Below are 72,089 nucleotides of genomic sequence, written 5' to 3' on the forward strand. Positions count from 1 at the left end.
GTGTCAAGCAAATTTTAACTGTATGAGGTGCACAGAGTGTTCAAAAACAACGTATATTTGTGTGCACTTTGTAGAATTATTTGTGAATGGCTGTTTAAAAAAGTAGGTTAATATTAGTAAAATAGTACTATTCTTGTAGTCATCTAAAAAAGAGAAGTACGGCTAAAATTGTGTTTCCCTAATGAGGAGAGAATAAATGAAAAAGCAGCCAATATGGGCGGAATCTTTCTGTTACCTTCTCGTTTTCTCTGATTCCTTGTATATGAACAAAATGACCCAAAATGTGTATTTACATTAACATATCGACAGAGTAGATCATTGCAAGTGAATTCAGGAAACGGATTTCAACTGGCCAATAACTAAATAATATTAAATTATTTTGTGTATGTTTGTGTGTGATCAATTACCGAATTAATGAGAGAAATGCGTTAGAAATGCTTGACTAGAATGCAGAAATAAGGCCGCTGGAAGGAATTGCGTTCGACAACATACATTTGTAATATTACAATTAATACAAAGCAACACAAATGATACCGGTACAATAAATCTCTCAGATCGGTATAAACGAAAACTGAGCTGAAGACACATTATGGAAGAAATGACACATTATCAAAGCAAATGATTTGAAAAAAAATCACTTTTTCGGCGACGAACCAGGAGATACATTCCCGCTTGTTAGTCTGGAATTAACGAAATAAGAGAACACTTCAGTATTTATGTAAAAAAAAAACTTATAGTTTTCAAACACTCCTATTTGAATCAATAACAAAACTATGAAATAAATAATCTTATGAATTTCTTCTACAGATTATTATGTCCAGAACTGCGTTGATCAGATTTTGCTGTAGTATATCCTCTGATAATTACGTGAGACACCGTTAAGCTTCTTAAGGAAATCGTGCGCGTGAATCTTTGAAAAACCATTTAATTCAAACTAATATTTTGAAATATTGAAACATATTAGGACAAAAGAAAGACCGAAATGGACCGAGAAAAGATGAAGTGATGATTGGTTTGATCTCGTCATCAAATCTTATCGTTGGATTCGCCTTTTAGCAATTTAATGGATTAAATTTCTTAAGATCCAAAATCAACAAAAAGCCAATATAATTTCCACGCGTTTCTGAACGTACCAACTTCTAATATTTCCGGTTTTATTTGCAAAGTTCTACAATGTTTTCAATGAATCCTTTAAAAACTATAAGGGAGTAGTGTATCTGCAACGGTTTGTAACTGACAGATTTAGGTGATGTATTCAAGAACATATTTCACCAGGAGCAATTTTTTTTGTCTTGAATTGAAAATTGCAAAAAAAAAGACAAAAAAGGATCTACCGTCCTCACCATAAGTAATATCACTAAAAATGTTCAATTTACGTGAACAATACACAGACACACCTAATAAAGTCGTTCGTTGGGCGTTCCACAGACAAGTCTTCATCATAGTCGCATTCCTCTTCTGGAACTGTTGTAGCGTAATTTTTATACATATAACTGGAAAATTAATAGTGAATAAGCCACCTCTACAGGTATCATTACTGCCGTAGAGAGGTTGAAGTTCAGCTTCTGTATGACAACAGCTTTCTCGTCGTCGAATTTCTTCTTCAATTCGATGTTCCACTTCGATCAATTCTTGCTCAAGTGTATTCATCGAAATTTCTTTCTCGGTGTTACCGTCCTCGATGTCGGTGTCTTTTTCTTTTTCCACTTCTTGAAGAATTTGGGATTTTGACATGTACCCTGCTTCGTCCATTTTATTCCAACTGCTCAAGAAAAACAAATGTTCATGGCTTCAATGCAGCGCCTTACCTGGAACACCTTCAGGAGCGTCAGTTGTTTCGGAGTCACGTTTGTTGCTCTCTTCTAAGTGTTTCATCAACACAGCAACGACAACGTTAACGAGCACGAACTGTGAAATCAGGACGAATATTACGAAAAAACATGGAGCAAGAATAGGATCAACGCAGCAGTTTGTCTCGCAACGATCAGATGAATCGCAATCGTCCCGGAGAGCGTCCTAAGTACAACACTCTTACGAAATAAGCTTTTCATTTGCCCAGCGGATTGAAAATAATTAAAAATAAAGGGAGGAAATTTAGAAAAAGAAACGCTTTAAGATCACCTTCATTATTCCATTCCAGTTGTCACCTGTTGCTATTCGAAAGAGTGTCAGAAAAGCCATGCCAAAGTTCTTAAAATGTGCATGTTCTCCCAGACCGTCGCAGGGATGATCCTCGGAACATTCTGGAACAGATGAAAACGTGCTGAAGCAATTAAGGTAATTGTAGCAAATAATGCAATAGATTCACCAAGCTTTCCAAATAGTTCAACTCCGAGGGCAGCAAAAATGAAGAAGAGTAAGAAAAAAAGCGATCCCAGATTTCCTACCTAAATGCTAGCAGCTTAAAAACCACATTACGAGCTGATAAAACGCTTTCTCAGTCAATGCAAATAATTTCAAAAAAGAAGAAGATTTTCTCTTTTTCTCAGAAAAAAAAGTTGAAGAAAAAATAAAAAGAAAAAATTGAAGAAAAGAAAAAATAAAAAGAGACATTCTAACATCAATTGTAGGAGCAAATCATTCGTTCTTCTTCTATTTAAATTTTATACATATTTAATTTTACAAAAAACAAATACATCCTTACCTGTGGAAGCGCTTCTCCTACGGTATCCAACAACGATCTAATACCTTTTGCCATCTTCAGCAACTTCAGCACTGAAAAAAGAGTCATAAAGAAAGGAACTTGAGAACCTATACGAATGAAAGAAAATTTCTTAAACAATAAGATGTTCAATGAAAAGAAATTATGTTTTAATGGATTATTTTCTTTTAACTGCGCTAATCTTTTCTCTTCCTCCTTTCCGCATCCACAACCCAATCTCTGTCTTTTACCCTGGATTCCATTTCCACGTCAAATTCGTGGAATGCTGGCCTTAAGGAGTTAGCTGTGTCAGCGCCAAGTCCTCATATGGTCATCACAAGTCAGAATAGTTATTGTTATTAGAATAATTCTTGCAGCCGTTTGATTTCTGTTTGTTAGTTTTTTTTTTCTGGTGTAACATGGTGGGTGATTGTGGGATTCTCTCCGATGGCAGCCATCAATAGGGTTCCAGATTAAACTGTTAAGAAACTGGTACTATATTTCATATATCTACTGGAGTATGAATATCAAAGCGAACCTCGTGCAATACGTAGCACTCGCATGACTCTGATGATTGTTGGATTTATAGGCAGTTCCAATGCTTCAAACTCTTCGAAAATTATACCAGCAATAGACAGGAAGACGATAAACATATCCAGTCGATTCCATCTGAGATCAGAATAAACATCCGAATGCTCCCATGAAAAAAATCACCACAAAATCTCACGTCTCGCTGAAGAATCTTCTGACGCCAAGAGCGGCAAGCTTCATTGCAGCTTCCAGAGTAAAAACAGCAGTGAAGAAGTAATTCAATGCTTTTAGTACGTACTTCAGACCAGCTGGCATCATGTAGAACTCCATTGCCATAGAAATGACATTGATGCCTGTGTGATGGTATAATATTCGAATATTCGACCTGATCAACATTAAACGAGTTGAACCCACCAATAACTGCGGCAATAGCGAGGTCGAAATATTTCGATGTCACAACACCGTTTAAGAACATTCTCGTTGTTCCATAATTATGCCAGTATGGTTGATTTTTCTTCACTGAATCCATCAACTTGAGGTGATGAATCGGATAAAAATGCTTAAAAACACACCTTTCTTTTTCTTTCCAGCTACACTCTCTTCATATTTCTGCCGTTTGAGCTTCCTTTGTAGACGTTTCTCTCTGGCTTTCTCGCGCATTTCCTGAAGCATTTCAAAAAATTTGATGGTTCCATAGATTTTTGATAGCATATGAACTGCTACCTTTTCGAGAGCTTCTTTACATTTGTGGAAATTCTCCACAACAACTCCTACGAACATGTTCAGAACGAAGAATCCGACAAGTAGAAGGAATGAAATGAAATAGATCATACGCCATTCGTTGTAGTTTTCGATTGGCTACAATAAAAAATACTACCGAAAATAAATCATTCCAAAAAAAACCAACGAAAAAAAAACGTATTTATAAATGAAGGATCATACCTGAAGGTCTACACCTACAGCATCTATTCCTTGATACATAATGGACACCCATCCGTCTTTACTAGATAAGACGAATAACGACATTAGGGCCTTAATAAAGCCTCGTCCTGATATTTCAAGATGTGATATAATATATTGCGTTGAATGCTCACTTGTCCTAGATTGTCGAAGTTATATCGATGATTCACCCATTTATTTCGTGAATCTTCCAGGCAATTAGCTTTGTTGGTCACATTAGCAATGTCGGGTCCAACGCAATGAAACATCATACCCTAAAAGTTGTATTATATATAGCTAACACACGAAGATAAAGTGAAATTTGTGAAGAATTTCTTGGAAGCTGAATAGTCATACAAATAATCCATTAAATAATTTATTACATTGCAGGAAATTTCGATTTTCAAACTTATTACTTGGAAAATTTCGATTTTCAGGTGTTTTCTTCGCCATTATTCTCCTGTTTTAAAGGCGACCCGAGTTAAGACAAAAAAAAAGAAAATATGTCTGATGGACATCGACAATTTCCTATCAATGTATAGGTAACGCCTCAACCCTGGTTCAAAGAATGAGGGCGGCTTTGATGCAAAGAAGTTTCCAAATCCATTCATGGATGCTGGTATGCTGCTGAATATCACCGCTGTAATCGATAATTGATCATTTCTTGGAAAGTGCGGTTATCCAAAGGGTCAAAGCAGAAGTTACGTGTTTCCCAATTTTCGTACATAGAAGTGGTAATAAAACCGGGACAAAAGCAAGTTTTCCAACGACGCCGGAAGACGTTTTTTTAGCAGGTCGTGGAGTTCACATTGGTTCAGCTTGGATATGTATAATGACGTAGATGCATTTCCTATTCATGCGAAATTTTGTGCAAGAGATGGAATAATTTTAGAAAAATTTCTTGTAAATTGAAAAAATAACAGATGTAAATTCTTGTAAATCTCTTGAGAAAAAAATAATAGATGCCAGCTCACCTTAAACAACTGCACACCGAGTATACCGAAGATAATAAAGAACGTGCAGCAGATGAGCACAATATTTCCGATGGGTTTCAGACTAAAAACGTAGGAATTTCATGAATTAGATATTATTTGACAAAAATAATGACAAATATTGCTATATATGTATCATTGTTTAGCTTCTAAAAAATAGGCGACAGCATAGAGAACTATCAAAAAGTCTAGGAATCTCTTATTTACCTCGATATTAATGTCATAACAACAAGTTTGACGCCAGGCGCACGATTGATCACACGTAATGGCCGAAGCGCTCGTAATAATCGCAACACACGAATCACTCCAAAGATTTTTGGAGAATCTGAAGTGAGTGTCAATTTAAAATCAGTACATTAGCGCCTGGATCAGGTTTTCAGAGAGTTACATCGCTTATGAAAAATCAGAGTCTTATGCTTTACGAAAGCGGACACTATCCGAAGGCAATTATTAAAAAACGCTATTCATGGTTGAGAAACGTATTGTGAGAAAGTGGAAAATTTCTCCTCCTTTAAAAAATTACTGGAAAATGTAGAAATGAAACCAGACAATGCAGACTTTTCTTACCGCCAGTGGCAAACAGCTCAAATAGCACATTTACTAGGGAAATGATAACCAATATCCCATCCAGAATATTCCAACCATCCTTGAAATATGCCCCACGACCTAGCACACAACCATTTGCAATAACCTAAGAGTAGAAACGTGTTATTTATGAAATAAATCAACGATGAAAACTAAGCACTTACTTTTAACGCCATCTCAAAGGTAAATATTATCGTGAAAACATATCCAGAAAAAGTCAAAAATTTTCGTTCAAAGCTTTGAGGTGGAATAGACGGTCTTTCCATGGCAAGAGTGATGCAGTTTATTCCAATAAATACGAGAATAGAATAATCGAACCACTTCTTTTGCGTAAGTTGTAAACATCTTAAGAAAAAAAATTAAAGGATTATCTTACTCATCTGATCCCTATTCTGCTGTTCAGCAACGTACCTGATCCGAAAAGGATTTTTAGGCCCAAAACAGAACAATGAATACTCAGCCTTCTTGTACAGGCAAGTCTTCCGTAGGAATCTTCGAAAACAGGTGTTTTGCTTTTGTTCGTTCCGCCTCTCCTCTTCAGCTAACGCCTGCTTCAACTCTTGACTTGCCTAAATGAAGAGCGCAGAAATTTACTTGGATCTTAAGCGAATTCTAGGATGCTAAGAACTCAAAAATATGAGTGGAGTTCTAAGGCAATGTAACCCCAAATTGAGCTGATGGATGTTTAGAGGAAAGTAGCGTTATTTAAAAGGGATCGGAAATGCAATTCATTCGGATATTTTCATGTTTTCAAAGATTATCATTCTTTCTGGATGAAACACACTATTGTTGCGGAAATTAGAAACACACATAAGTAGGTCAACCAAGAATTTTCATGTAAAGAAAGTATCCGCACTACTTTTTTACCAAAATTTGAGTTCGACATGCATTTTCGGTTCATGGTAAACGATTTTTTTTTTGCAATCCAACACAGGTGTAAAACAGAAGAAAGTTCAGTTGGTTGCAGGATTAGCACTGATAGAAAGTGTGTTTGAAATTTTCGAACTTGCGAAAGATATAGTTGGAAAATTGGGTCATTTTACGTGTAAAAAACTCAAAGATTTAAGATCTTATATGATTTTTCTAAAAAAAACACATTAACGTTTATTTTGAAGCCGTATACATCACGTATTCCTGCATATCCTTAAAAAGAGTGCAGAAATGGTTTTACTCGCCCGCAATTATTCAACAGCCCTACGTTGATAATAGCATTTTTTGTAGCAATCATGCAGAAGAAAACCACTGTCTTTCAATGTGATCATTACTGAGCTGCGCTTACCTCGATGAACTTTTCACGGGCGTATGTCTCCAGAAGAGCTCGACGACCGTGGATTGGACAATGTGGATTGAAATGTTGACATAATCCACTCCAACTGTGGATACGCTGTCGGTGGGTAGGTCCACCGTTCTGGCCACAAAGGACTAATGATGTGTGTCTGTTTAGCCTACATACATTTAAAGAATTATTTTTAAAAAAATAACTTCTTAAATGATTTGATAATGCCTTTTAGCCCCGTCCTCGTAGTCATGCGTGTGAATCGGCGAGGAATGGCGCGCGAGAGCCACTCGACGATCTGGTGGTATTTGAAGGTTGCTATCCTTCTCAGCAGTTGAACTCTGCAAATGGTTTCGATATTACCGTAATCAAAAAAAAGAAAATGTAAATTCCACAGCGAAAAATAAAAATCTCTCACCAATCCTTGCCCATCGGGAGTGTTTGTAATGATCTTAAAAAGAGAATCATTAAGAAATAGGTAGCTTCCAATGATTGTGAGATGTTTATTTGATATAGCACCTCATGATCGTCTCGTATAGGGAGGATAGGCTTCGGCACACATGTACAATCCCCGCCACCTTGTGTACCATTAAGAAAAGCTGGAGATGTGGATCTTGCTAACAATAGTTCCAGTTCTTTTTTACGTTCATCCTCTTCTTCTTGTGCTTTCTTCTTCGCATCTTCTTCCTCAAAATAATTCCTAAGTAGTATACTTACTTACTTAGATACTTAGATGGATTTCTTACTACGCCCAATGAATTCTAGATCGTTCATATTTCCTCTGATTTTCGAAATGGTAAAGCAACATCAGAAAAAAAGTAGAAATTATATGAACATATCAGTGTGAGTAATGAATCTGCTTCACAATTATAATTTTATCAAATCTGGATGTTCAAATGGCCCAAACAATGTTGAGAATTTCTTTTTTTATAGAGCCAAGAAAGACCTCAGTAGACTGCGAGGAATCACTTCATATGTCTTAAGAAAAACAACTCATAGCTTTGAACCTCAAAAAAATCAACGAAGAGCACCTGTTGCCGCTTCTCCTCCTCCTTACTCTCTTGAAATCCTTCAACCAAGATGGCTACCAAAAGGTTGAATAACACATAGTTTCCGAATGTCATAAGTGCTACAAAGTAAAGAGCAGCCCAAGGATTCGTTTGCGCCATGCCATTGAAAAGCACCATATTCCAATCTTCTTGCGTAAGAATCTAAAATTCAGAACATCACTATATGTACATCATATCTTTTGTGAAAAATTTCACAAACAAACTAGTTTAGAACTAAGTTTACTGAAAAATTCAAACGTGCAAATGCACTGCAACGTGTAAACACATTGTACAATCACAGAATACAAAACAAACTAAAATAGTAGTTAACAACACGAACAAAACTATTCGCATCCTACCTGGAATACAGTAACAGTCGCATGAAGAAATGAATCGAAATTTGTACGATCACAATCACATTCATTATTGGATATCTCCTGGCATGTACATTTTAACTCAGTCTCCTTGTGATTGCAAAATTTGCAACCAAAAAGCACCATTCCTAGAGTACTGAAAACACAACGACAATCACAGACACAACACACAAGGATGTTTCCGGATACGTCCATGGATGCATCAAAGGCGTCCAGAACGAAGGGAGTGGTGGTCTAGATTAGGAGATTACATGCACTTCCAGGTTAATGCTACATACTTGTCACACTTCATGAGGATTGCAATGTAAGAACAACACGTTCGGGAGAGTATTGACAAGGTCTGGCTAGACTTACTTGAAAAACAGTGATGAGCGCCCAGAGTAGAGTGTCGAAATTCTTTCGTTCACATTTCTTCGACGGACCACCCAACAGACGTTCCTCCACCTTGCAGAACTTGCACCCAAATAAGTTCATGCCAAGTATACTGGAAGGGGTTATTTTTGGGAAGGATTGGGAAGTATAGAAGGGTGGGATAAAAAAGAAGAGAGGTCTGCATTAACTAAAAAGGTATAGTTGAAGTGACAGAAGATATTAAATCCATGAGGAGTCGTAATCTGGTTAGAAAGAATGAAATGGTAACCAAGAAACTAAAAATACAAAAAAAGGAGAAAAGCATCTGAAAAAAAAGAAAACCTCAAATATACCTAAAAATAAATATGAACAGCACAAGGAGACCGAAGAAGACAGTGACGTTATCCATGGTTCGAAGCATGACGACCAATTGGTATCGTAACGCTGGCATGAACCGTACCAACTTCAGGATTCGTAGCAGTCGAAATGTGCGGAGCACTGACAGACCTCCCTTTCCTTCTTGAAATAATTCCAAAACGCTGAAATTTTGGGTTTTTACATACAGAACAGACTGATTGGGTTGGCTATAAGATCACTGCGGATGTAAGATTTTGGTCCCTTTAGAAGTTCAGCGCCTCTGCTAACATCTTCAGAGGAAAATTTTCTCTCGAAAAAAGTAGAACTTCTAAACAAATCACAGCATAAGGCCGGGCGTCTCCTGGATTTTCCGACCAGAAACTACCCTTAGAATGACCTAATAATTTTAGTTCAAGGAGCTCACCTTAGCGCCACAATGCCACCGTCAAAAAGGTTGAAACCATCAGACAAGTAGCCAAATAAACCATCAGCAAAAATTTTTAAAAACATTTCAAACGCAAAAAGACCCGTGAAAAATAAGTTGGAGTATTCAAGAATTGTGGTGAGAAATTCGGGCTGAAAAAGACGAATTATTAATTATAACTTGATAATTCCCGTGTAAATGAAATGGAAATAAAATTAAACACTTGAATAGTATAAATTGAAAAACAAACCTGTTGGTGATACTCGACTCCCATGCTAAGCGTATTAACAAGTATGGCCACAAGAATCCCTCGTGTAAAGTGATCGCATACGACGAAGCGACGTACTTTTTCCCGAAACCAGCGCCAACGGGACGGTGACTGTGGCTGCTTTGTCACTGTCTGGAAACACTATTTCCAGAACGTTATGGAATCATGGAATTATAAATTGTAAGCACCTTCACTTCTTCGTTCTCAGACCATACATCTTCACTAGCAGAGCTTTCATCGCTATTAGTAGTACTAAGACCTACATGGCCTAAAATTATATTAATATTTTATTCGGAGAGTAAATATAGCTGAAACGACTACCAAACGAATATGCTTCAATATTCTCATTTTTTACGAACCTGCTGCACTACCGTTTCCAATTTTGTCTTGTTCGTCATCGATGGTGACTTTACGTGATCGCTTTTTTGACGTGGTATTTTCAGCTGCAGCGTCAACATCTATAAGTAACTTTTGAATTTTGAATTAACCCTCAATGAAATTATTTATTAAGTAACTTTAGCCTAGAGCCTAAAGCCTAGAGCTTAACAACAAAAGATTTCGTTCTTAATACACATATATGTGATTCAACATACCATCCTCTTCATCTGTGCGTTCTTCAATTCGAGACAATGTCGCCATGTTATCCAGCTTCGACTTTCGTCGCTTCTTTGACTCTGTCTTCTTTTTTTCACGTCTTTGTTGCATATACGCATTAAATTTCTTAAAAAATAAGTATTTTTATAGTTTGCATATCTAGGCGATGTTTTATTTGAGCAGTGAGAAACAACTGACTCTTCTGACATGACGTTTTGTCTTTCGAAACGTATGTCCAATGAAACGAACGATAGCCGCATAAACTGTATCGCCACCATCCTCCTTTGAAGAGGTGCCGCCGAGTTCGCTTCCACTTCCGGCTGAAATCTCAGGTTAACAGAACAGGGAGCAGAAATATGTATTTAAAAAAAAAAAGTACAACCAGTGCCCTAATTTTTTGTCTGAGAACTCACAAATAGAGTCTGGGCTACGATTTTGTAGTCGTTTTCGTTCTTGTAACATTCGTTCAGTCTCTCGACGTTTTGTCTCGGCGAATTGTGTTGCAATTACAACAAGGCACAAATTGATCATAAAGAAAGCACCTATCTGCAATTATTCACATCAATTTTTGGCTAATAAATGATATCAACTGAAGTTTTTCAGATATTGTTTACTTTGTAGAGGACTTACAACTATGAGTAACACAAAATAGATCCAGTTCCAGAAAGAGTGGGCGTCTTGGACATAGTACATGATATCCGTCCATCCCTCCAGCGATATAACCTAAATCAATTACAAAGGCACCTTAGACGTACTGAAGTGGTAGTTTTAGTTTAAGCTAAATGCTCCGTTAGACGAAGAAAAAACTAGGACCTATAGAAAAAGAATCATGCATTCCGCAGATGTTGAAATGAAGAATTACTTAAATGAATTGTGAGAGAACAAACACTATAGAGGATGAGAAGCAGGAAAAAAAAAACTCATTGGAGGTATATAACAGAAAAACACCCTACCCATGAATTCATTGAAGAAAGAACAATCGTTTGTTTCGTAAATAAGGATGGAAAGACGATAAAGTTGTTTTTCGAACAATGATACCTCCAAATCTTTCTGGACACGGTACGCTTACCGGTTAACGTTATTGTAACGCTGTACTCATTTTTCTATGCGCGTCTTTTCAAGCGTTCATTCAGCTCTGGCTTCATATTCATGGATGACAATGCGCGACCGCATCGAACAGCCCTAACAGACGTTGGTCCCTTTTTGCGTGTTACACAACGTAGCGGTATCTGCTGGTGCAGTTGACCACCTGCTCTCCTTCCTGTGGAGCACCGGTTGTGGTTCGGAACGCTCTCCATGCACGAGAAATAAGGTTCTGAGCAATACCAAACTCCTGGGCTGCGCTCTCGTTACACTTCTTCCTCCTTACACTTCACTTCATCCTCATTCATCTTCCAGTTTCTCGACAATTCTTTCCCGTCTGAAGTCATCTATGAGTTGTCTCCGGGTCATGTTCTAATGGAGAACACCACCACATTGCCACCGTAACTGGTCGCTGATTGGCGCCGTGTCTTTTACCGTCCTTTCAACTGCTTCGTGATGCGGAGCCGGCGCCATTTGGCGCTATAGGTACATTGCTTTAACGCGATGTGAAACCCACCCTCCCGTGCACGATTGAGAGACATCCGGGTACATACTCCCGTACTTTCATTCAATTGAACCGAGTTATTAGAACGTCATGTTACTTTACCTATCTCGTCCTTAAGTTTTGCACACCAGTGTATTACTGTAAGGAAATTCGATACACGGCGAAAACATGACCAATTGTAAATCCATGCTTTCAAAGTTCTACGGCTTTTTTCCATGTGAACTTAGAAAAAAAACCGGTAATACGATATCCAGAATAGACCCGTTCATCGATTTTCATGCATGCAAAGTGCTAACCCATTCGCCGTTCTATCGAAATGTAGAGATACAAAGCTCGCAAAATCCGCAAAATTGTAGTGAAAAGAAAAAGTAACATGTGGAATGAGGTATAATAATTTAAAATTGTAGAGAATAAGTTTTGAAGTACTACAAAAGACAATAGGGAGTAACTCACTAGAAAAATCGCTACCCATGCGAATCCTATATTATCAAACGACACTGAGCCTTGAAATGGGTTCCGTTGCATGACCTTAAAAAATATAAAGAAGTCAGTACCGCATACGTAAATTATTCAATTTCCTATCGAAATAGTATAAGAAAACCAAAAAAAAAACGCGATAAGTGTAACAATGACAAGCCGTCAGATTTTTTACATACTCAAAAAAGCAACACCACATGTAATGCAACAAACAAAAAAATTACAAAAATTAAAAAAAGGACCTGGCACTCGTTGTAATAGATATTCCAGTTGATACACGCTTTATCACTAATTTGATCATAGTTTTCTATGGTTAAATTGCACCTAAGAAAAAAAATTGATTGAAAAAAAAGTAGGACTTGAAAGCTTTGAGTATTCAAATTATTCACTTTACTCCATCCACAGTGTACGGAGGAAGGTTGGAGCAGGTGTGCAACCCGTTTGCATCCGCTTGACTACATATGTATTCTAACGAGGTATCCTCGGGAATATAAAACCTAGAAATATTTTTGACTGAAAATAAATAGTAGATATTAAAAAAAATTGGTTGGGTACAAACCTGGTTAATTTTACATCATTGAATAGTGCGCTCTGATTCTCCGATATAGTTTTTGGTAAATTGATCACACATCGGTTTCTAAACGAATAGCGGTAAAAATTACATCACTGCAATTCCTTCGAATCGCAAACATTAGATTTGGCTCAATGAAACTTGAAAAATTAAAAAGTCAACAAACCTTGAAAAAGGTTTTTAAAAAAACCTTTCAACTTTCATATCTACATATAGGAATGACAAATTTGTAAACGTAAATTAAACAAAAATTGATCGATAGAAATAATCAAAAAGAAAATTGTATCGGTTTGAAAAAGTCATTAATGGAGGGAAGTGATCTACTAACATTTCTATTCTTTTTTTCAGTATGTGTGAGGAAAGAAAAGATCTATGCCATCCGAAGAATAGTAAGTTATTTGTTAAAAAATGTTACAGAAAAAACTGGATTAACTGGTAGAATTCTATGTCTAACCTAGTTCTGTTTGCGAAAAAAAAAACGAACTATCTGGGTAATTGCATGTCCTCAATTTATGCGTCTTTCTTACGGTGCCATTTCACTGAATTTTTTTTAAAAATACCCTGTATTTGATACAGCTTACATATTTGATTATTCACCGTGCATTGACTCGTTCGTCTCTTCTAAAGATTATCGATAATACAAGCCTAAACACGTTTTTTCTTAGTTTTATGTGTTAAAATGCTTCAGTAAGCAGCAAAAGAAGTTTCGCTCATGAATTGGACTTCAGTAGAAAGAAAACTTCAAAAGCAAGATCAAAATATATTTTTGAACCTAAAAAACAACAAGGGACCAAAATAGGTGTCGTCCTAAATATTATACGAAGAGCTCGAATTGACCTGCATTTAACGAAGTTATTTAGTAATTGGTCACATGTCACGGGAGAAAACAAGGTCCCAGAGAAAAAACTTCAAAAAATTACATTCAGAACTGGAGGTAACAGTAATAGTCATTTCTGAATTAGTTTTCATTTGGTAATATTAAAAAAAAACTTTTCAGAAAACAAAAATTTGATGGAAATTGACAGAAGAAACGAACTTACCGTAGTAGACCCGCCCAAAGCTGAACTCCAACTATTCCAAAAATGAAAAACACAAAGAAACATAACAGCAAAACATTTCCCAACATCGGCAGTGTATCCAGCAGAAGATTCACTGAAAAAAAAACTTCTTGACAAATGCTCTAATACAAACATATTATTCCGGTCAAATAAGAAATTTTAGTTAACACAGACAACTGAAAACTTGCCAAGAATCCTCATCGATGGTATCCGATTTACGGCTCGAAGTGGTCGCAACACTCGGACCGTACGGATAGCCGTAAGGTTGATGTTACCGCCCAGATATTCTTGAAGCAAAAACTCCGTTATCCTTAAATGTCACATTGGTCATTCTGGCACAAAAAAAAGGACAGAGGAGAGTGATATTAATTGACCAGGATACTGGAAATAAATGTGATGATAAAACAAAGCGAGATATCCAGATTTTGCGGATGAGAATTTCGTGGATTTTATGGATTTTTTTCGTGGATTTTATGGAACATTCTAAGCAAGTATCGAGTCCGAAGACTGAATTATTTATTGTAGACCATTGGCAGATAATTAAAAAAGGGAAGAAATAACAAAATAGAGCGAAATTTCAAACATGCTTTTAAAAGAACGGACCATTTTCCTAAATAGAGACTTACAATTCGTATTGTTGTCAAGAACAAGTAGTTCATTGAAACATTTCAGGAGATTTATCCAGCAAGTAATCCGAAAGCGTATTCGAAACAAGCAACCTCTGCGCTTCTGACTGGTTCATTTAAAAATTCATTTCAACCACTACCAAGGATTCTGAAAGTTTCGACAGATTTATTCGTCAGAAACGGATTTAGGGACACAAATTAAGATAGGTGTCGTATTTTGAGCTCTGATGGTTAGAGGACCAGAGGCACATTTTCTTCATTACATGTCCGCTAACGCCCTTTATCCGAGATAAAGACGTAAAAGTGAAGGAATGATAGATCTTTTCCCAGTATCCTGATATTTTTTCGATTAAGTTCTGAGTGATTTAGGCATGGTAAGCTACATAACTTTTACTTCACTGTTATCAACCTTAACATATAGCATTCAGACTTGAAGAAACTAACCAGCCGCTAACATAATCGATGTAAATATAGATATCTTTCTGGAATCAGACGGTTTTTAACAGATTACACTGGTTTACTAATGTCCTGCGTTTACTACTCGTTAAGATCGCTGGCAAACAATAGCAATCAGAGGAAATCGCAGGTTAGTCCAGAAATATTGACAACAAACGAAGCGTCAAATTTTAATTTTTCACAGCAAATTTTCTAACTAGTCTAACTGCATTTAACAGGTGATCAACCGAATATGTTTACAAAGTTGTAGCACTAGAAATTAATACGTGATTTTTGTATCGATCTCTAATAAATGGTCCGACCATTTGTTGTTGTACATACCCTGCCATAACAATAAAGAAATCGAGTCGATTCCATGTGTCCGACAAATATGCAGCCGGCCCAGTGAAGCCGAGAGCAACAATTTTTATGACCTGAATAATAAAGCATTATAGGAGTATTCGGATGTCATTAATTCCAGTTCCAAACCAATATTTTCTGACTAACCATTTCTGCTGCGAAATAAGCGAATATAGCATGATCAATTAAGGCGAGTATATTGCAACGATATGTGGTACAATCGGGACCGTCATCGCACGGCCGATACATTCCTTCAGATTATACATAAGATACTCCAAATTGTTGTCACTCAAGATTTTTTTAAATTTCAAAAAAGAGAATAAAGAATCACGAATGATGCTGACGAACCTAATGTTACACAGTTGATGAGGATTACGATCATTGTTACCCTATCGAACCATGGGCTCATCACCAGTGTCAGACACCATGATCGTGGCGGTTGAGCTTGTTTTAAACATCGGAGTGCTGGTTCGGCGAAACTAAACCCACGGATCACTTTTTAAAAAAGTGACAACTGACGTATGAAGTATTAGTAAAGTAAAACCATAGAAACACTAGGAATTTTCCACTAAAAAAACAGGAAGAAGAGATAAATGACAGATTTGTTTGCTGAAAGTAATGAAAATGTTATCAAGCCAATTTTATTGCTACTGATTTTTTTATATAATGATACTAATAGTCTGAGAGAATATTTTGATAGTACACAAAACGAAACACATGTTGCGGCCCATTCCACATATACTTATTTTTAAAAAATTACCCAAATCTCTCACATCTCATATATTCCATCCGAATACAAAGTATCACGGCAAATGATCGATGATCCATACTACTTACATATGATTCCAATTTTTGTTTTGAGAATTCATAACAGAATGCGTCGCAGTTAAACTTGTGAATGCACTTTTCTTTTATGGAATTTGATGCTGCTCAAGGATTTTATGTAATTCTATATTATAAAACGAATATTAATGCAGACGGTAATAGAATTTGAAGTAAATACTAGAATTATAGGTGTCCTCTGATTCCGCTACAAAGTCTACTCCAGAATTCCGTAATAGACATGATTATTCGCCCAAACCCCTACTCCTGACACGTTTTTATAGCAAATTTTTCCTGAGAACTAGTAACCTGGTTGTACTAAATGGAAAAAAAGAAAGCCTCTGGCTTCACGGCAACAAATAAAAGCTCACCCTGGATAGGGGAGATCATCCAAATCTTCGATTCGTTCCTCATCACCCCACTCCACTTGCTTATCCCATCGTTGTACGGATGGCTCGGAAGATGGTCCCTGCTGAAAAATACAAGTGATTTTTTTAGGTTTTCAAATAAATATTTGAGCGATACTGTGTGATTTCTAACGCTCTTGATTAAAAAATGAAGATAGTTCCTCGGATAGCTGATCAATCTCAATAAGAAGCAGATTTTTCTCGTTAGAGGATAAAGAGGCCTTTGACGTCGATCACTTCCTTTGGGATGTGCCGCCTGAATAAAGGGTGGATGTAGCGCAGCGGTAAGAAATTTCTCTGGGATCGCATCTATAGTTCAAAACCTCCTACGGTCACCAAAGCGTCCGATTCCTCCGTGGTCAATAAATTGATGGCTGATTTGTTTGGGAGGATAAAAACATGGGGTTGACACATGCGCTGGCCTCCGCAAGTCACTGTGTGGGCCACAAACACGTCATAAACCTCGCACATTGTGAACTGAAGTCGAACACTTTGGAGGATCCCCAAACGATTGATTAACCTCCAAACACTTCGTTTCAGTATTATTTATTACTCTGAATAAATTCTGATTTTGTTTTAATAGTTGATGACAACGGAGACCGTAGATATTCACAATCAGGCTTTGTGCTGGCAGTCACTGATTGAGCGCGAGCGAATGCGCATGCATTTACATGGTTGAATTTATCCGTGAAATCACCACAGGATTAGAAGAATCCCGAAATGAAATACGCAGTCCGCGAAGTGATTCCTTCTGATATAAAGAGCATTGAACAGGAGGAAAGGAGCCTAGCTTGGAGTTGAAGTTATGTCCAAAAGCAAAGAGGATACCTAACAAATATAGTATTTCAAGACCACAATGTTCGCTCACCTTGCCCAATTCCGAAACCGTTTCCTTTGAACCACAGACCGATCCAATTGCCTACAAGAGTACTCATCTTCAGAAAAGATCAAAAACATTCCCTTCAGTCGACTACCTCGAGATCGTCGAACCGCTTTTTGGTCTGGGACATTCGGCGCGTAGCAACATTTGATGTACGGCGTCCAAGAACTGATCTAAAATTGAAGCAAAGTCAAGCCTATTCCCTACGGTCCACAAAATTATCGTCAGTTATTAAATTCACTTATTCGTCGCTCACCTCGGACCTCCCGCATATTTGGAAAGCGACTGGAAACTGCGCAGTTCAGGAACTGGTTGCTGGAGCATCTGCAACGCTTAAAGATTCGTATAGAAAGATCTTTCTGAGAAAAAAAAATCGCAGAAAGAGCATCAAAGCACTGGAAGAATACAATATATGAAGAACATACGGCGAAAATAATACACTCACCGTTAGGTGACTGGATCAAAATGCGAGCGCATCAAGCAACAGCGTATTTATTATCCACAAAAATCGGCTTTCCAGTCTAAAAATGAAAGCCATGGTAATGACGACAGACACATCGATGTTATGTCGTTATTCCGCATGTAATTCACTCGAGGTGATAAACGTAAGGAGAGAATTGTTAATTTGTTGTGGAATCGATATGCGGCATCGTGACTGCTTATACCGAATACCGCCCCCACCCCGTCATCCTAGAAGAGGATTTTGCACTTTCAAAATATGTAGCTTGCGAGATCACTTGAGTTTATCTGTGAGAGGAATTATCCGCATTTTCAATAAATGCACATTGATCGTTACGTGAAGAATTTGGGTAAAACAAAAAAAAAATGAAACATGATCTATGCTGTTAAAATTGACAACAGAGGATAAATAGAACTAAAGGCATCACATAATCAATAAACACTTGTTCAAATTCAAATATTTCAAAAGATATGAAAGTGTAATACAAAAAGAGATGCTCATAGCAAATCAAACATCCTCGAATGCAGGTGTCACAGGGAAAAAATCTGCCAGGTAACATGAGCAGTTCTGCATGTGGCTCATCCTGAGGACATTCCTCGCATTTCTTACTAATGATTGTGATAAGTTGGCGATAGAAAATCTGCATAATAGTTGTCTACTTGTTATTTTTAACATCTTCAACTCGAATTATGGTTGAAAGTATTTAGAATTTGTGCGCCGATTCACATTTTCCACCACATTCAAAATTTTCTCCCGCACATTTAAAATTATATTTTTATCCCACAAGCCACACAAAATGTTCTCGGGGCTTCTATCGTTAACGAAACAATGCGGTACTACTGATGGTAGTAATGCTTCCACTGATCTCTCCTAATTTTTCGCCCACACTTGACGATTTCCCCGGAGAATAACGCTCAGGTTTGAAAACAGATGGATGTAAACACTACTTAGCGAAGGTTGTTTGCGGGTGTAGCTTAGTACCAAATTCATGGTTACCCTCCGGATTCACGTTCATTCTGGAAATGATTGTAAAGAAGAAAACAAGAGCGATTTATATCAGAACAGATAGTTACATGTGTGGCCGATAGTTCACCGCGCAATTTTTCTGATTTAGCACGGAATGCCGCTTCCTCGGCGAAAAAAAGGTGGAAAATAAATGGAACTCTGCTGCTAGACACAAGCACATAGATACTCGAACGCATGACGAAGCGGTGGACACCGATAACTACCGGATGGCCCCACTCGTAGATTGAATTGAGGAAATTGTGTAAACAAGTTGAGCTCCTATTTTCAGCGGTGCTTCGGAGACCGGAAGGCGGCGCACAATTACTTGCCCCAGGACGTGGCACTCGACGTAGCTGGGCACAGATTGCTCCTCAACTATTGCTATAGAGGATGGCATCATCGAAAAATATGTGATCAGTTTAATTCCGAAAAAATACTGGATCTACACCGATGACGACATTCCCCCAATGTAATGTCAACGTTATGAAAAGTGAGCATGGTATGTGAAGGGATGAAGATTCCGAGGAGAATCTATGGATTCGATAATGGTACTGGAAATGTGAATATAGACGAGAGAAGCTCATTACGGAATAATAGCAACGTTGTAAAGTGCATGTCCGCATGGGGATCGATGGCTTGTGAATCCAAGGTAACATGGCAGCATGAATGTGGAGGAAACAGAATTGAGAACGGGGCTCATTCAGCATCACAGCATATGCGGAGAACATAGAGCTGGTATCATTGAGCAGTATGTCGAAGTTGAATTTATGTGACATCCGCGAAATGCTGGATGCTTGGAGTTCTTCACAAAGAAAATCTTCCTCGTTTGCTGCAAACACCACCAACACTATATAGTGGCCTACCGGATAGTTTATGAACCTCGATAATGTAGATTTCGTTTCACAATACATATTAAAATTGCCTTAACTAGCTATAAAAAAATGGAAAGTAGATATAAAACTAATCTGGCTTGTTAGAAAAGGAAGAAGAATTTTTTTCACTAATCAATATAAGTATTGAGTTTCATCTTCAACTTATACTTACCAAACAGAAACAAGGGTACTCTTCGCAGAACAACCTTTGGAAAACCTACAACTTCCATGGTGAGATTTACATTTCCAACAATCTACTACAGATGAAAAAAATGTGATAACTTGTCCCTTTCTGATTTGATCTTACTGTTAGCCCAATGATTGTTTTCGTTTGTTTAAGCATATTAAAATAAACTAACTCTTCCAAGATTTCAGATAAATCTAGGCTTTTGAGCACCTAGCAATCTAGCAAGTAGATAGAAAAAGCGATAAGATCAAGGAAAAAGAGAGGAGCGCATAGTCTCCGTTGCGTTTCGTTGTGAGAAGAGGAATTGGGTTTGCCCGCTTTCAACTGCATGATGAACAAAAAACAGGAGAACTTGATACTTTACCACCTTTACACTTCAATGTTAAAACAGGGCTTATTACCCTATTCCAGAAAGCTTCAATTTCGTTGCGAATGCCAGTCAAAATGTGAATGGGATTCTATACGCATAGACTCAAAGGAATCCAAATCTAAAATTTTTGAGCTCATTTTCATCATCAGATAGACATAACGCAAAGAGCAGATGAAGATGGACGAGAGGTAATCAAGACAGAGGTTGGAATTCGAGAGGAACCGCTAAAATGTATCGTACATCTGGGAACAGCATGAAAAATTGTAGTGGACTTTGAAAACCTAAGACAGACGGCTTAGGAGTAAAATAGTGGGACCTTAGATTCAAATGTTGAAAAGATAATCTGTTCGTTACGAGCAAGCAGTAAAACAATATTACATGGAGAGCGATGAGTGCGCTTAGGACAGAATAGAGTTCCATGAATCCTCAAATTAGTAAGAGCAGGAGACTCCTCAGATTTAGACAAAATTGGATTTTCTCCAACATTCTGGGTTTAAAGAAAATTTTGCGCAGCAACCTAAATTGCGTCTCTCAAAAGCGAATAAAAACTAGTTTAATCCATAAAAGTGTGCGTACATAATTTAATTCAGTAAAAAGATTCCGAAATGATGCTGATGAGGCACTTGAAATGTGAGCGAATGCAAAAGTGCATGTGAAAACAGCAATGATGCAGGGAGGACTAATGAAAATGTAATAAAACTTCGAATATACGTTCATAGCGGAGAAAACAAACTGATGAGAATGAAAATGGAAGAAGTTGATGCGTTTCTCGTTGCTTCATTTTGCAACCAAGTTATGGGAAAAATCTTGAAAAACCCTGGATTCTCATGAGCAAAGTCAAATCTGTGGGAGAAATGGTATAACGAATGGAAGCACATATGGTGGATGATAATGAGAATTTTGGAACGACGTTCATATAAAATTTCGAAAAACCCGAATATAAAGAAGTCAACGCAGTACTAGGGGTATGTATGTTAGGAATAGGACCAAAACTATTGTGTGCATGAACTTTAGGAGAACTTGGTTGAAACATTAGCAATCTTACTGGGATCTGACTCAGTGAGTGTATGAGTCACAGCACGGATACTTCACCAGAATAATCACTGCACAAAATAAAAGTCAGGTTTTTAGATTGAAGAAAAGTACAGTCACCACCTTCTATGAATGGAACCGCTGCCCTAGATTCATCATTTCGGTGAAAGTGTCTCCTCTTTATACACTTAATGACACTGAGTATGATACTAGTAAGGGTAGTAAATCTACCTTTAAAATTTTAAAAAGACCGTATCTCATAGAAAGAGTATCAGAAGCAAACAGAGTCAGAGTCAGTCAATAGAATGTTTCCTGTGAAAAGGTATAGTTATTCAACTGAGTAGAAAAAAGCACTAATATAGGCGAAACACTGTAAAGTTTAAGAGAAACACTACGAATACAGCATATTCAAGACTAGAAAAAATGAAAATAAAACTAGAGAAATCAAGAGGAATGATTTATAGGCTCAAAAAATTTGATTAATTTACACGACAAATCGAATAGCAGCAGACGAAGAAGGTAATTCCTCTGAGAAAAAGTCTGAAGAACCTAAGGCATCTAACGAAATTTATAAAAGAAAACTGAGATAAACGTGTCCATGACGATTGGGCACAACAACCGCTAGCTGTACAGCAGGGCCATAATAAAATGAGTGCACTCCCAATGCTGACAAAGAAAATCTTGTCGTTGCTACAGTCCACTGATTCTCCAGAAATTATTGGAATATGACATTACATAAAGGCGAGAGCTTAAAGAACCTCAGCAAACTTTCTCACATTAATGTTAATGTTGTTCTAGAATTTAAAACGTCGGAGGCCATACCAGTCGTCTGACTCCCAGTTGGGCACGGAGAGCTTTGCGGTGTCGGGTTTCGCATAATGACTTTGCCAAATCGCCACTTTGCCTCGCTGTTAGCCTCGCTCAATCACTTGCCTCAGGCTCTTGCTGCTGCTGTTAGCTCGACTTCTGCCTCCCACTCCAGATCATGTTTCCTACGTACCGTTTCCGTCATTCACTCTTGTTACGCATGAAGTAGCGGTATAATTGCAGATTTGCCCAGACGCAATGAGTGAGTCGCTTGGATTTTTGAGTAACGATGAGCGAAACGACATGTCTAGATGACAGAAAACGTAGTTAGATGCTTCTAACTACTTCCCTCCTCTAACAATGCACCGAATTCTTAAAAAAGGAGACAAAGCGTAGGCAACTGAAAAATCCACAGTGTTCTTGTTGCAGTTTTCTGAAGCTAGAAATAACTGCGAATGATGTAGATTCGAAAACATTAGTGTGAAAATCCGTTACAAGCGAAAAGCATATCCTAATGAACCGACGTAAGCACTGAAACTGTGACTTCAGCCCCTTGGAAAGGACATGCACATTTCGGACCGGAAGAGGCACCGATTTTCGTACGATTTTTTTCCATGAAACCCGCAGCATTAACTTCACTCATAGCATCAAGCGGCAACAACATGTAAAAGCATAACAAAGTGTGCACATAATAGCTGCGTCCAAGCGTATGATGTATGTTCGACCTTACAGAACGACTTCCTATCTGAGCATATAGACGTGAGTGAGCGTATAATTTTATTCTCGATTCGAATGACATTCCAGAAGATTCTCATAAGCACCATTAGTATACCTGATGACGATATAAAAAAAAGTCCGAAGACATCTACTGGTCTGTTTGAAAGCAAAAGAAGAACTCAGCATCCCATTTAGTCAGCATTCAGTTTATTCTGTGGCTCTTAAAATGCACGTTCGCCCTGCCTTTTCTTTGTGAAATGGAAAGCAGATCCTGGCAATTGGTGCGGCATAGTGTGTCGGCAGAGTGGACAGCAGCTCACCCTTCCATGAATATTCAAAGGGATTGTCCCCGTTGCTAAATAGTGAAGAAGATTTATTGAAGTGCTGCTATCGCTCATACGATTCAAACACACACACAAATAGTGTCAAAAAAAGAAAATGTAATAGAATACTAGTTATTAATTTTAATTTCCTTTCACATACTTCTGGAAGATGCTATAAAAAAACGATATGATATGAACATAGTGACAAGAAAAAAATCTTTTCAAACTCTCGTCAGCGCTACTTCTAGTCTTGAGAAATAGAAAGGAATTTGAAGTAGACAGTGAACGTTGAGTAGTCGACGAGCGCCGAAGCGAGGGCGCGTTAAGGAAGCATTAATCTGTGGCAAGAGATTAGCCACTATGGATAGCCGCGCTTCCAGAGCAATAACATATCGATGAGTGAGACTTCCTTGATGTTTAAATATAAATCGATGAGATCGTCGCGAACCTTTGCAAAACATATGAGCAGAGCACTAGAGCTCTAGCAAAACGTAATTCTGCTCACATAAATTGGTAAAAGTGGAATGAGGCGATTAAGTTACCAAGTGTTGGTTTCCTGGAACAGTGATTTGCCGTTTCAGATTCAAGAAATCCTGATGAACTTGGGTAAATTATTGTATATGAGTTGAAAAATGGCTTCTTCGATAGAAGACTATAACGTTTGACGAGGGCAGGTTTGTGGGCAATTAACACGTTAAGTGAGAATCTGAGGATTGATGCGAGCTCAATGATGAATAGCTGATTAAGTTAAAAGATCGGCTCAGCGTCGTGTTTTACACAAATGCTGCGTAGTGAATTGTCCGAAAAGTTCATTGAAAATAGGAAGCAAATTGAATCAAAGGTAAACTAACTATGTATTATACAGAAAGAATGAGATAAAACAAAAAGAAAGAAGGAAAAAGAAGTCAAGTGGCATGAAGGACGTAAAGCAGCCTTAGTACATTCGCCATCACATACACTCTTTCAAATTCCTTCGACGTTGGAAACCTGAACGCTTGCACGCAAAAAAGAATGAATCGATCCTTTCCAACCTGCAATGGGAAAGCACAGTCCATTTCAAGGATATCCAGGTTTAGGAAAAATCTCGTGTTTACACCATAATGTATCTGTTTAGCTTCGAAATGGCACTGATCGTTTGATTTTTTAAGTAGGATAAGAAGAAATTTTGACAAGGTAATGTATTGAAAACTGCATGAATATTGGACATGGAGTAAAACATGGTGGACAGGAGTAAAGTGAACAACGTGTGTTGCTAGGAAAAAAAAACTAAGAAATAAAAGTGCATTAGTTTCAAAATGGTTCTGGGAAAAGCTTGCACTAACTTTGAACTATCGTTTAGCAGCGAGTTAACACATCCGCATATTCGCATTTGAATCCCATTTGCACAAAATTTGCTTTCGATCTTCTGAAGACATTCAGCAAAATAACTGACGGACAAGCACATAAGGAGACTCATAAAAAAAAGCGTGGGTGACGGGTGCAAAGACGTTCCTTTGGTATTATTCGAATGTTTGAGAAAGCCAGAAGATTTTACTAGGACTGAAAATTGCTGGATTTACAAAGGCGTCTGGGCAGGGCTTGAAAGCATAAATATAAGGTAAAATTGCCTTCATTAGAGAATCGAAAAAGTAGTAAAGAAAGAAGAAATAGAAGCAAATCTGTAAGTGGTCATAAACAAATTTCATTCAGACTATTATATAAAATCAAAAATGTGCTGTCGAAAGGTTCGCGCGCTTACACGAAGCCACGATAATTCAAGAAGGGTTCAAACATCGTCAATCTGAAGTAATAAAAAAATTCGCAAGAACAGTTCATTAAAAATAATAAAGTAAAAGTAACAAGAACAAGAATGTGCTGAAACTTTTGGAGAAGAGAATTTCTATGAAAATAAAAAAGGACTGAATGGCGGATCAGCTGTGATGCGACCGAAACTTCCTTTCTTTGGTAATCAAATACGAAATTTTGAATAGTGCAAGTTCCGTCATTAGAAATTCATGGTTTGCTAAGCTGCAAAACCTAGCATATGAGTCGCACGAAAATTTAAGATGTATTAACCATATCTCGCTTCGTTTTCAGAGTTGATTACCAACGACTAAACTCATAAAAGACCAATGAATACCCCTAACATTGGAAAAATTGTCATTACTGGATATGACATAATTTCTAGAAACTGATAAATAGCAGCGTGCAAAGAAAAATCCTTTACACGAGTTATTGACAGATTCTCTGTTGAGGAGCTGACTTGTAATGAAAAGGACAAGGCCGAGCCAGCATCGTCGAATCGAATCGGTCAAACAGCGCCTGGATGAAGAGAGGCAGGATTCTCTCACAATACTCAGCTGAAAATGTACTCTTCCTATGAGAAAATACTAAAATAACAGGGTTAAGTGTTATGCGAAACCAGCAGCATCGTAAATATCGCAATCACTCATCACTTTCACAAATATAAACATCACTAGATAGCACCAAAGCACGCAACGAGCAATAGAGGGAGTCTTCAAAGAAGAGAATAGCGAAGTAACAAAAGGAACATTTCAACGAAGCCAGTCTTAAGACGTGTAGAATAACATGGACGAAAAGAAGAATTGGAAGATTACATTCTCCTCCCTGCAAAAATGACCTATCTATCAACAAGCAACCGCAGTTCCCTAGTGGTTTCGGATGAAGCGATACAGAAAAACGACCGCTCATCCATGGCGGAGGTTGGCGAACATGAAACCTCTTAAATGGTTCGTACGACCATCAAAGAATCGAACTAGATAAAGTAAGACATGTACTTATTCGGTGAGATATGGGCAGAAAATGCATAAAACGAGCAACTAAGCCTAATTAACTGCTATGTGGTGAGCTCGTTGTCTATTCGTCGGAATTGCATAGAGTCATATAAAAAATATGGAAGGAATGAAACAATGAAACCTTTTCGATGTTCCTGACCATTCGTTGAAAGAAACTTTGTGTTGAAAGTTAATCTCTATCTGAATTACATCAAAAAATAAAATACAAACAGGGGAAACTCCCACAGCATCAAGAATGGAACAAAACATCAAATAAGTACAAATAATTAGGTTCAAGAATTTAAATTAAGCCATACAATGACAGCCAAGGAAGACGCGAAGAAGCATCGGCTGCTTCTCTATATTAAACCTTATTAAAAAAGAACTGTGATTGCATCTTAAGAGATAGGGAGAGTAAATTCGGCGATGATGTCGCAGCCTCCACACTATAGATCCCATCTCATTTTGAATGATCCCGAATTGAGACCGCCACACCGTGGAAGAAGTTAGCTTTAAAATAAGAGATATAAAGTACGTGTTACAATTAATCCTTAAGCATGTGAAAGTCGTGGTTAAGAATTACTTCTTTAATTCCTGTAGCGAGGGGCAAAAGAGGGAAGTAAAGAAAGGGTAAGGAAACTCCAAATAAATCAGTGTTGAAGAGCGAGCGAGAGAAGAAAACAAGGAAGGATGGCTAACAACTAATGCAATGTCATCATTGACACTCTGCTGAAAGCTTGGAAAGAGGACTTTTTGTCGCCGAATCAGCTAATAGATTCAACTCTGCATAGCCATAATTAGCATGTTTGGAAGGAACGAATGGATAATGGTGAATGAGTAGAATCGTAATAATGATGATGAACAAGTGTTAGCGTGATCAATAACAAGTGATATCTGTCAATTTTTTTTTATTTAAAATCAGACTTTTACGCGACATCACACATCGACAATTTCAAATTGTTCGTAGGCGAATCATGTAAACATGTTGGATAACAAAAGAGAAGAATATTGGATGCGGCATAATATCCCTATAGCCAACCATTAAAACGATAATTATCATGAATGTTGAGGACTGAGATGATCGATCAGCGCTGATTCCCTTGGTTGCTCATGATATAACAACAAGAAAAAGAACTACCGTGGCATCGTTCTCAAGATCCCCCCGCTATCGAGTGTTTGCAGGTACTGTACGTTTATCGTCTGCAGTGCGACCACATGGTCGATTCTCATCAGTAGGATAAGGGGATGATGCTAACAAGTAAGTTATAAGACTTTAGAAATTGAGCCCACACGCAAAATGAGAGCTAATGTTAACATGCTATCCTGTTGTTACGTCCATGCGATAATGTTAGCAATAAATTAGCGATGAAAATCACCACGAACTAAGCATACAACAACGGATCACTGCTATTCGATCGAATGATCTTGGCTAGCATTTTAGCCGATCTAACAAATACTGGCATAATTCATGTAAGGATACTATCAAAAGTAGGTTTGAAAGTTCTACCAGAAGATTTGCAATTAGCTTCGTTTCGTGCCTATTGCTCGCTTGTTACAGCTCACATCAAACAAATCTCTGTTATTGCTTTCGAATAGTGGCTGGAGAAGAGGTTTCCACAAAGCAAACCCTACGCTGATTTCTTTACTTAAGTGAGATTTTTTCCACTTTAGAAGAAAATATTGCAGGTAACGTTTTTGCACTGCAGAACCTTCCCCGTGGTACAAAAAAGCAAACATAGTTGCTTCTTATGTAATGGATAACCGCAGATCATCAAGGACTCAATTCGCAACTTGTAAGAGCACAAACATGAACACATAGTGGCGGAAACAGGAAAAATGAAATTGTTTCGGATGTGAAAACAACAGAAGACACATTCAACTATTCAATAAAATGACATCAAGGACTAATTTTCAAGAACTTTTTAAAGATTTCATAGGTAGCTCGTTCGGCGACTTCGAGAGTTTTCAATTATTTAAACGAAACCAACTTCAATCACACACACAGATATTTGCACAACTGACATTTAACGAAAAGGAATGAAAAGGAAGAGAAAAAAGAAAAGGATTATGTTAACTGAAAAGTAAAACATGAACAATTCGAAGGGATCTGGTTCACATAACTTTTCACAGCAAGCATCTTAAGATGAATGGAACTGTAGGGACGGTTCATCATGTAAAACGCAGTCATATATTAGTTGCAAAAAGTAGTAGACATATCGCCAGTATAACTTCTGGATCATCCTGTCGATCATCAGAAAAAAAGATATAGCAGGTGGAAAAACAATGCATTAAAGAGAAACCAAATCAAAGTTGATTGAAAAAAACGACATCTGAACAAATGTATAACGAGAAAGTAAAAGTAACTAATGATGAAAAACCCGGAAAGCAGGTAGACCAGCGAACAGCTGAGTCCAGTCACCAGCGTAAACGAGCCGGAACAGAAGGCCCGGACTTGGAGCACCTTCTCGATTGATCATACGTTGTTCTTACACTATCTCTGTCTACATACACAAATTGCTATCGAGAAATCGAGAGCACGCCGTTTTCTATTGGATCTCATTGCGCGATTAGCGGCACTTAAAAGTTAGGATAAATGAGATAAAAAGTAGGAAAGAAGATGCTCACATAAAATAGATCGTCGGTTAGTGGCATCATATTTAGAGATGAGGTCCTAGAAAACCTAATCAAAAGAATAGCTCCCTGAATATGTTAATTTTTAAAAATCGCATTTATTATTCCTTCAATTACCCCTCTATTAAAGACAAATCCTCCAACATTCAAAAGATTTAGAAGCTGACAAAAAACGAAAAAAAAAAGAAATCTTCGGACCATCAACCCGACTTCCCGATATTATTGAAGTTTTCTCCTTGATTATCAAACTGATTTCTCTTGTATGTACATATAGCGATAAACCACACAAAACGATTCTAGAAAATGTAGGTTTCCTAATCATCAAATGCTCAAATTGTTTCGGGGGACCAGCAGTGGTGGTTGACAATGCATACGTAAGTACGTGCACGAATAAATGTTAGCCATAGTAAGAGAACAATATCTTCGGCATAAGCTTCACCATCACAACGACTACGCCTAACTCGTACTGACATTTCGTCCGTCGTACGCTCACCCCCACATGAGCTCTCCCTCGACACAACACATTTCATATGTGGTATCATACGGGCCTCGTCATAGCCAGTAGTGGAGCAGTAGAGATTTTCAGGACACGAAAACAAATGAAAGAATGTGCATAAATCATTAATAAATGTGAAATCGATACATACGGTTGGCATGACATTTCTTTTTTCTTTAATGAATATCTCAATTTTCTTTTTTATTTCTCGATGTATCTGTAACCAACTTTGTTTATGGGCAATAGGTGAGATTTTGTTGACTTTGCGTTAGCATTATTTTCACAAGTCTCTACCATTCTTAGATGTTGGCAAAGAGTGAGTGTATGTAAGCAAACTCGATTTGCACAAATGCGGGCACGGGAGAGAAGAAACACTGACGCGTAATCTGACTGAATGGCTGTGTATGCTGTTGCTCCTGCTGCGCTTCAATGGCCAGCAGTGGAACAACGCGCCAGGATGTGCGCCGGCTAGATACAAAATCAAAAATAGTCGAACATCTCTATGCATCAACAAGCATCACGTATGCGTTGACAATGACGTGTTAAGCAAGTGTGCTCCGCTTCGACTCTGCACATGCGATGCGATGTGACCGTACGAAGAAGTGTCCATGAATCCATCCATTGGACGCCGCCAATTTGCCAGCGACGGAGGCGGACTGGTAACGCTCTCTCGCTGGTTGTTTGTTGCATAGTTAATAAGGACAGCATATTTCTCCGAAGGGATTAATACTTCTGCAAGTGCACCACAGTCACTTCCACGACTGCACTTCCTGGAAATGAAGAAGACTAGAAGAAGGTTCTTGTCACATTCGACTAGGATACCCACTGATTGAATTGCTTAGATGTACCTTCGATACCTGAAATTATTGTCATAGGATAATCATCCCGGTTAAGAAAAACGTAGTCGGAGGACTAGAATAAACTGATGTAAAAACGTAAAACCAAGTACTGTGGACAGCCAATTTTATAGCAGTCGAATCTAATTTGGTGCGGAGATTTTGCACCATGCAGTTATAATAGCAGCATTTCTTGCTAGACAAATCCAATTGCAATTCAAGGAAGTTTTCAGAACATTCCTGGAGTGTTAGATATGGAAGTTTCGCCAAGCTCCATAATCGAATAATTATTAAGTACTTAATAATTAAGTAATTGGGATTGGAAATGATATCTGAAGTGGGAAAAAGACGAAAGCATGCTAAAATAAACAAACAGGAATAAACCTCATCTAGAACAAAATAGTATAACCTAATGTTTACAGAAAGTAATCATCAAAAAAGCGGCCATCTCGAACAGGAATTTTCAGAGAAGGAAATTCAGAAAACTGAGATGTATCTACCGAGTCCACCAACGCAAGTGCACAGCGTTTATTCTGCGAATAAGACTTTTCCCAATTCTTCTTTAAATTATTGACCTCATGTAAATTACGTGATGCGAACGTAATCTTTCTATTCTATAAAACCGAGGACACTTCTAAACACTTCCGAAAAACAAAGTCCACTGTCTATTTCCTTATCTAAACCACAACTTCTGTTTATTGTTCAAAAGCAGGCGGGGATCCAAGTTCAGGGCGTCAAGGGGTGAAAACGGATTGCAGTGGAATCGTCCTGAGCGCAAATCGATGTTCATCCATGTGGAATAGACGCATCGGTTAAATCCGTCGATAAGCGTGTAAGGCGATGGTGACAAGATTTCATAAGTTATGTCAGTTATGCTTGAGGTATGCGCGGGCGTGGGGGGCAATGGCGAGTAGCGAACAACGTTCCCACAGCGGGCTCATAAACAAATTACTTATTCATTTTCATGTCGACGAATGGTAAGAGAACGGAAGCTGGGCAAAAAAAAAGACAAACACGCACAACGCGTGTCGCGTCCAAATTGCTCTTTTGTCGTCGACATCCTAGAACGCCTAGCTGTGGTTGCCAGCTTTAACGACGATTCTATGATGACTGATTCATTGTCCTCATGAATAGACAGGCAGACACATGAAGTCGGGAAAGCGACTCGTCCTATTCGTCATATGTCGATGCCCCCTACATCACTTTCATGGAAACAAATGTTGCCGCCACCAGGATGAACGGTTCCCGATGCGGCACACGATCGTCACAACTAAAGACATGCGCATTCACAACTTGGAGAATGGTCTGGACACATTCCTGAGAGAAAATATTGCGTATCCCGTTGCCAACGAGCGATTTTGACATGCAATCATCCGTGAAATGTTGTTGCGCTAGTATGGAACTGCAGTAGGCTTCATTCAAAATTACAGGGCTCACTAACCTATTATTCTGGATAAAATGTAGTGAATCTTTGATTAGTTGCAGTAATTCCCTTATATTGGAACAGCCAACTCCATGGACTTGCGATGCTGATGCTGCATGCTATTTGGCAATATCTCAGAATGTACGGATTGGTGAGCAATTATTGATGCCGAAAAGTGTATGAGTAGCGCATTCAACAATTTCGGACGTAAACTTTAGACAGTCAGAAATTCAATAAAAAGTACTATGAAATCGTGATAATGAAGCAATAAATTACTTCTTCCTCATAAATAGCTAGAAGAAAAAAAATTGCAGCTAAAATTGGTCGAGAAATTGAAAAGATGCTAAATTAGAGATGAAAAAAAGAAACAACAAAGAGCGATAACCAGATCTGAGTAAGAATCCTGTTTCGCCTACTGGAATTCAATTACATAAAATCCGAACACGCCCCTGCGCTCTAAACCAAATCACAGACAATTACGCTGCGGGTGCGACAAACTCATATCTCTTCCATGAGTACAGCATGAAAACATTGCCAGCAAGCTAAACCCAACAACAACTTGCAAACAAACAAACGAATACTGGAAGCGGAAATCCCTAGACTCCCTAATCATGCATTTCACCTTGTATAAAATGATAATTGGCAGGAATAAGTAATGAGATCAGAAAGTCAATAATTGCCGACAAAAACTTACGATAACGCGTGTTCACTCATTGATTTTTATTGAATTTCGTAACATTCTTAACTTAAAAATTCACACTTTTTTTCTATCTCTGGGGTCTCGGAACGGTGGTGAATTGCTCGTAAAGCGAACGTCAATTGAAAAAATTGAGGGGTTTGACCTGAGTTAGTGGCCTGCATTTTTCTAAACACCCTCCTGGTGCCAATGAAAGAAAGCTCAGCAATAAATCAGAGGCGTTAGAATGTAAGTGGATCCAGAGCAGAGACCAATGGAGATTTCACAATTGAAAATGTCCTCCATCCAAGCTTTTACTTCTCCGCAAGACAATTTAAAACGGAAAAAATGGGAGAGTTTAAATAATATTCCTTTTGAATATTATATGGTTCTGGAGGAAAGATTCATCAACTTCATCAGGAAAGATATTTCGAATATTATGTTTGAAAAAGCGATATGATTGCAACGACTAAAAATATATGGTAGTACCATAAAATTAAAAGTTTTTTTTTTCAGTTTTTGCAGTGGAATCTCAATACATTCATTTCATGCTTCTCATAACAATGGTAAACAAAGAGCTTTCCCTACATATTGAACAATAGGGGACAATTTTTTGAAAGGAAAAATAACCATTTTTAAATTGAAATGGTGGGGAGAGACTCCCAACAGAATGAAACGCTTTTTTTTCAATGGATTTCCTGAGTACATTAATATTTCTATGACGGTTTTTTTTTACCTTCAAAATGATTTACTGTGTTTGGAGGAAAATTTTTCCTCTTGTGCTTCGAAATTCGTCATGATTAGAACACAAGTTTAGCGCTTTCTAGAAATCGCATAGAAATCTTAGTAGTTACTCAACCCTTGGAGGTATTCTTGAAGAATTGAAAAAAGAGAATGATTATGATATCAAGGGCGATGCATTAAGCGATAGCCAAGTGTATAAATAGATAATAACGGATACGAGTGCTTCGCACCCATAAGTTAAATTGAGCTGAGTATGTTTGTCGAGTGTTTGTGTCGCTTGGTGAGACTGATGTTAAGTGCTTCTTTTTTTTTATCAGGTGGTTTATAGATGGGGATCTAGCGAATTTCCCCTGTTCTAGCTGTACATGTACAATGTTAGTTGAGTTTGTTGGTTGAGCTGAACAATTGCGTGGCGCTTGAATCACAACCGATGATTAGACAAGTGACGGGCGGAGCTCGATCGAATTTCGGCATTTCGAAGCGAAGCGACCGATTTCTGGCAACATCGATGATTCAATGCTATAGTACAAACGATCGTCTCATTGCGTGTCATCAGTTTTTTTTTTCAACGACACAAACCATAGCATTGTCATCTACGCATATAGTAAGTGTTTTTTCTTCTTCAAAATTAAACACATCCAAGTGAAACATTTTCGATTACGAATGTCGAACGTAATACAAAACTACTCTCTCACGCTTACCCACCTCCACCGGATCATTATTTAGTTGTTGAAGGAAGAAAACTCCGGTACCGAGTATATTTAGGTGAGTGGCATGCAATCGTTGAGCGGAAGCAATTCAGCTGCAATATCGCACGATATTTGAGTCGCTACCTCATTTTGTCAACCAATGACGGATCCCAGCAGTAATTCCGATCGGCAAACGCTTCATCGGCGTGAATGGGTGTGCAAATGCAGAAATCATTCCCTCATTTGACAAAAGAAAGCAAAACGTTCGCACACATCCTTTTCGGCGAATAATTTGGCGGAGAGCGCTCTGGGAATTATGAAAATTCTTCACACATTGTCACCTCTGCAAAGTAACTACTGTAGATGGTATATGTGGGTCCTCACTACCTCTGCCACCTGTAGTCAAATCGTGGAACCTGTTGCGGTTTGCATATAGTTTAAAAAAGCAGATCAGACTCCGAAATAGAACAACGAAAGACCACTCTCAGAAACATCTGGGATCCCGTTAACAGGGAAATTACCAGGGATTTTCCTCAAAGGAACCCAAGAGGGGGACATTGGATAAGGACCACTGTAGCTAATGCAAGTGCCTACCCGGGCAGCACACTTCTGTCACATACAGCACTTTTGCGGTAAGAATTGCACCACAACAGATAGGCTAAACTGGAAAGACGAAGATCGGGAAAATCCAAGCGATTGCGCTGGAGAAAGTGCGAGAAACAGTTTGATGTCAGATATTTCTTCTCTACAATGACAGTATGAATTTAGGAGCTTCCATTAACGTCACGCGCGCTCTTTGGGTCGCCATAAGATTCCACCTTGGAGCATAACACGGGCGCACAAAATTCTAATGGTGGGTGAATGGGCGCTCTGTGTATTATGCGAACGTGAGCAGTATGGAAGTTCTGTTCCCGCAGTGTTCGCTCCCGAACGAGCACACTTGCAAAAGGTCGACGTTCTTCTAACACTGGGCACATGTGAAATTTCGACTCGGCATCGTTGCCATTGTTAGATATTGCATATACGACCAAATATGTTCTCCTGTCCATTTTTGCCTCAACTTTTGAATATAAAAATCCGGATAGTGCTTAGTATAATCGACTAAGGAACAAACCTTGTCGTTATCCGTATAGCTGTGCAGCTGGTAAGGGAGGTGAACCGAGTTGTGTTGACGATCGCACTTAAGTCAATCGCTAACAGGTATTTTCGCGCGAGCAACTTTTGAGTGGCAGTTCCTGCGCCGAGCACAAAGCCTCTCTCATCGAAGGAGCCGCACCTCTCAAGTACTCATCCCACAAAAGCATCCACTTAACGTGACAGACACATTTGAGAGCTCTCAAGTTATATGGTATATTATGTCAGAAATGATTATAATCGTTTCATATAAAATGTCATCGCAAATTTCTCCTAAGATATACATACAATCAAATTCAAATTCTTTTTTGGGTATATCGTTCAAAATAATAGGATGAAATGTATTCAGATATGAATAATAAATTGAATACGACAACATTTCCTTCGCATACTTTAGTCCCTAGGTCAGCATTTTAGAAAAGAAGTAATCGGGAACAACGCCTTCGTTTAAACCCTCAATAGAGTCATTTGTATATCGCGATTGAGACAAGATAAAGTGCAAAACATTTGAATTGATGGAAGCTGTGATATGATCGATTGCTACTCATGGAGCAGCATTATATTGTCACATTTCAGAAACGTTATACATATAATTTCCTTATAAAGTAACCTTATAAGTTAGCGCCATCAAAACCAACGAAAATACAAAACTATGACTAACTGTGCGCTCTTTGGAGAGCATGCATTATGATCGAAATCACATTGTTCTCAAACTTTTCCAAATTAGAAATGGGATCGATAAGTCACAAAAGTGTGCCACTCACCGATAACGTCACCTGTGCAATTGAAGGCTCTCTGGAATTCCAGGTGTCAAAATTGCAATGCGTGCATTAGCAGGAGCATGGCATGGCGCCTCGAGAAAATCGACCAGGAAATCCTGAAAATGGAAACGGTTCCCTTCTAAGCGCTTGTCAACAAAATAGAGCAATTACCTTGGCCTGTTTACCTTCTCGTTAAAAACACCAGTGAAGAACGTAGAGATGGGGAAGAATGCGTGAATGTTCCGCATTTCAACAAAATCCTTCATTTAGTAACGGATCAGCCCCGAGTAAGAAGAGTAGTACCAAAACCAAAGGAAAAAATAGCAAACTTCTGCATCGCCTTAAGCTGGTAGTGGTACCAGCACTCAAATATGCGAGTTAATAAATAGTACGAAATGGAGAAGGTCTAAACAAATGAAAAGCCGGGACTACTAGATAAAACCATTAGAATTAATGAAAATATTCGATGCTGGTACTATTAATATTTGACCACCCAATTGACCTATTGATCTCTCATTTGTTTTCATTCATTTCTACATTGATTTTTGTCTACATTTGGCGAATATTGCAAAAACTCCTGGATATTTCACATTCTATTCCCGTTTTACGTATACACAATAATTTTTGTTACTGTCAGGTAATGCTTTTAATACACTAGCACGAAGAACGGTCAAGATCACAACAGATCACGGGCAATGATATAAAAACTGATTCCCAATAATCAATGAAAGATAGTATTTCTCTTATCAACTAGAAGGTAATTTAAAGAACAGTTGGCTATAAATCGATAAAATATGCTGGTCATTTCTTGTACGGACGAGAAAATCATGTTATTTATTGATTTATTGGCAGATGTGCTTGTGATTAGAGCTTAACTTGTTGAGTAGATCAACTGATATGTAACTCACTTCATTTGTAGATCACTCCAATGCTGAGACACACACTACCTACCCTAATCCAGGATCGATTACAGAGATTCGCTTGCTTGTGGAGTTCACTTTTCAGCACCATTAGATAACCGTCACTGAAAATTATTCCTTGGGAGCTTTTGTCCTGACTATTTTCTCGGATCGTGAACGCAAACCAACTGCTCATACTATATTCATTGTTTAGCTAATATTTTATTTTGCGTTAAATCTACAGGAGTACGAGTTAGCGAGCCTTCAAAATCGGATATCAAGATCAGTACGTGTAAGTGGATTATGTGCGAATGTGCCGTAATAATTATCACCAAGAGATGAGATAATGAAAGAGAAAGAAAATTTTATTGTACGGTGAATGTGCATTTCCGAAGATGAGCTACCAGTAATCCAGGAACTAGTGGTCTTCAGCACAGCTCCGGCTGTAGAAGAATCATGGAAAATCCACTTTTTATGATTAGATCCATATCATTAAATAGTTCCAGAAAAACGCATTCATTTTGGCGGAAGAATCAGTCAAATAGATAAATTAGTCAATGGATCGAAATCGGATAATTTCACATCAAGTCGTTTTCGGGGCATACAACAAGTAAACCGGAGGGATCTTTTACTGATACCTCTCCAGCGTACTTCTGCAGAGGATTTCTCAAAATTACGATATAAAACGGTTCACGTTCACATACATATGCTCCCCCTCTTTCATTACCAAGCCATACTGATTGAATTTTTGTCATTAAACCACTCTTCCACCTTTCTTTTTCTTCCTGATCTCACATCATATGTGCCCATTAAATGATCGATTTTTGGGTCACGATTCACAGATGTGAATCTCGAGAATTCCATAGTGTCCTCGATGACAGATGCTCCTGTGTTTGTGATTTTTCCCCTTGGCTACATTCAACTTTCAAAAATTTCTGAGAATCCCCATTTGCACGAGTCGTTACTGGTTACTGGTACTCTGGTACCTGCTCCTATGTAGGTTTCTGAATGTTCCATATTTATTTGACCTGATTGATCGTTTAGAAAACAAAGAACTATGTTGTTAATTATTAAGTAGTTCGTAGTTTACTTATTACTTTTAGGCTGGTACACTACGATAGAAAAGAACGCTCAAAATCTGAATTAATGGCATCACCCCACGAATGTGAATGGTACGAATTGAGGTGAGGTGGTACGAATTTTAGATGGAGTATTAGTAGACGGGATCGTAGATTATGGAGAGGTGGGTGATCCCGTCAATTTCTTGCTAATTGGCGTAAAAAACGGTCCGGACGATACGGCTTCGAGCGATCCGGCGCGCTATTTTCTACAACGAGTTCGGTAGGAGCGCGCCAGCCCTGTGCACGCGCCGTATCTTCCGTTTTTTACAGCAATTAGGAAAAAATGGACGAAGTCACCTCCCTTTCCATAATCTACTATTCCGTACACGAATACTCAACCTGAAATCCGTACCACCTCAGATTTGTGGTGTGATGCCTTTAACAAGAGAGAACAACGAAAAATGAGTTCTCGATACGATTTGGTAATAATATACTGAATTCTCCAAAAATGAATATTTTTTGCTGAATAAAACCATTGCCAAAAATAGGGTTTGCTTGGAGTGAAAGGAATGACTCACTAAATATCTTTTGATTTGATTTTCTTGTTCAATTTCTAAGCATATTCCACCTCTTCGCTGTCAATATGCTCTCCTATCTATCAGGACAATTTTAGACGCAAAATTTAAACTTGTTGAGGGGAAGATGCTTGTGGAAAATTGTGTTCTGATTTTGTAATTGTCTGTTTCCTTCTTTAATACTAAATTTACTTATTTATTTAGGCGGAAAGCATTTGTTTGAAGATCACCTAAAGAAGAAGAAATCTCATGCTAAAAGAGCCATAGAACTTTCTCTTCTAGGTTCATTTTTTAGTGAACCTTCAGTTTTATTGTGCAAAAAAATGAATAGACTGATATATTGCCAGATAAAAGGAATTTCAAACTGGTGGCAGATCGTGTCTAGTTGTTCCTTGTTCCCGGAGCAAGTTCACGAGTAACGTGAAGAAGAAGCTTATTTCCGGCCCCAAAAGAGTTTATAAGAATGGTGTCATTGAAGTTTCTTGGAATCTTCCTTTTTGCAGATGTTCGTTGGTTTGTGAAAATGTTGCTTTGTTGATGAGTTTAAAGAGCAACAAAATACCAGAAAGACTTCCACTTCATAGCAGATGTGTTTTACGAGTTGTAACCTTGGTTGGAACTTGAATTATATTCCATTTATTTTCTATAGAAATCTATATTATATATATATATATATATATATTCATCTACATAAATATATATTCTGTATCTATACTACATACAATTTATTAGGTTAACGTTTATATAGTACAATTTCAAACCAATTCTGTGTGTATACTACTCGAAAAAAGTTGATTGGAGGTTTCACTATTTTTATTCATTATTAGGATCTTAGCGTCTTACAGAGCTATTTTGTTATTCGTGCAAACGTTTCAGAAAACTCATTAAAAAATTTTGTTGAAGTTGGAAGTCTGTATTTGTAACAAGCTCTAGACTTTGGGACGATACTTCTAGCTTGAGACAGATAGCAGATCTGGTCAGTTCTGGATCTTACATACAATCAGCGTTTATTGATCCTCAGGCTTCCTGCTATTAGAAGAAACGTTTCATTTTCAAAATTCGATCACTATCAACCACAGCGTGTCATAAAAGAATTATGTACCTATTTCATAATTTTTTCCCAGAAAAAATTTTAGTTGTACCGTTCCCTTGCATTTTATCGGGATTATGGGATCAAAGTACTAAAAATACCAAGAGTTCAGTGTTATAATAAAAAAGAAACTCAGGTTTTAAAATGACATTATAATCAATGGACTAGAAGTAACACTGGAATAGCAATTTCAAATCCACCTTCTGTTTCATTCTGTAGAGGAAGAGAGATATGAAAAATAGTGGGGAAGTTTACAGTACGTAATAAAAAACCTGAGATGTAGTAGTTTTCCTCTAATGCTCATGTGATCATAAATAGACTTTATTGTGGTTTATTCTTTTCTATATTTTTAGTTTAAATTTACTGGATCCTTCTCGTTATGTAGTAGGATACATGTTTTAAATTTCCCGGATTATTTCCTTTTGTGGTGGCGTCAGAAAACGTCTTTTTTTCCCCTTTTGACTCACGTCACATCAAGATTCTCGATTTTGTAGTCTTTAATTTGTCAGTGATCGTTCGGTAACCTTCTCAACTATTGTTTCTGGCTTAAGTAACTCTTACTATAGTAACTATGTGCTATAGAAGCTTTAAAGATCTGTAGCTGTTGGTTGATGAATGTCATTTCTCGGGAGAAGGCGGATCCAGCCGTACCACACAATCAGTTCGATACTTCGATACATTTCCAGTGCTCTTCTCATTGAAAATTTATTAGCTATGCTCAGATGTCCATCCATGTTTCTGTTTTCGAATCCGAATTCTATCGGACTGTATTATATTTGGGCGGCCCTTTCTGAAGTCTAGATTCCTCGAAATGTTGGCATGAAGGAAAATGCCAGTCGGCGCATGAGCAACAACCAACGACATATAAGCATTGTGCGGACGGTGAGCGCTTCGTTTCATTTCTTACATTTGTGTCGCCTATTCTGTCTGTTCGAATATTCACGAATTACTTCAACTTCTAACTACTGTCTGTTCAAATACGCTAACATGAAGACTAATTTGTGAAAGAATCGAAATCGGGTTACCACGAATTACAAAGAATTAATTACCGTGACCAAAGAAACATCTGTGACTGTCGGTGATCTTGTGATCTACTTGATCATCTGCACACTGCGGACCAGATCACATAGAAACGTATCATTTCCAGGCTATTCGTTGAATTTTTAGCCAACAGATCACATATTTTGGACCTGGCTAACCGTCTCATCCTAACACTCACCGGTTGCTGCTACGACCGGTGCTTGTTGTTTTTTTTTTCTCTCTCTCTCTCGGGAATCGGTCGTTTTCCGAGAGAGCCTTAATCATCGAATATTGATCGATGAATGCGTTAATCATTTCGGAATCGTGTCTGCCTGCCGACTAGGGGTTGTTCGTCCAGTCAGCAGTATTGATCCTTACTGGCCTCGCAACTTCTAGCCGGCAGATGACCTCATCTATCCCCCCTCGTCTTATATTACAATTCTCTTGCGCATATTCATCATATCGTCAATGTTTTGTGATGTTTGTGAGACGAGCATCAGGCGGACATTTCAGATTCACGTCTTGTAATGCCCAGCTGATGCGTCGACTCCAAATGTCGGCGATTCTAACACGTGAAACTGTTAAGAAATGCATGAGGACTCTTTCTATGCTTCAACTTATTGCTGCGCTGCTGAAAGACCATCTCTATCCTCACAAAGGAAATGGAAAATGCAATAGTTTGAATCGGTGAACAGGTCTCATACTACTTATAGATAGAGTTAGTAACTTCTGAGCTACCTTGGACCTATTCCACGCATCCCAAAGACAGCTTATACTTCTGCTTCTGACAGTTTAGAATTCCAGACCATCTTGTAGAAAGCTTGGCGGTCTTTCGATGTAAATGTGTAAGGTATGAAAAGTTGAAATTTGCACACAATCGGGTATTCCGCAGCATTATAGATGGGATCAATATTTCGAATTACTAGAATTAATCCTTAATTCTTTCATGAAGTTATCAGCACGACGAAGTTTCGTTTGATGTATCATTTTGACAGTTTTTAGAACATTAAGTTCTCATCACTTTCTGTTTTAGGATTATTAGACAGATGATAAGCAGAAGGTCTGAACATGCATTAACAGTAATCTTTCATAGTTGACGGGTAGTCGGCAGAATTTGCTTCAATCTTACTGAAACAAATTTTCGCATTGTAGCTGCATTGCCTGGATAGCAGTGCATGCTACTGCGCCCCCATGAATTCTGGAATTATGTGCTTTTTCAGATTAATTACTCTATTTGGAACCATTTTCTCCTGTTCGCAATAGAAACAGCTCATTTTTGTTCAGATTTTGATAGATTTGCTACTTGTGATTGGTTTTTTATGTAGTTTACTGGGCAGAATACATTGTTACTAATTCGTTCCCATGCATGCTTCAATAATTACGATTGCACTGTTGACATCAGGGTTCGCATGACTCGAACCATTAGTCAATAATAATGCAGATTTGGGATTAATTTCCCAATCTCACAAATCCACGCATAGAGAGATATTCGTCCCTCAGATCCTCATGTGACCCTAGAGAGAGAGAAGCCAATGACAAATTTCCAGGAGAAGAATGGCGTTTTAATTTACAATTTCTAGGGCAAATTATTTTTTTCCATAAACATACAGCTTCTGACAATTTCCTTTTAGTACGTACTCCTAGATAATGCTTCTCTAGTGCATTGATAGAAATTTGCATTTCAATGGTCAATAATGATGTTATTCATTTCAAAGAAAAATTCCCATGTATTGATGTAATCATTAATAATTGTTGCTCAAAAATTAGAAGAAAACTCCCACATTTCCGAATACAAACGCCGAGACGTCACGCATCTGCCATTGCCGTTCATGCAAAATACATATAGTCGAAAACAAAATCTATTAAATAAATAATTGTTCGCTGAGTGAAAGAAAGGAACACGTGCAGCTGATTTCTTCGAACAAGAGGTGTTGAAAGGGAAAAGTACACGACAGTTCTCAGCGTATATACGGCACAATCATTCTAACTAGCTCAAGTTTTTCAAAAATCAATTGTATATATTTCATATGTTTTGTCGTGCAATTCTTATTTTTCGAGAAAAAAAAAAGAACATTTTAGTCACTTATACGGTTATATGATTCACTTAATGGTCTCGCAAAGATGGGTCTGTTTGTGATGTCAGTTGTGTAAATGACAAAAGGGAAGAAAGCCTTTTCTTCATCTTATCATAATGCAACCAAAAAATAAACTACTTCATTTAGCTGCTTTAATTTTTGTTTAAATCGGAACAAAAGACTACTCTTTTGTTGTTCCGGATGAGCGATGTACCATCGTTCACAATTGTATACCCGGCAGGATCGCTCTATTTAGGCACATCAATAATTTTTACCAATCCTTTCAAATACAGACTTGGAAAGTCCTGAAATTTTGTATATTTACCTATCCTAACCAGATTTTTTCTAGAAAGGGGAAACATTACACAATATATTTTTGTAAGAATTTTCTTCAAACTTGCTCTCATTGTGGTTGAATTGGTTGAATTCAATCAATATTTATTAGCCACACGATCTACTAGGAAACTTGAATCTTGAAAATTTCTACTCTAGAGATGGGAAGAAAGGTGGAAACCGCAAGTTCTACCGTCGTAGTATAGATAATCCCTCGAAAAGATATGAGTATAGAGCACTTTTTTTTCTACCAACTGTCCACCTTGTGAATGTTTATATACGATGTTTCTCCTTTTTTTCCAAAAATAATTCCTTTGCTTGTGCACAGAACTTTTTGAGAAGAACATGACCTACAACGAAGCGCCCACTGTTTCCTGGAGAAGTATTCTTTGCACCCCCAGGGCTAAACAAAAATTCGATAGTTTTTGAACCGCTCCTACTATTCCTTTTTTGTTTAAGGGCATAGCAAAGGATTGCCTTAAAGAAATGGTTTTGGTTGAGAAATCCTAGTTATGTACTGATATTGTAGTTTATCTATTTTCTGTTCCGAAGGGCTTTGAAGGACAACCGAAAGGAAATTAGAAGAGAGAAATTAGTAAGTTCAGCAGATTTAGGACCTGCTACTGGTCAAACTATTCTAGAATTTAATTTATTTCTACAAAAGAAATGTGATTCATCCTTTACAAGTGGATTTCATTATATTCCTACATAGATGTCAGCCCAGAACACTTCTAAATTAAGCCCGTCAACCCTGAATGGGAGTTGAGTCTTCTTCAAGCGCTCCAGATACTTATGTGGATTTTCTCCTACAAAGCATGAGATATTGTAAAATGTTCCTTCAGAAATAATTTTAATTAGTTTCTTATACCAACTACCAGTTTACGTTCAGGGCTACCCTAAACGGAATTACTTGCATTATAATCCTTTATGCAGCTTAAGGAATCATATGTTCACAAAATGTGAACTTCTTCACCTTTCATTTTGAACACTTTAATGCGTCTATTCATTGTTTAATGCACTACGGTCGCCCACATAAATATTGACTCATGTACACTGCAGTTCATGCATCTGGAAGATAGTTCGTTCGTTTATCTTGTAGAAAAGGTCATATCGTGCATTAGAGTTCGTCTGGATGACATTCTGTGGCATTGAAGATTTACCGCAACCATTTCTTTTTTTTTTCTGCAAAATGTTTGAAAGAAGATGATTATGATGATGATGTAAATGTCGTTGAGTGTAATATTGTAAAATGAAAAGAACCGAGAAACGTTTTGTCAGGATGAGAAGAAGCAGAGGGGATCAACAGAAATTATTCTGAAATCTTGAGGTGTTTTTATTAATATATGACTAGAAATGTGTTTCAGAAGATAGCAACGGAAGCGAAGAATACTGGAGGTTTATTTTCCAACACCAATAACAACAACATGTGGCGATATCGTCTCCTTCTCACTTGGAGTTAGTCTAAATGAAAACAAATCTGGATGAGCCACGGAAAATATAGATGTGGAAGTGGTCCTAAAAATCCAACGAAATCATGCAACAACCTAATAAGTGTGTTTCAGTGATCACTAGGATCACTAGGAGAAACAATGTGTAGAGAAGTAATTACACAGAAGTATGAACATTGATTTACAAAGTTTACCTCAAAGAACATTTATTTGAAAACGAGTATAGAAAACAAAGTGTACCCTGTGGAGCTGTGGGGTAAAATACTCCAGAATTGTGGAAGAATCCAAAAAATTCAAAGAACAAAAATTGGAAACTGATCTGCCTGAATTTGCTTACCCCGCTAGAGACCTCCTACAATGTTATGAAACTCTATAAGAGTTTGGAACGGTGAGTACTAAAAAACGTATTTTACAGTGAAACTTGGTACTCGCAAAAGCAACTTTCCTGGATAAATGATTCTTCAGTCAACTCGATCAATAAAGACGATCAAATTGTGCTGTGGGATACTATCATATCCTTCTTTGATAGCAATGTGACAACTGAACTCTCAAATGAAACATGCAACTGCTAACGTCGAGACGGAGGACAATGATGGCGAATGAGTCAGGACAGAAGGGAAACGAATCGCTTAGAGGTGACCATGTACATGATGTGCAGGGAAAAGGGAAAAATAGGGAAAATGATCATGTACTTGAGAGAAACCAAATGACGGGAAATCTGTAAACTTCAAGAGTTGACGGAGAAAGAAAGAAAAGAACTAACTAACAAAGAAAGGAAATTCGAAGAAAAATCTTTTTAGCCCACAAAAAAGTAAATAAAGTAGCAAGCTGATTGTGTACTACTTTTTAAGCAGAACCAAGATTGTTTTTTGGCGTCGTCACCTTTCTCAGAGCCTGGAAAAATCAAAGGCACGTGTGATCTACTCTCTCAAACGCCTCGTCATCCCACAAGATATGTCTTAGCAAACCGATTATTTGAAATGCAACGTCAGAAAAGCAGACCACCATAGCGTTCACCTTGATAGCCACAAAATCGTGATGTTAGCGGACCACCAGTTGTTAGAGTTGCGCCGCTAGCAGTTACTGGTAACGATGCGCCCGCCTCTGACCCCGTAGGTCAAAAGAATCAAATCAGAGGTCAGGATATGGTGACAGCTCGTTGGTCACAGCGATGCATTTTTCCTCAAGATTCATGATTGGACTTCTGGCTGTGATATAAAACGCTTCCAATGTTTTTCGCGCCAGAACGTCTGACTCGCGTGCTAAGATACGTAGTAAACTTTGAAAAGTAAACTGCTTACATTAACGAGGAACAGTAATGCCTTTCTCAAACTGTGCATTGAATTTAACATTTGGTCGACACCTTTGAAAAGAAAACACCTAGAGGATATAATTTTTAGCTACTCCTCCTTCTCTGCCACCCATAGCATTTAGTAAAACAAAGATCAAAGTGAGAAGGAAGCAGAGAGGAAAAACCGTTCCAATACCGACCCGAGAAGCTTATAAGAGTCCTGAAATGAAATGACTATGTAGATCACCAGTAATATACATATATGAATTGTCTTTTTTCCAAATTTTACTTTTCTTCTCTTGCTCTGCCAGTTTTATTTTTTAGAAGCTAAACCACCTTTCCACAACAATAATAAGTAAAATTCACTTTTTTAAATAAAATGTGTCATATGTGTCAGTTATGTTTAGGGGGTATGCTGAATTACAATCTTTCAATCCACTTCCATTTATTTCCAATCCCTTGGGTAATAAAACTAGATAAAAATTCATGATATAATTATGTTATTGCACATCAAAACACTAGACTTTTTCAAAACCTTCAGTTCAATATTTTCTTCTTCTTTGAAGAACCTGAAAATTTAAAAAAGGCAAGAGGTTGAACCGATATTTCGCATTTTTGCATAGCAACGAGCAATATGCACATAAATATTTGCTGAACACATATCACGTTCTACATGGAAAGCATTATATTATTTCTAGAGTTAAAAAACAGCTTCTTTAATTATCAGATTCTGCTAATAATGGCAAAGAGGAAGTTCAGAAAATTCATAGCTGCTATAATGTTATTACTGTTACTATACAGTTACTTCGCTCAAACTCGAATTTGTACCCATTCGCTAATACATTTATGTACGCTTTTTGCAGTATCATCAAAAAACGGTGTTGAACATTAAACCGAAAGAAAGTAGTGTAAAAAGACATTTTTATCCAGTTAAACTTGTTTGAGTGACTTCGAAGAGCTATTTATTTTAATATTAGCTATCTTTTATTCAATAGGTGAGTTAAACACTTTCCACACTCAGATTTTGCTTCGAAATCCTAAGGATAGCAACGCTGGATAAATAATTTATTCAAGTCAACGACGAATGTTTGAAGAATCCAAAAACAGCAGGATTTAAGAATATTATCCGAGGGAAAAGGTGAAAATATTTGTCAGCAAAAGTTTTGGTAACATTCTTCTCTTCTAACTTTCTTTAGCTTTCTTTTCCATTCAAAAAAAGAGATAAAGATTTGACGATGTGAGTGGAATATACGACAGGTCTGAAAATGCTTTCCAGATGTGAACATGAGAAATTAAAAGATATATCGTTTGGGTGAAGAAGAGAATAGAAAGTGTTAAAAATGGGTATGTTACTGACGGATCTCACAATGCCCTCGTCTTTTTGATCCGGTAAAAAAATGGTTGTCTGCAATAAATACATAGAGTTGTCCTTCATCATCAGTTGTTAGCGGTTTTCCTTAAATTAGGAATATCATAGCTTTTTTTTTTATTCTTTGGCTCTTAAGTTTGGCGGCACTTTTTTTCTTTTATTCGTCAGTGTAAATCCTAATACAGAGGATTCCCAGTCTGAATCTCTTCCAGTTAAAGTCGTTCATGTGCAAAAGCATAGATTTTCCAATCAATAGTGCTCGGTCGGTCAAGGAAAGAAAACCTAAGCAGCTGGTCATTTTTATGTATCAGTGAAAGTAGTGGAAAATTTGAAATTTACACGAGTTTCCATTCAATCTCATCCACTTTTATCCGTTTCACATTAAACAACTGTGACAGCTGTCAAAAATGTTTTCTATGAACAGAACAAAAAGTTCGAACTTTGTGAACTATTTTTCACTCTATAAACATTTTTAAGAACACAAATTCTCTGAAATGGGACAGTTATAAATTTAATGAATAAGTCTTTAGTGTGTTCCCAATAGATTCCAGAGTTTTCAGGAGACTTCAATTGTTTGTTCCTCATGCATTTTTGTCATTAATAAGATTTAAACTATCCCTTCCTAATTCTAAAAAAAAATAGTTACAATAATAATCGTAATTCGTGAAATATTATGGAAGGGAATCCAATTCAGCTCCTCTACTACTTACAATATCAAGGAGCAAAAACCTAACGACACTCTTCAAATTTGAAACTACAAGGTTATGAAAATCGTTAATTACCCATATTTTTATGGTATTCGTTTAAAATCACCCCTACAAAATTGATTCTCCATATTTGATACTGCTCCTGTGTGTTCATGTGTAACAATTTCTTCCCTTTTAGAACATTGATCTCGTAAATTTTGAAATTTTACTCGTAATTGACATGCACGGAAATAAATAAAACGTTGCAAACAAACCGCTCATTTACCAGAGAACTAATTTTCAGCTGATTAAACCTGATAAAATTTTTTTTTTCAAAATTTCGAAATCATCAGAATTTTTGTCATTTTTGTTGAACCTTTTTATTGTACTCTACATAGTAGGAGTTTACGTTGTATCACATCCTAAGAGACATAGTGCGTTGGTCAGATCAGAAAGAGAGAGCGCCATTCTCTAACGATATGTTTCTAAAAATCCGCTATTAAGGCCCGAAATGGAAAATTTAATCAGTAAATTGCGTCACAAATGGAGTCTTCCCCTCCTGATTATTCTTGTAGTGATACAGATCCTTATACTTGTTATATCATAGCATCAATGAACGATCAATGTTCCAATGGCCGCAGGTGTTTTTTAAGACAACATGCTTCATGTCGAGGTAAAGACAGCTTCTTATCGGCATCGGTTGGGCAGGAGGACGTTATCGATTCGCCACATGCCATGGGAAACGAAAGGCGAGTCGGCATAGGACAAAAACAACTGCAAAGCATGTGCATCAATCAAATTGTAGGAAAACGTAGATGTAAATGATCTCTTATTTATCCCTCAAGTATGAGGCAAGCGTTTATTTATGGAGGTAAAGCGTAACTACGGTTGCTGTCAATCAGTAGAAGAGCAACAGTTGTGTGTAGTGGCGACGGTGACCTAACGACATTTGCTCGATCGCCTAGAGAAAAATTCTCCTCGCTAGGCGTTTTGAACTGCAACATTTCTCATGTTTACACAGTGACATTCGGTTGGGTTTCGCACTCTTCAGACATGAGGCGGCGCCTAGGAGGAAGTCGTTGTCGACGTCAGAACCTGAAATTTTTATCGCCCAACATGCGGAACCAACCTAGGTGGTCAATGACAGGACCATCTGCAATTTCTCTCTCACTTTTCTGGTTTTTTTTAACCTCTATACATTAAATTGTTCCTACGTTGAATAGTGTAAAGTCAGGTGACGTTCAGAGAGAGAAAAAAAAAGAACGAGGTGAAACTCAGTGAAAGTATGGTTGTGTGCGTGTTTGGATTTTGCTTTATTGACATTTGCTAATCGCTGATCTCTATCACAGATTTTATTGACCCTTCTGTGACAGCTCGATTTTGATAGAGACATCTAGTAATGTCGTCCGGAAACGTTAGAATTTTTTTCGAACCTCTCCAATAACTAGTATACTTAACAATTTGTTAGCATACTCGCTCCTCTCAAGTATTTTCGTAATTGCTATGGTGTATTCTTTTCTTTTGTTCGTCATCACCACACAAACAATGCAGGTTTTAAGAGCAACCCATTAATCATTCTGGTTCGCTCATCTATTTCCCAGGACTACCTTAAAATACAGATTTCGTAAAACTTCACTTATTTTTTGTAATATTTATCATTTTCTACTTCAGGTCTTTTTTTTTTCTTCGTCTCCCGCTTAGGATTTGAGTAATCCATGAGGTGACCACTATCAAATAGGGCAACTGATACGTCCTAATCTTATCAAACCAAACAGTGTCACATTTCTTAGTTTACGGTGCTTATTCAGCAACCAGTTGACAAATTTTGGTCCTCTGTGCCGGTTGTTTATTTTACCGACGATATTCTCAAATATGGAAGCACCTGATGGAGGTCCTAAAGGAGACCGCGTGTGGTGCGATGGATGGTGAGTGTTTGCTCACTTATGACCATTTTTTTCTCTGCTTAATTTCATAATTCATACTTCATTCACTAAGTAATCACTAAGTAAATCGAAAGAAAATCTAGCCTCCGCAGTTTTTAGAATAAATATAGAACATTGTAGTTCCATTATCCACTTGTGTTCCCCCCACTCTTTATTTCTTTCAATTTTAATGCCAGTTTTTCAATTTTTTTTCTACCGAGATCAGATGTTTCAGCTGGGAAGTAGGTCTATGTAATTATCCTCATTGTATATATATCTTTTCCATCTATGAGGAAAGGTCTAGAGGTCCTCATAGATCCTGAGCATTTCTCCCATTTCAAACAGAGCTTCTGATTTCGTTAAAATCTTCTTGACAAAAACATTCTGCTACTCCACAAAACTTCCAATTATAGAAAATATGGAATATGTATTTCCATTAACCCCCAATTTTGTTCCATACGCTGTAAAGGTGATTTCATTTGGCGTATTAAGTTCCATGTGACGTGATTGTTACAAGAAACAAAGTTTCAAAAGAATTCTTTCCAAAAATGTTAGAGGGGGGTTATTTTTAGGAGTTGCGCAAAGAAGTCCAACATGAACTGCTCAAATTTCAATGCTTTCTGAGTAAGCACACCTTCTATTATTCGGCTACGTCAAAGCACGAAAAAAAAATGATAATCGTCCTAGGAAACCTCTTCAACTACAACACTCATTCATCTTTCATACTAAACTGGAAGCATAGCTAGTTGCTGATGAAAATACGAAATTGTTTCTGAAATGTTATGCTTCTTTTAATTATTCATCTCGTTGTTCTAAAATTAACAACATATTTTGTAATTGTGTAATACATATGCATAGTTTATATTGAACATGTTTCATACTTGATATTTTACTTTTAAAATTTGAAAAATTTAATGCTGCAGAAAAAACTTTGAAGCTGGCCATCGTACAGTTAAAATAAATAGAAGGTTTTAAGCTGATTCACCTTTATATGTGTGTGAGGTGAACATTTTGTTTAGAAGACCCCGCAATTATTGCATCATATTCAGGAACAAGCTGGGCGATCTCAAACGTTGAATTCTGTACTAGCGCAGCTGCATCCAGACTCTATATGTATTGAAATTAGAAGAGTCTCGAATGTAATTGTGTATAATATGTTGACTTTTAAGCTATGACATGGTTCATTTTGGTCATGCTAACCAGCTTCGTCAGGCTAAACAATTCGGAAAGAAGTTAATAGTTGGTGTACACAATGATGAAGAGGTTAGTGAGTGATTTTCAGGACTTCATTATGGGCTAAATGATTAGATTATTATTTTAAAATGGGTACACGACGTAGAGGGCTCTTTTAAAATCGAAACAAAATGATTTGCTCTGATGTTATTCTGGAATTTAGATGAATTTACTCAAAATTTTTTTAGATATCGCTCCATAAAGGACCTCCCGTTTTCAATGAACAAGAACGCTATCGTATGGTGGAGGGTATTAAATGGGTTGATGAGGTAACGACTTTCATTCAATATCCTACAGTCTGTATATGACGCTGTTCGTCTGAAAGTACAGAAAAGCGAACATTTGTTAGAGTGTGTACTGTCTTATGAAGATCGACTATTGCAACCATCAGTCTCTTGCAGTGGTACCTCTTTCAAAAAATTAGGTAAAAATAAATAAACAGATAGAAAGTGGAAAGTTTTTAGACGAAGAGTTTATTAGGATTGAAGAGATCCAAACTATTTATTTGTACCCGCAACGTTTTTTGTATTATCGGTTTTATGAGAAATCCCAAAGACAAGCTGCATGCCTTTTATTTTGAGCAGTAATTCTATCAAGATTAAAATAAAAAATTAGTGACGAAAACAGTTCTACGTGTTCCTCAAGTTCCAGAAATTATTCGAAGTGATTTCTAAAAATATTCCAAGTAATTGGGCCATGATCAACATTGGCGCTTAGAAACATGTGTTTCCTTGAAACAGGCTTGAACAATCATCTTTATTTTTGGGGAAAAGGGGTTCCCAACGCATCGCTTACTCGGAATAACTATTTAAAAAGAGGTCGTTCTAAAAAGATCTTTTTTGTATAATTTACATTCAATACTATATTGTTAAGCCAATTCCTGGGTTGTTGGAATGTATAAACTGAGAGCATAAATTCTCCTTTCTAAAATTAGTTTAGCTCAAAACATTCATTTTACAAAGCAAAATCTGAAGATGTGATTTCCTTTAGAGAAATGTATGGGTATGAAGTCAGCGGGAAAAATAAGGAACCATTGCTAAAGAACGACAAAATTTGTTGTTCTAGGTTGTTGAGGATGCTCCCTATGTTACAACTGTCGAGACATTAAATCGCTACGACTGCGACTTCTGTGTTCATGGAGGTAAGCGATGCAGTATACGGCAATGAATTTTCTCGATCTCTCCACGTTTTAACGTTTCCAAGGCGGAGGAATTATTGGTCTTATAGAATATATTTTAGATGACATCACGCTTACAGCGGATGGCAAAGACACCTATGAAGAAGTGAAAAAAGCGAAACGTTACCGTGAATGCAAAAGAACCGCTGGAGTTTCAACGACAGTGGGTTTCAACCATATCAAATTTTTTATTTTTTCCTTCTGTCGAGAAAACTTAGACTGCTTAGGATTTGGTCGGAAGAATGCTTCTTCTCACAAAATGTCATCATGTATCCGAAGAACATATGGATGAACATCGGGAGAGGGCACGGACTCTAAGCACGGTTTGTAAAAGATCAATTGCAAATCCTATATTGTTATTTTAATGACCCAGTCGGTGTTTTTAAGAAACACAACTAGTGCAGATTTTTTTCAAAGCTAAATAATCGGCTAAAAAAAGAGTATTCTTGGATAATAGTCGTTTTTAACGACTCACTTATCTGTTAGAGAGTTAAGTATCGAAAAACGATACTAACATTAAAATATTAGCGCATATTGTAGTGTTCATAAACTTTGATCAAGCATATGTTTTGGAGCAGCTGGAATGCACGGCGGAAGTTCAATCGTTGCGCCTTTACGATTTCAACTATTCTTTCGAGGCTACAAATAAAACTAGAAGTAGGCCAAACAGCTTAATGTTCCGTTTTCAACGATTTTCAGGCGTAATTGTAGCGTTATGGCAATCCCGTAAATATGTATTAATTCCTGTTCTCAGCTCAAATATCTGTGAAATTCTGTGAAATGTAGTGTTGTTCTCAAAACAAAGAATCCGTGCTAGAACATTTGCGTGCAGGAACACAAGTCGACAGATTGTGTTGACTCCAGGAGGGCTGCTGTTTGTGCCGTCTCACTCGCTGTAATGTGGCTCTCGTAGTCCTTCCATCGTTATTATTCTACTCTTTTCTGGAATCTAAATTGTCTTCTCTGGTCCTTTATAAAATAGCGTTGTATTAATTCTCACAGAATTAGACTTATTTTATTACCTCCTCACTTCCTCAAATAGGGATATTTAACGGCCTACTCTCAACCTTCCATGGATCTTTGTTGTAGCTAATCTCACAACAAAGGTACAGGACTCGCTGATATTTTTCCCATTTACTGTAAAAAATACTTCCATTAAGTAATAACCTTAATCATAGGTCAGAAAAATATTCGGAATTTTCACTTGCAGCAGAAATCAAGAAACGTAAATTTTAATTTAATGGAAGAAAACGTTTTTGCAATATTTCTGATGTTGTTATATGTAGTTGTCGTTTCTTCTAATTTCGTCTGTCCTTTTGACTATGTTAGGGAACATAGGTAGAATTTTTGACTGCTATATGCATGATTAAATTGACGAATAAATTCGCTCGAATATGTGCATAAGTGAAAGAGTAGAGACAATGAGATCATGGAAATTAAGATATCCAGAGAATTCATAAGAATTTCTTGCGCTTATGTGTTATTTTTAGGAGATGGATATCGCACACTCTGTGGGATAAATAAAAGAATTTTTTTGTATTATTTCCAGGATAGTGTGGCACAATCGCCGTGGACGCGCGTTTCGCGCTTTATGGCGACGACTCAAACGATAATCGAATTCGCTGAAGGAAGAGCTCCAAGGCCAACGGATAAGGTGATATCTGTAGAACTATACTTCAAAGTGTATGTATCCACTAAGGATATGGACAGATATTGTGTAGAAGGCAGATAATAGTATACCGATAAATCAAACGATAATACTTCCTATCGTCGGAAAGCTGCGTGTGGGGATAAAGTTCCTGGCGTGAATTAATCCGCTTGGGACCACGTTCACTTGAATTCACAATCGTTTGAGGTTTACGAACGTGCGACTGGCCTATACATTGACTTGCGGTTGCTAGCCGATGAATCAAGTCAGCGTTTTTATCTTCCCAGATAATTCTTGTACCAATTTATCGACCTCTAGTGGGATGAAAGGCTTGGTTTGCGCTAGCGCAGATTCGAACCAGTGGCCATGCAGCCACAGAAGAACCGTTCGCGCTACACCGCCTCTCGGAAAGATGTATCGACAATAATTCAAGAGTTTTCCTTCCTCTCATCCCTCAAATACGCCATGCGAAAAACTCACTTATAAAAGTGTTCCGCAGCTTTTTCGTTGCTGCCATCGACATATCGAAATAATTAATCACAGTGATATTGCTATTTTGTTTGGTTTAAATCTGTAAAGAAAAGGAAAAGCACAGAATTTTAAAATTCGCTTATAGGAGTCCTATAATCACAGTTGATCCATTAAGTAAAAATAGTACCATCTCGGTTTTCATCGGGTATTCCATGACCAAATCTCCACAAAAACGTACACTCGTGTAGATGCACTGTTTAGATTACTGTTCCAGTGTTTTCGAGACGAACTTCTTTTTATTTCAAATACGAGGATATCATAGTCAAATAAAATAGGGTGGAAAAAGCAATATAGAAGATTTCCACATTCATATTTTCAAGATTACTTTCAGATAGTGTACGTATGTGGAGCATTCGATCTTTTCCATATCGGTCATCTATCTTTTCTAGAAGAAGCAGCTAAACTAGGCGATTACCTTATTGTTGGCATTCTTACGGATCAGGTGACTTTTCATCATTGATCGTTTTTCCAGAAATAATAAAAGTGATTCAGGTCATTAATGAATACAAAGGAAGTAATCACCCAATAATGTCACTTCATGAGAGAGTTCTTAGTGTTCTAGCGTACAAGGTATTCGAGGAAGATACTTTCTAATATAAATAGCCACCCATCCTGATTATTACAACATTGCTTTAGCCGGTCAATGAGGTCGTCATTGGAGCTCCCTACTGTGTCACTGACGATATTATTGATCGATTCAACATTTCTGTAAGCGACATTTCACACTTCTATTGTGTTCTGAACCAAAATATTGCAACATACATCTTGCTGTTTGGTAGAAGTGGTGGTAATCATCCAAATCCTTCACGATATGGATTTTTCAGGTTGTTTGTCAAGGTAGTCGTGTTCCTCATCACGATCATTCTGGTTCCGACCCGTTTGAGGCGCCAAAGAGAAGAGGTACTGTTTAGAAAATAGTTACAATAAGAGAAATTTGTAATGTGAAGAAATTAATCCTTCCTATTTTAGGAATCTACTGTGAGGTGGACTCAAAAAGCGATATGACAACGGAAAAAATAATCGAGAGAATAATAGAGCATAGGTAAGTTTTTGGTGGTAATTATTTGTAATAAAAATATAACAGATATTACTAGAATTATATCTCTGGAAATTAAATTTAAAAAAAAAACAAAGTTAGTAGAGAAACATGGGCGAAACTGAATTGGAAAAAAATCGGAGTCAAAAAGTCTAGAAATGATCATAGTTGTAAGAATGGGGCATTTTTTGTAAAAGTAGTGAAATCAGCATTAGGCTATTTCTAGGCAGTCTAGATCCGTAGTAAAGCCTCTCCGTCGCGTCGCAATGATATTCACCCCACCCCAACTGTTTCCTTGCCCCACCGAGTGATCATGTATGGATTGATATAGGAGATCACAAGAACTTTCAACACCGGTAACTCGTAGGCGAGATCATGTGCAGCACATCCTTGCTGTCGATAGCTACCTCAGTGCGCATTCATAATAAGTGAGGGATGCAGATTCCACGTGGAACACCTCATATAATTCTCCATCTGCTGTACTGTTTCAGTGCGATGCGGCTACCTCCGGAGTAGTAGCTTGCAATCGATTTGTTTTGATCTACCACATTCGCATGGATCGAAATGAATAGAGTTTGGTGAATTGTGAACTTTTGGTGTGACGAGGCTGCCGTCTAAGAAGTAGCTTGCAATCGATTTGCCTTGATCTACCATTTTCGCGTAGATCGTAATGAACAGGAAAGGATGGATGAGAACATCCTGTATGGTGAATTCGTGAAAATTAACACCACAATCAATATCAGTAAGTCTAGATGAATTCTGAAGAGATTCATGCACATCTAATTTATTCCTATAAAGCTACCTTGAAGTCGATATTCGCTGCCGATATCGCGATCGATATTAGCTAGAGAATGGCTGAAGTATTTTTCCCAGGTCGCATTGAGATAGTCAAAACCTTATTCGCTACGATTCGACACAAATTTACTCGGTGCTCATAACATACCGAATCGATTGGATTTCGATCTACATTTCACAATCACCACGACATCTTCTTCTCAGCAGCGTATCAAGAAGAAAACACAAACATAACGGAGAATAATTGAAGGAAAAAAACAAGGCTTCATTGTATCGCTGCAAGAGAAATTCGAACATTTTGCAAAAGTCTAAGGACAGCTCGAATGAACCTCGGCAAGATTTCTCATTGAAAAGAAACTAATTTAGGAGAAAAAAATCTTAAGGCAAATGAAATTACAGACATTGCTCCAAGGGAATCTCTTTGTCTTTCGAAAGTCGAAAGCGAAAGCTTAATTTTAACGTTTTGTGCTCAAGATATTTTATTTACTCCAGTAATGTTCCAAGCGGGCCTGCAACTCCTCTGCAGACAATGAACTTTGAATGTCTGACCTTTAATTTTGCACTGCTTCAATTTCTTCGAAGAGATTTTCCTTCAAAATCTCACAATATTCATATGTGTGCTCTTTTTTTCTCTCCATCTCTCTATTCCCTCCTCCCTCCCTGTTCTTCTAGGATTATGAACGTGAAAACAGCTTTATGCACGCCTTATTTTTGGTTCATCATATCTAATAAAGTATGATGGCATTGTCAGATGCAACAAAGTTATACCTGTAAAAAGAAATCATAATTTTAGATTGGAGTTTGAGAGAAGAAATCGAAAAAAGGAGAAGAAAGAAGAGGCTGCATTCGCTGCACTCCAAAAACTTTCATTGAACGGAAATGTGGATACAAGGAATACAGTGAACATAGTTTGAATTTGGCACATTGTATAACAAATGAAACCGAGAAAAATTCAGGGGTTCTACGTCTTATTTAGGATTTTCGCCAATCAGGTACAGAATCGTTGCTCGTTAATTGTAAATTGCCTTATAAGAGTTCAGCTAAGCCAAAATTAAGTTAACATGTTATACAATAACTAACTATATAGATATCTGACAATGGATATTACTACTCATTTATTTTCTACTAATATTTCTGTGATTCAATTTGCTGGCCCTGGAATTCACCCCTACTACCCTTACATTATACATATTCTTGTAATCGTTATAAGCTTGTTACGTCCCACACGTTCACGTTTCTAATAATACAAATGTTCTTCACAATGTACATAGTTAGAGTACGTAATATTAACATATGGGTGTGTTTTCCTGGACCATCCATGATCATAGTTGTGAAAACTTTGTTGTGTTCAAAGGTTTGTACTATTAAGTTGTGTTAAGTATTTTTTAAGCATCACAGCATCTTTCAAATATAATTTGTCCTAGTGTGTGAACTCCTATAATTTACATGTATCGTCTTTTAAAGTGTAGTTTTTCAAACTTGATCATTAGATTTATGTAATAGATCTTCTACGTAACGCTCATCTGTGTGTATCAAATGTTTTGTAGATGTTTTTTTGAGTACTTAAATGTTTGAAGGTGTCTGTTTGTCAACACAATGCTTTAGAATGTTGCTTCTTTAGTGACCGCTGGTCAAAATATTCAAGTGAAAATCATCGTTATGATGCTTAATACTTCTTTAGAAAAAACATACGAAGATTCTGTAAAAAACTGTTGCATTGCAAATAATGCCTAAATTTCACTGTTGCCACAAATAAATACATCACTTGCGATCACGGAAAGAGAAAAAGTGCCGCGTGGCTATCCCTACTTTAACTCTACATCTTGTAATGACGTTCATCGTAGAGAACGCAAACATTGACGTGATGCTTGAAAAAAGAATGTCGTTCTAAACACTGCACTTCTTTGTTCCTTTTTTTCAAAAATATGACTGTTTTTTGGGAATGTTTTAAAGTGAAGTTTTCAGCGACTACTAGAGGTTGAGCTTCTTTGAGTAAATTTTTGTCCAGAAAAACTTTCCTGAACGAAAATAACGAAAATAAATAAATATGAAGATTCCAAACAACACTATAATAACTACTTCATAAAAGAAAATTCTTCTCTCGAAGGAGTCAATCAATTTCTACCACCCAAATAGCTGTAGTAATTTAATATTGGTGTGATTCATATCCGGTTGCACGTTCGGTTCAAGGTTTTAAGGGTTTTCAGGGGATTTGTAAATGGCATATTTTTCCTTCTCTATTTTTATTTTCAGGACTCTACTACATATGAGATCTGAGGATATGGCAATCAGCGAACTCATGGATAGATTTCTAACTTATTTTCTTTAAGCCTTTTCTTTTCTTAGGTATTAGCACACACATTTTGAGCTGTTCTAAAATTGATAAGATCCATTTCAGACAGAACTTCTCTCGTCTTAAAAGAGCAGGGTTGGGAATAACATACATATTTTTAGTGTATATTATTATGTTATTAAATATTCAAGAAGGTATTTGCAGAAGAACTACGAAGTGCAGTGAAGTTTCAGGATCTCTTCTGTTGAAAGAACACAAAAAGTGTATAAGGATGATCTTAGTGAAATGCCTAATAATAATAATCAACAGAACTTGCTGGATCCATGAATCCTCCCTGAATAGACAGTTGCTTAAATAGGTATAACGCTTATATTCGGTTCAAAAACGTGTTGAAATTCATGTGGTCATAATTCTGTATAACTAGCTGTATTCTATATAAGAATGCAAATAATTAGCAAGTTTTGACGAACACTCTTACGGATACTTAGTTTCTAAATGATGAGATTTTTGGGATGAAAAGAAATGCTACTCTGCAAGCGTTCTAGTTTCAACGTAATTCTAGAAGATAGGAGTAGAGAAAATATAAGAAGTTAAGTAGTGGAAAACGTCATGAGAGAATCCCATGTCCACTTGCTTGATATCCGTGTTTTATATTTGTTCTGAGCATGCTTGCACTTTGTCAGGGAAGAGCAACGAGTTCGAGATTACAAATGCAAAGCAGTAGCATCCTATGTATGATGTGCCCATTAATTTGTGAAATTCCGATATGTTCGCCGTATATGTGGCTCGATTCATAGCGTTTCGTCTTACCGAGTTCATTCCCTCAAAGGTGATTTGTCCTTCTTTTGCTCATGAAAGCGTATGATTGACTTCTACTATAATGAAGGAAGCAGTTAAAATGCTAAAGGTGGATGATTTACAACAAATGTCAACCTCTTTACTTGGTTTTCACTTATACGTACCCTTTCGAAATAAGTCCTGGATTCATGGCTACTCGTCATATACAGCACCGACACCAATACGCTTCTCTACCATTTCTTGTGCAAAAGTGACGTGAAGGAAACGAGCAACAGCTAATCATGTATTGTCGCCTTGAATTTGGTCCACAAAAAAGTGTCCTCAGGCTTGCCACTCGGCCTCGTTGCGAATAACACAACGAAAACAACGAAAGTAGTGCTCAATCCTGAGCAGTTTTGTGTTATCCCTCTTGTATGAATACTTCCGTTTTTCTGGGATTTCTGATGATGCAGCTTTATTTTCGTATTCAGCCCACGATTATGCAGTCGCAGCTTTTCAGTGATCAACAACTCTTCTTGCAGTCACAAAATATTTTTTCCAAGTTTTGAAAATACGAGCGTTCTTTGTAACATTCTATGTTCTTTCCTAAAGTAATTGGTAACAGAAGATGCTTTCCTTAAAATTAAATTCCATTCCAACTGTCTCGTTATGCAGCCGTAGGAGACTAAAAGTAGCTGAATGGCTACCAAATGTAGCTGAAGTAAGCAAGTAGCATTTAAGGATAACTATGGAATGTTTCCCTTTCATTGACCTGACTATTATCGAGCCAAATAAAGAAGAAACTGTACTCCCATTCAATGCATGATGAAATCAACGGCTTGTTTTGAAATTTTGCTCTGCTTTATTATTATGTGCTTCATTTTGGCTTTCTGAAAGATAAATTTTCAACAAATTATTATTATGTTTTTTCTTGTAATTATAACTTACAAAAACTTTATTTAAAACCCATGATTACTTACGGGACAAAAATACTTGAGATAGTATTAGTAGTCATGCTGAAGAGTATGTAGACCGATTTTTCTCGAAGTCAGAAATAGATATTTGCTCCTAGACCGCCCACGCAAGCAATCTCCTTTCGGAGCTTGTCTTCTATGAAACCACAAGACATATGTTCTCAGTCAACACATCTTAACACCACAACATGCAATCACTTTTTTCATTCGGATTCATTTTATTTCTTGCTAAAAAACTTCATTGAAATTTTAACCGACAATTATTCTTCTTACGAACCAATTTCCTTATTTCCGTCACTCCTAAGACTCAAAAAAAAAATCCGTAAATGAGCAATGAGGAAAAAAAGACGCATTTCAAACGATTGTATTGTCAGACGATTTACTTATTCTGAAATTGTGGTCTACTCCATAGATCTCTTGTTCTGTCTTTTTGGTTCCCTGCCGACATATTAATTCTATCTTATTTAACGGTGAAATTGTAGTACATAGGTTTTTTCAATAAATGAGCTTCAAGAAAAAAAAAACGAGATTGGAGAAGCAACAATACATGCAAGTCTCAGTCTATTCTCTCTTGGCTTAGAAATGAATTGTTTGAGGATTGTTTGACGGAGTTACCGATCCACGGATTCTTCGATCGCAACTTTGTTTATCATCTATGATACTTCTTGTAATTTTTTGAATAAAAATTGGCATTAGAATATATAAGGAGGAGATAGATAAAGCCAAACTTCACTCAACTGTTTTCAGTAGCTAGTATAAAAAAAAACAGTAGCAATCAAAATAGATTCTTGGTTCTTACCCTGCTATGTCTTGCCAATGTTGAACCTGTGTGGAATTCTGCCAGTATTCTCAGTAACTGTTTGATATTACTATAACAAAACAAGAAGGTAACATTTCCTTCTGTTCGTCGCTCTGGAAAAAGGCGATTAGCAGAATGTTGTTTGCTTTTTGTTTGCGTTTTTTGCCGTTGTTTTCTCTTTCTTTTTTAGATTTTTCGCACTTCCCCCAAAACAAGAAACTTCTGAATTCCAACCATAGAACGGATTAAAAATGTTTTTCTGACTTCCCGTTTTGTTTACTTTTCTATGAATTTTTAACATATTTGTAAACGGATTAAGTCCAAAGATCCCGAATAGCAAGGGTCTTTAGAAGGTTTTGCCAAAACAACAGAATCGCGCTGAAGCGGATAACGTGTAATGGATTGGCCGCTAATCCGTGGTAGCGTACTTGAGTGCCTTGATGCAAACCAGTCAGCTTTATCAACACTTTTTTTTGAGAACAATTTTTTTATGGGTTAATGAGTTTGACCAATTAGGGGTTCCTGAAAAAGGTAACGTACGCCACCACGGGTCGGGGTATTATAACCGATGAATGTTTATTTCATATTTAGTTTAGTATTTAGTTTCATATTCATTTTTAGTTGTTTATCGAACTCTGTTATATTAATATCGTATGATTATAGGATGAGTCAACAATGAAAAAAAAATTGTAGCGTCATGTTAGAAGACATCTAGTCCACAGAACCTGAACTCCGCCTCTTCATTGAACTCAAATTTATGTAGTCAAATTGGTCGGTGAAGTGAATCGAAAGATCCCCTCTAAATTATTTTATTCTCATTCTTTTCTGTTGGTTTTGTTGACTTTGCTCGTGCTAAGTGTTTCCCTTAATGAAGGTCTCGCAATACGAACGTTATGGCTCTCGTACACTCTAATAGAACGATTGTTGCCGTAAATTCGAAAGGATAGCTCTGCGTGACAGCAGCCTGACATGTGAGGTTGGCGAAATGAGTGTAAGTCCAAGTAGCCAATTTTGTTCGAGCCGCTTCTCTATTCCACAATTTCTGACTAATTTCTTTTGGTTTCTGATTTTTTCGCATAATTCATGCATTTCTGATTTTTTTGCACTATGCACATAATTGCACATGTAATTAATATTAGAACTCATTTTTGATTATTTCTCTTACCAGAACGACTGAAGCAGGTGCTTTTTTTTCACTAACACTTTCCTCGCATGAAGCTAACTCTAATTGCCTGCACAGCTTTCAGCGCATTTGGTAGAATTTTACCATTTCTCACTCTTTAGAACTATCAAATTTATTCACCCCAAAATCTTTGTTCCAAAGGAAAAGTAAAGAATTTGAAAGGATTTCCCAGCTCTTAACTGGGTGATATGAATAATTTATTCAATGTGTGTCCCAAAAAAATTGCAAAAAAATATTATGAATAATTCCTCTGAATGGTTACTTAAAATAAAAAGCGTAGAAATCGTTATGTTAGTTGTTTTGATGGGGACTAGTTTTCCTAAAACAACACATACTTGCTTTTCTTGTGGTGAGCGACGTATTCACGAAATATATGTAGTGCCCAACGATTCTCAATCTAAAAACAGAAATTTTCTAGTATATATGTAATTTTTATAAGTGTAATCTCAAGGATATTGTAAATAAGTGGTGGTGATACCAAGATTTTCAATTAGATCCATGACCATAATGAATTAACCTACCAACTGTGATTTGTTTTTGTATGAACACTGAAGTTTTTATGTCAATGTAGCTATGCAATAAACGGATTCAATTGCCAATAAACTCGACTCAACGTGAATATTGACTATTTTTTACAACATATTATTGCTTTTTACAATCAACACTAATTAATTAATAATTCTACTTTTAAAGAACCACAATAGATTTTAAAACAGTGCATAACCAGTAAATAGATCTTGATTTCAGTTCAGTTTATAACTTCTTCAATGTCTTCATTAGTCATGGATTTATGTACATAATTGCAGTCGTGCATATTCACAAGTGATTCGTTGTTTTGCGTAAAGTGTCGAGGGTTAGTGGGTGGCACATAGGTGTGCGGGACCATTAATGAGATGTCACGACTACAAATGTGACATTTCCCTCCAATTAACCCCCGCTTAATTCCTCCTACGATCCTTAAAATACACATCAGTAATATTGAGTTGTCAGTACTAGTTTTCTGTCCTATATTTTCTCGAAATTTTATAGGATTTTCAGGACAGCATATCTTTTGAATGATTGTCCTTGTTAAACAAAAATTATCTCTAAAAAGACGTTATTCATAGTTACTCCTGGAAGGTCTTGAGCCAGACGAATACATTATTAACATGATAGTATTAAAGAACCATAAAAGGTTATTGCTGTTATATCCTCTGCTTTTCAAAACTACTTGAAACAGAACTCTTAGTTATGATGTAATCCATGTGATAGTACTATACCATTGCATCATGTTTTTCCGTTTAAGAATAGTGATTCTGGCTGGTGTTTTTAAGGAATTAAACAACAACCTCTGAAATTGCTCTGAAAAATTCCCAAAACATCTGTTTTTTTAAGCTACAAATTCTTCTTCATCTGTTTTCCTTTCTTTCCTTATTTTTTTTTCTAAGAGAACTGCATCATGTTCAAAACCTCGATCTAAAACAGTTGTATTAAACAATATGCCTTTATTTAAATGTAGGACGGGTAGAGTACTTTCCTATGCTTCCTTTTTTCTCTACTTATCATTTTTTCTTATTGTTTTCCTTTATTTTTTTACTGCCTGTGAGTCTATTTTTGCAATCACGTAGTTTAAAAATTTCCACATGATTGATTCAGAGTCCCGAAAAAATAAATTCAATTTTGTTCTTATCTCCTATGTTCTTAGGATGCATCGAAGTGGAAGTTTCCTGTATTATGAGGCTTTCTTTTACACCATATAGGAATAAATTATTATTGAACTTATAAAAAGATTTCTTTTCAAAAGGCATTCTTCTCTCACAATACTTTTTCCATTGATTTTTGAGTAAAGACATCGATTCAAGCATATATTCAGAAAAGTGCCCGCCTTGCTGTAATAACGATTTCACCTACAAGTGCATACGGCCCTCCTTTCGTTCGGCTTTCGCAAAACGAACATTTTATCAGTTTCCAGTCGAACCCTTTTCTAAGGGCAATCTCCTTAAGATTCTTGTATAGAAAAGATGAAAAGCTTTATGTCTGAGTAATCCCTAGGGTTTCGGTTTCGGAATAATAACACGTACTGGTAAAGTGTCGGCAATGCTGATAGATTTCACCCTTTGAAGTGAGAAAACATGTTTGCTACGTCGATTTTTGCTCTATATCGAGGTTACTTGTCTATTTTTCGCTTATTGTATTTCTGTGCTGAATCGTTGCCAGGATCACTGATGAATCTTGTATAAAATTTGTACCTAGGTAGAAAAATGGTGAAATTTCACATACTTGTGATATCTCTGGTTGCTTCTGTATGGTCGCGCGAAGTGCACAGCATGGATTGCTCTGAAATCTGTCGAGTACCAGAATTGATATACCATTGTTGTCAATGCATTGGATGTCACCAAGGTAAGAATTTTGAAAAATTAAAAAAAAAGATTTTAAAAATAGTATAGGTTTTGAACTATGTTTCATTCATCCCAATCAGAACATACGGATTTTTTGTCGTTAACGAAAATGACGCCTATATATATGAAGAATGTCTATTTATCAGGTTTAAGTCCGAATGCGATCGCACCAGCGATTGCTGGATTACGATTCGGAAAGAGATCTGCCTCCTACAGCTCAGAAGCCCAACAAACAGATTCTAGCTCAGGTAGAATTATTCAGTATTATTCTATTATTGTTCTGTTATGTTCTGTTAATAGTCCAGAAAATAAAATTAATTTCGTTTGAGACCCTTGTCATATTGCACAAAATCCGAGAATGTGAACATTTTTCACGCATGCTTAAGAATCTTTCTTTTACAGAACCAGTCTCATCGCGATATGTTGCTGTATTGCCGAGAAGATGGATTCTCAGTTCTGTTTTGTATTGATGTGCGGTTTCAACTTGATCTCATGCCCGTATCTCCAAAACATGTGTTGAACGTCCTAATAAAGGTGTTTTGTAGTGATTGGGCTGGAATCCAGTACAAAAGTAACAGTTAGTGTCTAAGTAAGCGACAAATTCACACACGAATTTATTCATAACAGCTTGAATCTTCGCATTATTGTTCTTGTACTTAGTTAATTATTCACCGTGGCTGCATATTGCGTTTATGCTATGGATCGCGCGTAGTTGTCATTCTCTTACGAAAATTGATACGTCTCGAATGTTTTCACGCGTTTTCGTTTGCAGTTATTCATTAAACGGAGAATCCGATTGTCAAAAAAAAAAAACTACTACACCCACACATTACTGAACGAAGGGGACGTAAAAATAATGAAGTAAATTATTCGCTTGAAATTATACTGCTTTTTTAAAACGATGAAAAACAGCCAAAATTTCGCCACTTACTTACGCTGGTACCCTTCAGCTGGGTTGATTTTACGATGACATCCAGTTGAGTTTATTGCAATAGGGAAACCAAAACAAAAACTTTCATGGAGGCTTGAAAGGCCTCCTAAATGTGAAAATACCCAGAATTTATGAAATGTTCAGTATAATTGATGTTTGTAAGAACCCTGAATAATTATTCGTTTCGGGACAAGCAGTACGAAATTTTCATGAATCTTGCACATTCAGAATAATATTCTATATTGCCACCTGGATACTTCGGAGAAATGCTCATTCGCAACTTCTATCCACTTACAAAACAACACTAATATGCAGCAAAGAATCATCAAGAGAAGAAAATCATTAGCTGCTACGTTGTGAGAGAGAACCTTCTAAAAAGTCGATGCAATCAAAAACAATGGGAAATTTTCTAAGATTTGACGTAGCAAATCTGAAAACTTCTGTAATGTTTTTGCTCAGTAGTCTAGTAGTATAGTTATTAAAAAAACGTTAATTATGTGTGCAGAAATTTTTTTCTCTTCTCCTTCGACTTTTCTCAGCTTACCAACACAAGGTTCTCTGGTTGAAACTAATAGATTTACTAATAGATTTTTGCTAACGACTCTAAGACCAAAAAGTTCAATGGAACTTAAAAATTTCAAGAGTAATTAAAGATAGTCTGCTTGATTTAGTATGCATTTCGAAAGTATTCATTTTTCTTAAGAATTAAACTCAATGTCAGCGAAAAAATATACGATGACTACCATAGTTCGGCTTTCATTACGTAAATTAACGAAATCCTGTGATTATGTTGTTTTCACTTCGGTTTAATGATATTGTTTAACGACGAACTTACGCGGTTTAATTTTTTAATTTGTTATGCTTATTCGAGTTTTGTTGTCGTGAACGCAAAGCATACATGTTCTTGCATGCGTAAAAGTCCTAGGATTTCATTTGATTACCGTTCCTATTGTTTCACAGAAGACACTAGATTCTAGTTAAACTTTAGCTGATAGATTATTCAGAACTGCTGAACGAGCAAAGGTCATCTCTAATTTAACGGCCGTCAGATTGAATTTCTTTTAGTTTTGCATAAGATTTCAAGCCCTAGAGCAATTTTTCAACAAAGAACAAAACATTACGTTGAGAGACCGCGGGAGTATATATTACGTATCCATGAAAACCGGCTCTTTTTCCTTCAATGTTTAATCTGCATAGAAACTTCATTCTCCAGAGATCGGTTGATGAAAGTATGTAAATACTCTTAAAACGTAATCGTTACAAAAGAACATTGAACGGAAAACTCTGTTTCGTGGATGGAATCCGAACTCCATAGTGTTGACGTAATTTCTGACGTCAAAAAATCTCATGAAAATACATGTAAAAAATGTCAGACGTGGCCTTAATAGAATGTTGGTGTAGAATATCACAAATGATATCCGATTCGAAAATATGACTAATGACTGGCACATTACGTATAACTGTTAGCTGTACAGTAGGATTTTTCTGGGATTCAATAACATTCAGTGTCACAGCAGCACACTCCCTAGTATTAACTTTTAAAAAAATTCGCGTAGGTGTTACTACAGTATACTAGACAGGGATTACGTGGATTTTCTCGTACACACCATTATTACTATTCATTGCAGTAGTAATTCTCCCACATACATCACCACCTCGAAACTCAAAAAGAGCAGTCTTATGTGAACTGGTGAAAAGATGAACTTTACCTAGTTTAAAGGCATCACCCCACGAATCTGAGGTGGCGCAGATTTCAGGTGGAGTATTCGTATACAAGATGGGAGACTACGGAGAGGGAGGTGATTCCGTCCATTTCTTGCTAATTGCCGTAAAAAACGGCCCGGAAGATACGGCTTTATTCGTTTTGGCTCACCCTTTTGTACAAGAGTTTCGATTGGAGCGCGCCAGTCTTGTGCGGCGCCGCATCTTCCGGGCCGTTTTTTACGGCAATTAGCAAGAAATGGACGGAATCACCTCCCTCTCCGTAGTCTCCCATCACGTATACGAATACTCCACTTGAAATCTGCACCACCTCAGATTCGTGAGGTGATGCCTTTAAGTCTTAAAAACAAGAGGCGACACTTCAGATAGTAAATTTCAGGAAAAAAATTACATGTTAGGGAATCATACTAGAAGGTAAATCGTAGCCTTAAACACGAGGATGATGTCGAGCAGGAGACATTTAAAAACAGGGAAAAATATGTAGAGCAGGTGCATTTAAAAAAAAAAAACCTTGATGAATAATGAAACAGCCGAAAATGCACTCTGTCAGCTCACAATGTGTTTAATGTCTTTCAAATTTACACATTTTAAACGGTAAAAATCTGACTTTTTGATTTCGAAGTTTGTGACAAAAATACACTCACTTGTTGAAATAAACAATATCTATAAAAAGCTCCACATCTTTACAGGCATACATTTTCAGTGAAGTATAAATTTTATACTGAAGTAATCCTTACGTTAGCCACTTAACTGCATAGTATCGGGTATACTGCCTTCTAATAATACTTTGTCGTTAACCGTGGCTCACTTTTACTAGGAACGGGTTAAAAAACAAGGAGCAGTAACTATCTCCTTTAATTCCTCAAATTGAGATCTACCCGAACAATGACGCAATAATTGAAACCAAATACATACCAGAGGTCATGACTGGAAGAGTGTCAGGCTACTGAAATCCTCGCATTCTGCTAACACCGAAGAATAAAAAATTCGAAGAAAAATTCTTGAAAAGAACAACATGGAATTATCGGGCCGTTTTTGCTTCCTTTCTGCGATATTTCTTATTGTATAACACTCGAAATTGTCGATATTTTTTATGATAATAAATATCGGTGGGGTAAACGTCGTATTGAACTTCTAATGACAAAAAATTCTCTCCTTTCCGATAGAGATACGGTATTACATAGCTTTGTTCTCCGAGCTTCTGGTCATGAAAGCAGAAATAAGTTGATATGTGTGTTTAGTTACCTGAGCTTTAAATTTTAACGCCAACTATGTATCATAGAAGTGGTCGACAGGGAGTGAGAAGGAACACTTCGGAAGTTCATATTTTTGCTGATATTCCTCTCACTGAAATCAATTGAACAGAAACACTAAACTAGTGGAATTTAAAATTGGGAATTAAAAAAAAAACAACTAATGCAGTGATCGATGGAGGTAATCGCTTATTATGCACAAATGTGATGTACCGCTGAATTATGTCACACAGCATTTATGAAATGTCGATAGAAAAAATGTTTGAGGAATATTCCGAGAAAAATTCAGAAATTGATTTCACACCTCGTCAGGAATAACGAGTGAGTCGTGAAAACATTTTCGAACTTTCTTCCTTTGTAACCTTTTTCTCAGCATAGTAAAACTCCAATTCTTAATCAGATTTGAGGAATACAGCTTGCAAAGTATATGAGGTTTACGGTCAAGCTTATTATTTTCTGTTGTTTCTCTTCAGAGATATGTAGTATGAGGTAAATAAGTCTGTTAAGCCTACCTATCTGACGGGTTGTTCTACACTAATTGGGCTACTTCTATGTCTAAGTGTGTCCTTGCGGTTTTCTGTCGATGTAACTATAGATTAAGTCAAAAGAATAAAAGTGACACTGCCCAAAAGTAGATAAAAATAAAGTAGATAAAAATAATGCAAGCATATTTTGGTGACGGCAAAAATTCGATACTCATGATGATCCCACAATGATCTGTCGATAAATGTTCTGTTTTTTTTCACTGTGAGGAAGTTTCTCCAACGCACACCGCGTTGAAGCGTTGACCGCATCCAAGAATGAGTCTATTCTTAATAAGATCGCCAAATTTATTTATGAGAGTAAGCATGAGTGTCAGTGGTCACAGTAATGTAACCTAGAGTGAACTCAATAATCAACAGGACCACAGATCTTCCTAGGATTGATTTATGCTATTCAATTTTGTATCTGCTTGAAAATAGGTTTGCACTAACAATTCAAGCAAACTCAAAACAATGAAAACAATGTACAAATAAATACGTATTATATGTGAATATGCAATTAAATATGTATGTATATGTTAAATATAAATATTAATCAATGGGAATGTTCCACAACAACATTTACTCGTTTTTACTATGAAATAGGTTTTTTTCCTGGAATAATTTCAAATAAAAAACAGATGAAATTCAATAATAATAGATTTCTTATCAGGAAACAAATTAATGAGTACTTTGAAGTTTCTTTTTAGATTCATACGATTTACAAGATTTACGGAGTTCTATGTCGAAGGAATCAACAACCTACACGATCGATGGACGTAGATCATTGACTATTTTGACGACTACACTGTCGATCGAAATATCTTTGTTGTCTAAAAAAACACTCAAAAAAGTTGTAAACGACGTTACTGTACATCCTAGTAGTACGATGATTCTGGATCCAGATTCAAATGCCATGAATCATTCTAGTATTGTAAGTGCGGGAGTACACCTCGTTGAGTCATAATTTCGCAATCGATTATCAAACAGCATCCAGCAGCTTTTTTTGGTTACGGTTCTGTACGTCAGTCAAACACTGCTTTTTTCTGTTCTTTTTTTTAATCCATACAGGAAGTGTTAGTTGTCCTTAACTTGTTTATTTCACTTTATGTCGCTGATCTATCGAATGAACAACATAAATGGAGTTCTTAGTTGTCAGTGTTCAAACTCTCTCAACGCGGTACAGTATTTAGTGAATAAACGTTTGTTTCTGGAACCACCGGCTTCCAGAAAACGTTTGTGTATACATACTGTTTATCTTGCTCATAAGTATTAAGGGAAATTCAAGAAGAAATCTACAGATTGATGAATTGTTTCTTAATTAGCGCCCATGAATCCTTGAATCCTAGCATGTTGATTACGTAGTTTTTTTTTTATTGATTCGTTTGGGCTGTAGCCAATATTGGTTCCTTAACTGTAATCCGACAACGGTAAAGTATCAGCAAACCATCGTGTGCAAACTCGAAACAAGTGTTTATGGAATAGTGAGGCTCGAGTTAAAGGTATGAGATCCGGAAATTGATTTGAAAAATGAATAGCCTGCTTCGTCCAAATGGTCGTTTTCTGCACAAAGATCTTTCGTGATCTCAAACTACTAGATCAGCTCTTTCACTGAATGGTTCCTTCGTCTGCCGACATTGTGGATTTCAAGGATATATCAAACTGTTATAGTTTTGAAATTTTTGTTCTTTTCTATGTTGGTGCTAAAGGCTATATTATTAGAAGGTCGGTCAACGGTATGGATTCGTATGCGTTCCTATGTGTTACGTTTTTGCTGTGTTAATTTTGTAAAATTGCCTCCGGCTATGTTTTTTCCACGTTCTTTTCTCTTTTTTTCGTTGAATAACCGGATTAGCGAGTATATAGCTAACAAATGCTTTTCTCCAGGCTTAGATGAAAGCAGATGATTATGAATTTGATGACTAAATATTGAACATAGTAATGATCTGCAACATTTTGGCTGGTCACCTAATAATTTAAGAATTTACAATCGATTGGTTGCAATATCTCTAAATGATCCTATTCTTATGATTAAATAAAGATTTCTTTGAGGACTTCCTCTTCATTTTCGCAGTGATTTTACATGAAACGTTTGCTGTCTTTGTCAGTGATGGAATGGAGGAACCACACAAAACAGAAGAATCTACGGAACATCGTGGCTTCTGCAATTTGGCTTCTCTTGGGAACCCCTTTGACCGCAATTACGTTGTTAGAAAAAGTTATTTTGCATTGGCGTTAGGGGATATCCCTAAATACTAAACGAAAGTTTCGTAATAGACTTTACAGGATGATCCAGCCTGAGTCCACGCATAATTTACTCATCGAACAAGTACCGTTGAACTTTTCAAAAATGTTCACTTCTGAGGCTTCCCGAGTAATAGCTATTAATTTAAAGGTAGCACAAATTTTGGGGGGTTTTGTATAGGGATGGTAGAAGGGAGTCATTTCTTAACCGAAAGGCAAGAGAGTAACCGCAAAATGGCGACCGTAGTTTTTTATGGAATAGAAAAATGGACGGATCACCCCCCTCCCCTATATACGAATACCCCCGAAATCTACCACCTCAGATTGGGGCCCACCGTATATTTTCGCTCGAACATTTTTGCTTAGAAGCAAATAGAGGGAGACGACTTCTTTCTTGAACTTATTTACTCACATTTTCCTCCTTTCAGGGAAATGTAAATTTCATTGTGGGTTCTCACTTTTTCCTTAGAGAAGTAACTAATATCTGACATCACTGCTGCAAAAGTGCATGGATACAGCTTATCTACTTATTGGAATTTTCATGATTCGATCCGTAATCTTTTCATAATCTTCGTAATCTCCACTATTGTTTCTTCTGAGGTTGAGAAAAAGGATTCCCGAAGTTCTTCTTAAGGTGGAGACTCTAAAAGTCAAAGTAAATTTTTTATCGGAGTTGAATGATGCGTCAGTGGGGAAGGGGCTATGAGGCTCCGCTGCTCAGGACCCGCGGCACTGAGGTCATCATTGTCTGTCCAGGAACTCACGCACTTTGTATTTGCTCTTGTTTTAGAACTGTTATGTTTCATAGGAGTGACAGTCTCCCTTTTAATGCAGAAAAATAGCCTCTTGAAAGTGGCAGGATTTTTTTCTTTGTATATAGTACACAACTTACTACTTACAACTTTACTACCTACTTGCTCCATGAATCTGAGAGATTTCATCGTTTCACTTAATTATGACACTTCATGAGAATGAAATCTTTTAATCGATCTATACGTTGTATTCAAAGAAAGAGGTTCCTTCCGAAAGAAAGTTGTTTGAACAAGTTCCGCTTAATTTTCTTGGGGAATGAACGACTTTTGTGTATTCATCCAAATTCTGGCACCATGAGAAGATAACATTTCTCACTTGTTGTTACTGATTAAATACCTGCGAAATTTTCCAATTTTCTGTGATCTTATTTGAGAGTATGTTGACATTTCTTTAAAATTTATTTTTGATCTATATTAGTCACATTTTGGTTTCATATGAGTTGAAGTCAGTTGCAGAGGAGATGCAGATGA

At 37.1% G+C, this 72,089-nt stretch overlaps 3 protein-coding genes across 6 annotated transcripts; 2 read left to right on the forward strand and 1 right to left on the reverse strand.

Moving 5' to 3' along the window:
* Nucleotides 1-634: 634 nt before the first annotated feature.
* RB195_026120 (uncharacterized protein) lies at nucleotides 635-19,467 on the reverse strand (the record flags this gene model as incomplete). 2 transcript variants are annotated; one of them, XM_064214532.1, is made up of 51 exons in its annotated part: nucleotides 635-680; nucleotides 1,398-1,458; nucleotides 1,521-1,709; nucleotides 1,809-2,016; nucleotides 2,122-2,243; nucleotides 2,309-2,387; nucleotides 2,645-2,715; nucleotides 3,180-3,310; nucleotides 3,369-3,525; nucleotides 3,587-3,691; nucleotides 3,745-3,835; nucleotides 3,896-4,030; nucleotides 4,115-4,204; nucleotides 4,267-4,386; nucleotides 5,086-5,167; nucleotides 5,311-5,428; nucleotides 5,671-5,794; nucleotides 5,853-6,033; nucleotides 6,100-6,257; nucleotides 6,968-7,133; nucleotides 7,193-7,305; nucleotides 7,383-7,415; nucleotides 7,484-7,651; nucleotides 7,996-8,175; nucleotides 8,373-8,523; nucleotides 8,742-8,798; nucleotides 8,848-8,871; nucleotides 9,092-9,277; nucleotides 9,520-9,671; nucleotides 9,770-9,919; nucleotides 9,976-10,055; nucleotides 10,147-10,245; nucleotides 10,381-10,507; nucleotides 10,580-10,701; nucleotides 10,795-10,927; nucleotides 11,012-11,104; nucleotides 12,423-12,497; nucleotides 12,689-12,770; nucleotides 12,836-12,943; nucleotides 13,006-13,083; nucleotides 14,058-14,169; nucleotides 14,264-14,385; nucleotides 15,479-15,570; nucleotides 15,644-15,747; nucleotides 15,845-15,975; nucleotides 16,690-16,790; nucleotides 17,594-17,644; nucleotides 17,700-17,778; nucleotides 17,862-17,929; nucleotides 18,051-18,060; nucleotides 19,295-19,467. In XM_064214532.1, 51 exons carry the CDS (start codon nucleotides 19,465-19,467, stop codon nucleotides 635-637), a joined length of 5,688 nt encoding a protein of 1,895 aa, XP_064070412.1. The 2 variants fall into 2 exon arrangements, with proteins under 2 accessions (XP_064070412.1, XP_064070413.1); XM_064214531.1 differs by lacking the exons at nucleotides 8,742-8,798; nucleotides 8,848-8,871; nucleotides 18,051-18,060; nucleotides 19,295-19,467.
* Nucleotides 19,468-49,261: 29,794 nt separating this feature from the next.
* RB195_026121 (uncharacterized protein) lies at nucleotides 49,262-56,645 on the forward strand (the record flags this gene model as incomplete). Of its 2 annotated transcripts, XM_064214533.1 has the most annotated exons (14): nucleotides 49,275-49,314; nucleotides 50,361-50,424; nucleotides 50,481-50,574; nucleotides 50,733-50,813; nucleotides 51,610-51,685; nucleotides 51,784-51,884; nucleotides 51,949-52,044; nucleotides 53,271-53,375; nucleotides 54,232-54,342; nucleotides 54,393-54,470; nucleotides 54,537-54,608; nucleotides 54,725-54,800; nucleotides 54,870-54,942; nucleotides 56,525-56,645. In XM_064214533.1, 14 exons carry the CDS (start codon nucleotides 49,275-49,277, stop codon nucleotides 56,643-56,645), a joined length of 1,188 nt encoding a protein of 395 aa, XP_064070414.1. The 2 variants fall into 2 exon arrangements, with proteins under 2 accessions (XP_013292900.1, XP_064070414.1); XM_013437446.2 differs by lacking the exon at nucleotides 50,361-50,424 and having other exon boundaries at nucleotides 49,262-49,314.
* A 7,352-nt stretch (nucleotides 56,646-63,997) lies between these two features.
* RB195_026122 (uncharacterized protein) lies at nucleotides 63,998-64,605 on the forward strand (the record flags this gene model as incomplete). Of its 2 annotated transcripts, none has more annotated exons than XM_064214534.1 (3): nucleotides 63,998-64,136; nucleotides 64,282-64,383; nucleotides 64,538-64,605. In XM_064214534.1, the coding sequence occupies 3 exons, from the start codon at nucleotides 63,998-64,000 to the stop codon at nucleotides 64,603-64,605; spliced, it is 309 nt and encodes a 102-aa protein (XP_064070415.1). The 2 variants fall into 2 exon arrangements, with proteins under 2 accessions (XP_064070415.1, XP_064070416.1); XM_064214535.1 differs by having other exon boundaries at nucleotides 64,064-64,136.
* Between the last annotated feature and the right edge of the window lie 7,484 nt (nucleotides 64,606-72,089).

Source organism: Necator americanus, chromosome X (assembly GCF_031761385.1).
Source record: "Necator americanus strain Aroian chromosome X, whole genome shotgun sequence".
NCBI lineage: Eukaryota > Metazoa > Nematoda > Chromadorea > Rhabditida > Ancylostomatidae > Necator > Necator americanus.